This window comes from Phalangium opilio, unplaced genomic scaffold, assembly GCF_054372755.1.
Source record: "Phalangium opilio isolate 3A_F unplaced genomic scaffold, DU_Popi_V2 ptg000246l_1, whole genome shotgun sequence".
Lineage (NCBI taxonomy): Eukaryota > Metazoa > Arthropoda > Arachnida > Opiliones > Phalangiidae > Phalangium > Phalangium opilio.
In genome coordinates this window covers 6,197,972-6,270,060 of record NW_028324225.1, presented here as the reverse complement: position 1 = coordinate 6,270,060, position 72,089 = coordinate 6,197,972, and the positions used below count along the sequence as shown (strand labels likewise).

The 72,089-nt window shown below is 38.0% G+C and overlaps 3 protein-coding genes and 1 long non-coding RNA gene across 7 annotated transcripts; 1 reads left to right on the top strand and 3 right to left on the bottom strand.

Annotated features, from left to right (window-relative positions):
* Window positions 1-11,904: 11,904 nt before the first annotated feature.
* LOC149612293 (uncharacterized) lies at window positions 11,905-14,097 on the bottom strand. The gene is made up of 2 exons (XM_089858446.1): window positions 13,624-14,097; window positions 11,905-12,315 (listed from the first exon to the last, which is right to left on the bottom strand). The coding sequence occupies exons 1-2, from the start codon at window positions 14,095-14,097 to the stop codon at window positions 11,905-11,907; spliced, it is 885 nt and encodes a 294-aa protein (XP_089714572.1).
* Window positions 14,098-16,693: 2,596 nt separating this feature from the next.
* Window positions 16,694-19,443, top strand: LOC149612292 (uncharacterized). 3 transcript variants are annotated; one of them, XM_089858490.1, is made up of 3 exons: window positions 16,694-16,808; window positions 16,883-17,034; window positions 17,288-19,443. In XM_089858490.1, exon 3 carries the CDS (start codon window positions 18,488-18,490, stop codon window positions 19,058-19,060), a length of 573 nt encoding a protein of 190 aa, XP_089714616.1. In that variant the 5' UTR covers window positions 16,694-16,808; window positions 16,883-17,034; window positions 17,288-18,487; the 3' UTR covers window positions 19,061-19,443. The 3 variants fall into 3 exon arrangements, with proteins under 3 accessions (XP_089714616.1, XP_089714615.1, XP_089714614.1); XM_089858489.1 differs by having other exon boundaries at window positions 16,694-17,034; window positions 17,288-17,622; window positions 17,860-19,443; XM_089858488.1 differs by having other exon boundaries at window positions 16,694-17,034.
* Window positions 19,444-21,116: 1,673 nt separating this feature from the next.
* On the bottom strand, window positions 21,117-22,161 carry LOC149612291 (uncharacterized). Its single transcript, XR_016376437.1, has 4 exons — window positions 21,867-22,161; window positions 21,491-21,790; window positions 21,277-21,426; window positions 21,117-21,199 (listed from the first exon to the last, which is right to left on the bottom strand). It is a non-coding gene; the product is annotated as an uncharacterized LOC149612291 (long non-coding RNA).
* Window positions 22,162-34,830: 12,669 nt separating this feature from the next.
* Window positions 34,831-39,856, bottom strand: LOC149612290 (uncharacterized). Of its 2 annotated transcripts, XM_089858510.1 has the most exons (3): window positions 39,389-39,856; window positions 39,244-39,320; window positions 34,831-35,401 (listed from the first exon to the last, which is right to left on the bottom strand). In XM_089858510.1, the coding sequence occupies exons 1-2, from the start codon at window positions 39,854-39,856 to the stop codon at window positions 39,306-39,308; spliced, it is 483 nt and encodes a 160-aa protein (XP_089714636.1). In that variant the 3' UTR covers window positions 34,831-35,401; window positions 39,244-39,305. The 2 variants fall into 2 exon arrangements, with proteins under 2 accessions (XP_089714636.1, XP_089714635.1); XM_089858509.1 differs by having other exon boundaries at window positions 35,392-35,401; window positions 39,244-39,856.
* Between the last annotated feature and the right edge of the window lie 32,233 nt (window positions 39,857-72,089).

Below are 72,089 nucleotides of genomic sequence, written 5' to 3'. Positions count from 1 at the left end.
AAGTTGCGCCAACTTTTTTGAAAAACCGACAAACAGTAAATCATTTAAATGATGCGCAACGCGAGCCTGTTTATTGCAGAATTCAGTCTTTGAAAGGGTAAAAATTCCCACACAGAACCCATTCCCTTCCATGCTTTAACTTTTCCAAGGTTAACTCTTCCAATCGCGGTTTTATTAAATTAGCGGGAATATTGACCACCTTATCTGGGTTTGAAACGTCGGGCAAAAACAATCTAACTCCAATTAAATTATAAAGATATCTTTAAATTGCCCCATGACGTTTATAGCTCCAACAGATCAATAGCGGAGCGTGGTCAACAGGAGGGTACGGTTATCGTGGTGGATCAAGAGGCATTATCCAATAATGGCGAGAAGTACCCAGATTCCAAAATATTATTCAAATTAAGGCGAGTACAAAATGTCCTTCTCTAAGTATTATTGGCAATCTCGTTAGTAATTTTTAATCTAAAATCTATCAGCAATATATTACAGTCCTTGAAGATTTGGGATTGTAGATGCTAGAATTTACCTGGAGCCCAAAAGGGAAGTAAATGATATGGAATTTCTTGGAAATAATCGATATTTTAAATACAGGTATATAATTAACATTTTCAAATTGCAAATGTTATTTATCCTTGATTTTAAAAACCGGGTTTAAAAAATTACAGGTTCGCCAATGAGACTGAAATAAAGTACGCGACAATTGCGGTGAGTTTAAATAATTTCTTTCGCGTTGTTGAGGCGAGATTTAATCAGGGTCTCGGAATTATGAAACAGATTTTTGCACTTTCATTTTTTGTCTGTTCTGGTGCGAAACTCCGAGCTAAAGAACCCATTTCCTAATAATGGCGGATTATTTAAAACGATCTCTGAACATGAAGTAAATTCCATATTTGAAATTCTATTAGACGACTATTGATTTTGTCGAGCGAGAAAGAATCGCCTTAACGCGATAAATTAATCCTCGCTCGTTCGGTAAAATTGGTCCGCGAAAACTGAAAAACCCGACGGGTGAAACCGTCGAGCAGTGATTTCAGACCAAAGATACGAAGAATACTATAATTGTACCAGAAGAAAATGAGCAGAAGTTTACAGAGTCCCGTAGAGCCCTTTGAGTATGCAAGTACTTTAAGAGAGGAAATATTTTCTCCCCTACCCCTCCCTCGGTGTGTCTCCTCTATGGTTAAAATTACGCTACCTAGCGGCAGACACGGAAAACAAAGTTTAAAAGCTCGAGCATTTTTTCGCGGCTGGTTCGGTTAAAGATGGCGTCTATCAGTGGTGTTATTTCGGATTTAAGTAAAGTTAATGATGCAGCCACTCAGTGTAATTTTTATTTAATGAATAGGCCAAAAATAAAACACAAATCAGTAAATTTTAAAAGAAGGAAAACTTCGCGATACTTGTACAAAAACAAAGGTTGATGCTAGTAAACCATTGAAGAAAGATTCTTCTACTCAGTGTTATTTGGAATTAGAAGAAATTAAATCAAATTTAACGAAGTTAAATAAATAATAAGTTAAATAAATTAAGATGATTTTATAAAATTACAGACATTTGTCATTAGGAACACCTTAAGCCTAGGCTTATTCGTTTCATTCATTGTTGGACTAAATTGAGGATAATCTACCAACAGATATAGAAATAAAATAAATATTAATTAAACACTACAAACTTCAAAAATAGTAATTTTTAAAACTAAATCATTATAAAATGTTAAGCATACCTTAAAAATCGAAAATGACTATCATCACACAACGTCGAAGCGCTGCCGCCGTATTCTGCCTTCCGCGCCCACTTGGATTATCGTCGCTCATTGGTCCATAGAGAACTGGATTCTGGCTTTTGATTGGCGGCTTAGGTTTCGAGGCGAAATTGGATTCTTGGCTGAGATTTTATGTTCATGCAAGCAAGGAAAGATAGTGGTTCAGTTCAGTTAGCTATTCAATTGACACTGAACGTACGGTGTAATGTCTGTATTTTGTGTCGGTTATCGTCAAAGGTCAGTTACACCTCTATGTTTAGGTTCTTCACGCCATCTATCTCGTCAACCTTCAAACAGCAGTCTATTTTCCCCAATTCTCACATGTTTAGGGTTAGTGTACTGTATCTCGGTAACGTGACTCTGGAATGGAAGTTTATTCAAGTATTTAATGTGTAACGATAGTGTAGTTTATGGTAGACGAAGTATAATTTTACATTGTAATAATATAACTTCACAATCTTTACTAAAATATAGCATTGTAACAGGGGTTAGTTCAGGTCGTCAAAAACCTTGTAGCAGAGGTGTTTTATCATTGAAAGGGGCGTGTGTAGCTGCACCATGCAAGGCTAAGATATATTGTGCGCAATACACTGGTTAGGCATTGGAGAGCCTATTTGTCTTTATGAAAAAGAGATTCCAATTCACAGAAATTGAAGACATAAGTGTTCTGAAATACCATTCCAGTTTACGGGAAGAATGTATCATGTCACCAAGTAATAAGCTGAGAAAAACGAGCGTAACAACGCAGCTGTAGGTTGAAGAAGCCTAAAACATAGATTTTTGGTTATAATTCCCGGGTTTCATCTTGGCATTTGTAATTTCTGTTAGGCCTGGATGAGTACTAATTGTTGGTATCGAGTACCTCGATCGAATATCAATACAGGTACTTGTACCAATAACAAGTGATACATATCGTGAAGATTACCAATTGCATGAATTGACATTCGACATATAAATGCTCGAACGAAAGGACACCATTAAGACTTCACCCTGTTTCGATAGTGTCACACACTCTATGGTATAACCTTGAATGAAACGTATCTTATCGATTGCGTTCAACTCATTTTGGCTTTTCAACTAACGTTGTAGCTTCTCCAGACACACTTCTATATTAGGCAAACTTACATTCTACTATCACTTGAATCTAAGATTTGCCTAAATGGTAAATTAGGCAAACGAAAAAGTCGAAACAGGAAACTTCTTGTAATATGTCGGCTTCAATCAGTTTTATTCATACTTTCTACCAAAAATCTAATTTAAAATTATAATTATAATAAATTTATACAGAACGATATTTCAGAACATATAGCTTTATTTTGACCAGTTTATGAAGAAACGTTGTCGCTACTCTCATGACAAGAGAGCAAATTTTTGCCGTTGTCATATAATTGCTTATTTATAACATTTTACATCCAAATGTACTTTCAAACATTGTCTCTTATCTTTTACACAAGCAGGCTGATGTTACTTCATTTGAGGTGACATTAAGTAGCAGCAAATCCTGTATATAGATAGTTTACACACGTGGAGCATTAATGAAACTTACACCAGAAGGTCGGGCTGCATGGAGGACAAAAAGAGACGGATTTCTGTCCTCCTGGTGTAAATGGTATGATTCCTCCATGTGTGCAAATCCTGTATATTAAGATCAAAATTTTGTGTAGCCTTGAACATTTATTAAATTTTTGTAATATTTTCGAAATAAAGTGGAAAATACATGGTATTTGATGTTAATTATAACAATTTCAAGTTTGTATTATAGATTGAACCGTGGACGTCATCAATATTGACCCCATTCGTGTGACACTGTCAATTAAACCACTGTTTAATCCCAAATCTTTAGCACAACAAAAACTCATTCACATTTATATTGTTAGACACTTCAGTAACCATATTTACCAGTTGAACGTACTGCAACATTTACTTTTAAACCCATCTATCATAATTATTTTCTTTGATTATATCACACGTACAGTCAATGGTACCCTATAGGGCTGTGACACTTTGAAAGTTTATACTGAATGACGTTTTTGTCTCATTACCCTTGAGTGAACCCACTTCAGCATATCAGTAGGATGTTATTATATATTATAATTAATATTATATATTATATAATTATATAATTATTTTGAGAATTGAATGGCTTTAATTGTGAACAGTTGGCTCATTCGATGCTCATGTTATTTACTAACGACGCAGAACGATAAATGAAGTCACATTAATGATTAAACTTACATAACACCTAAGCCTTGGTTGAAATAATTTTCGATCACGAGCTGAAACGTCTTACACTATAAATGAACGTTTACTTTTATTCAACTATATTGTCACAGATAATTTGCAATTGATAAAATAAAAGCATACCCGTCCAATGCGACGATTTAAGTAAATCGCTCTTCTTCAAATAGGCATCCGTACTTAGCAAAATATTAACCGTACCGGTGTACCCAAGTCGCCTCTAACAATGATGAAGTGTAGTCTGCTACGTTCAGCATCAGAAACTAAGGCAAAAGCACCGGTGAGTTAACCGGTTGATGACGCTGAACGATTCACCCATCGAAAAACCGTATTTCAAATTTGGTGGACATCCGCAATTCAATTTCGTCTTGAAAGTCGAAACCTAAGCCGCCAATAAGAAGCCAGAATCCAGTTCCTTTACGGACCAATGAGCGACGAGAATCCAAGTGGGCGCGGAAGGCTAAGCCTGCAGAATACGGCGGCTGGTCATTTCAATGTAAATAATTAGGATAGATAATAGCCATGTGGCAATTAAAATTTTACTTGCAGCATTTTTTGGAGTTTTAGAATAAGCTGTAAATAAAATAACATTTATTTTTTTATTTCGAGCTCACGAAGCCAGCCAAAAGATAATACTCCATTGTTTTCTATCATCCAAAAATAACCTTTTGTTTTTAAGGTAATTGGAAAACAATTTGTCTGGCTAGTGTTCATTGCAACCAGGGAAGAGCTGAAAAGGAGACGTTCTAAAAGCATTTTTAGACTGGCAACCGCAGTTGACTCCCACAGGTCTACAACAATTGCATGACGACGATTGGTTGTCCGAAAATTTATAGCGTTTTCCTTTGGGTCCTCGCGGAGCGCTCCCAAGGAGCAATAAAAATGGTAGTAGTAGTAGTTTTCAGCTTCGTTAAAGACTGTTTATGAAGAATAGGATCTCCAAGTTTTATTCCTCCGTGGGAGCGCTCCGCGAGGACCCAAAGGAAAACGCTATAAGAGCACGACAATTTTGAGCATTGAAAATTGGGAGTGCTGAAAACCGGGAAATTTTGGGTGAGCAACAATTTGGTGTCAATGAAACAGACAGAGCGTCACTTGGGCGAATAGACAATTTATTTTTCAAAAATTACATATACTTGCGAAAGACAAAACCTAACCTGAATTATCTCACCCAAACATACCCTGATCTAACTAAACATAATACTGAACCTAACTTGACCGACCTCAACCAAACCTAACCGTATGTAAGTTCATTGTTTTAAATTATTAATCTTTAGCAAAATAAAATTGATAATAAGCACATTTTTGTATTTTTTACAAAATAAAATTTTGTAACCCAATTGACGCTTTGTAAGTTTCATGGACACTAAATTTTAAATTCACCCAATTTTTGAACACTAAATTTTCAACCCTCCCAATTGTCGTTCACCCAATTTTTAACGCACCCAATTGTTGGACACCCAATCGTAGTCTTCCAAATGTATTTCACCCAATTTTTGTGCTCCCGATTCCCACAGCTTGAGAGATTCGAGATGGGGAAAACTTGGTTATAGATTTTATCATGTTGTATCCAATTTCTCCCAAAACACGCATTAAGAACTAACTACTCGTGAGACAGACTGACAACGTCAGTGATTTCGCGAACGAATTCGCATGTGTTGTTAACTATGAAAATACCACTATACGTGCTAGATAGTCCGCATAAAATAGTAATTCATTACAATCAGTTACTTAACGCGAAAAGTAGGAATCTATTTAGTTCCCCTTTTCTTTAGTGCCATCTTTCTTTGGCTGACGGTGAAGAATACTACTTCACCCCAAAGAATGTCTCATATTCTTCTCTTCCCTGTTTCGATAAAGACGTGCACTTTAAATTCCAAATTTACCCACGTTCGAAAAAGAAAATGATTATCGACTCCCACATATTTTGTAGAGCTTCTTCAAAAAATTTCGGTTTTGTTGACAATTGTGCTTGGGATTCATTTTGTTATAAAATTTATCGGATATTGTTTTTATGGTACTAATTGATATTAAACACGTAATTAGAAGAGCCATGACCTTTGAGTAATTAAAGAAAGCCAATTTAAGAATAAAGATTGTTAGTATCACCAAGAACGAATTCAGGATACCATAAAAACGTTGAAACAAGGCAATGCTGGCGCCATGAAGTCATAATTTTCATAATATGAGGGAGGGGCCTATTTTGGGAATATGGAAAATGGAGTCTCCTAGGTCTAGGAGTGTTGGTGTCGTTGTCAAGAAAAAAATTGTTAAAATCGTTAACGATGAACTGATATATTTAAAAAGAGTGGTTATAAAGAATCTAGATTTTTTATTAGAGAGCCTGATTTATCTGGGACAAAGTCAGTACAACGGATTTCCCAAACTTCGCCGTGTAACGCCAAGGCTTAAAGCTAAATGTGATACTAGCCACTTTATCTGATATATCCCCCACCGATGGCGCTAAAAACGGATTTTAAGGCGTTACCTAGGACGAAAGCGGTAACGGTTTTCGAAAGAAGTATGACTTCATGGTACCAGGGGACAATATTACCATTCCACGTTCTTATGGTATCCTGAATTCGTTCTTGGTATCACTGAGTATTTTATACCGTGTATTCTATACTTATACAAGTTGGGAAAACCAAAATATTACCTCTCCGAGTCAAGAGGACTACTTACAAACTCATTTACCCAGATATGGAAATGTTTCTTTTTTTTTATGAACAAATACTGAAGTTAAAATTTATGAAATATTAAAGCAGTATACAAAGCATAGCAAATATACTGTAAATCAGACGACATTTTACATCCAATAAGGATATACTTGTACACATTAAGATCATCCGATGGGGGAAAAACGGGAAATGAAGAGATAAAACTTTGGAGGGATATTACCTTTACGTGTTTGTAAAGGCCCAATTTTCTACTCCTCAACTGTATGCCCTCTATGTTCAAAGCCATATTCACAACAGGGTTGCCATGTAAACACTATCCTCTCGTTTCACCTCAACGATTTTCTTAGTGTGTCAACATGACTGTTAACTTTACATAACACCAAAATTAATTTGTGGCTACACACACTGGAAGTAAATGCGCACCATAAAAAGCATGAAAACACGAAGCTATAATCCGATTACGATCAGACCTTTCACTGGACTGGGCTGCCTTCAGCAGAGCTCACCAAAAAAGATTGGATTTTTTGGTAAACGTTTACCGGTGAGCTCTGTCGTCAAAGCTTTTCTCCGGTCATCTTTGTTTTAAAAGTGACGCTAGCGCAAAAAAGCGTGCAAGGTACCAAGGCTTAACAAAAATTGTATGATAACATATTTATAGAATAGATAACAACAACTTTTATAATTAAAATTAGAAACTAACATAACATGTCTCTTAAAATTCTCGCGTCATTAACTGGTTTCACGCCAATTAAATGTGTTTTTCGCCTAGCTGAGAACTACGCGTTCTACGTCACGTTATCCAAAACCCGACTATTTTCTTTGAAGACCGCGCTGGCTCAGTGCTGAGCACCGTGATGTCACAATTCAAAAACAAAATCCCGTTCTGTAGGACACTGCTAACAGCGCTGAGCTCTGATGAACGCGGCCCAGATTTCCACTATGATTACAAAATCTAAGCCAAACTATTTAAAAGTGTATTTAACTTTCGGCTCACTCTGAACCGTTAATGTCTCTGCATTACAGAAACGAAAACCAAACCCAAGCGTTTACTTTTTGGTTCACTAAGCCTATTGACGAATAAAAGTTCATTTGACCAATAAAGTAGCGTTCTTCTTGTAATCACTTTAGAAAGGATTATCCTATAAACTGATGTAGTATAGCTTAAGTAATATATAAACATCCATTTCAAATAATAATATTAAAAAGCATCCTTGGAATATCTAAATGAAACAGAGCTTTAAAGCTACAAAAGTACTAAATGCATCGTAATTACGAAAAAGATTTCCACATATTCACTTTATATTATGGAAAAAGTGAATATTAAGGTTCTGTAGGATTTCTTAACACATCAAAACAAAGCGAACTGCTAACTCGGCGCACTAGTGTGACAACGGACAGACACACACAGACAAAAAAATAGACTGCTTTTTAACTCTTTCCGAATTAATTTTGAATTGAGAAAAGAGATTATCTTAAATATTAAAATAAATATAATTAATATTTAATATTTTCTTCGTTAGTTGTTCGCCTTATTGAGCGTTACATCGTTTTAAAAAAGAATAATTAAACAAACTTGAGAGACTTAACTATTATTGATTTTTGAAATGAAGCATCCTCCTGTTGCTTCGCCTTACACAAATAGGTAGTATATAAAGGATTCGAATCACAGCTGTAGATAAGAACATCGCAATTGCGTGAACCTTGGAGGAAGACCCCCTCCATTGGAAGGCTAGACGTTTCTCGTAACCCTAGCCGATCGCCGCGTATGTCTTAACCTTAAGGATGATGGTGGTGTTAGAAGCCAGGTGTACAGACTGGTGTCCATGTGGGATGGACAAAAACAAAGACCAGAAGATGGTGGTGTTAGAAGCCAGGTGTACAGACTGGTGTCCATGTGGGATGGACAAAAACAAAGACCAGAAGATGGTGGTGTTAGAAGCCAGGTGTACAGACTGGTGTCCATGTGGGATGGACAAAAATAAAGACCAGAAGATGGTGGTGTTAGAAGCCAGGTGTACAGACTGGTGTCCATGTGGGATGGACAAAAACAAAGGCCAAGAAGATGGTGGTGTTAGAAGCCAGGTGTACAGACTGGTGTCCATGTGGGATGGACAAAAACAAAGGCCAAGGAGATGGTGGTGTTAGAAGCCAGGTGTACAGACTGGTATCCATGTGGAATGGACAGAGACGAGAAGGTGGTGGTGTTTAGAAGCCAGTAAGTTCAGACTGGTGTCCATGTGGGGTGGACAAATGAACAGAGTTGTTAGACAGGCAATGGAGTAATAGCCTGTAAGTGGAATACAATTTCCGGGACTGTAAATGCGGTCTGGAATACACGTTTGCTCCGATTTGCAAACTGCGAACGCGGTCACGTGGGTGTAACAACGGACAGACAGACACACAGACACGTCGAAATTAGAACCTCTCCGTGACATACGTCACTCGGAGAGGTAAAAATCCACAGAAACCGATTTTACTTCGTGGGGTGCGGATGAAAGAATTGTTGTCGAAGTTTCGGACAATACTTGTGTTAGGTAAATTGGATTCGTTAAAGCTTTGCGTGATAGAGACGAAAGATCAACTGGTATCAACATTATATCAATATTCTTAAAAATAACGAAAAAATTTATTTGAAGAGTATTAAATAAAAGACTGGAATATTACATTGTGGAATCTTAATACAAATTCGTCTCTCCAGTCCGAAAAGTTACCTCTTAAAAACTCTTTATATAAACTAGGGTTGGTACTGGTAATTGTGAACACTTTTTACAAATCTTTGAATAACTTCCGTGGCGTTAACGTTAGACACCTGAGAATTTCAGGACATGAAATATGATTCTTTAGACACAAATCGTTTTTGTTTTCAGCTCTTTAACTCTTTTAAATTTTGCACAATATCCTATTTCCAAAACCCCTTAGAGGAACCCAAATGTGAACAGTCGCTGGTAAATGTAAACACCCTGACCCTAAATAGTGAACGCGGGACCCAAATGTGAACACCAATGCTAATCAAATGGGAGGAATAAAAAAGGCCCTTGGAAAAAAAGCTACCAATACGTAGGGCCTAAATTCATGCACCTGGATTAAAGCTTACGCAGATTTGATAAGTGATAATAGGATAATATAATTAACAAGTTGGGAAAGCCAAAATATTACCTCTCCGAGTAGAGATGACTATCACTACCCCTTAAACAACCTAAATATATGCAATGCTAATTAAAGGGTTACCTAAGACCATTTCACTCTGGTGTTTATATTTGAAATGTTAATATCAAAAGATGTTCTTGGAATATTGAGATGAAACAAAGTTTTATAGCTACACAACTACTAAAAGAATCGTAATGCTGAAAAATATTTAAAATATTTCCATTTAATATTCTGCAAAAAGAAAATGTTATCGTTTTGTAAGAGATCTTTTCATCCTACTCGCTTTATATTAACTTTGATACGCGTGTAGTGTTTCGATTCAGATGCAATCTTCATTACTCGTTCCATATTAACTTTGATATGAGTATAGTGTTTCGATTCAGGTGCGACAAAAATATATTCAATATAATTGAATAAATCATGCGGCCATTTTTGAGACGCCTGTAATTTTCTGTTGTAATAAAACAATTCTAACACAGCGAATTTTATTTTATGATTTTATTTCGTATTTTTTTTTAAATATAAACACTACAAAGCTCAATATTATTCAAAATACATCATACATCATGGAAACTGAACATTTTTTTCTCAACGGACATTCGTATTTTAAGTGAAAAAATAAAGAAAGAATAATAAAGATCAGTAAACTTACATAAATGTTTTCTTGGAAATATGAATAACGAAACAAAAAGGAAACATGAGTTGCCTTAAGCACAACATTATATACTGAAAAATGATAAGCCTTTAATGATCGTACAACAACAATTTATAGTACATATTTTTCTTTTTAAGTACAGAAAATTGGAAACTTAGTAATTTCTTTCTTGAAATTTGAAATAATCACAAAGAAAGAAAAAATGAAACGTAACTTGCCTTTAGAACAACATTACATATCCTTAAATGTTAAGGCACGTACAACAATTTATAGTAAATATCTTTCTTTGAAAGTACAGAACATTTAGGAAACTTGGTAATTTCTTTCTTGAAACACCAAAAAAATAAGTAAAATTGAAATATCACTTGCCTTCAGAACAACTTTACATAACGTTAAATGTTAAGGACCATACAACTATTTATAGTATATATTTTTCATTGACAGTACAGAAATTTAGGAAACTTAATGTCAGTTTATCAAAAAGAAATCGAGGACTGTTAGAAGATTTCACTTTTTTAAACAATTTTCACTAGGTGGCAGCAAATCGCTCTCTGTTTTCGAACCATCGGCAAGCATTTCTTTCAAAATATCGCATAATATTTGTCTTCCATGAAGCTTCGAAAATTTATTTGGTCCAGATCAATAAAACTTGAATCGATAATCATCTTCGTCAGGAACAATCGAATCACATCTTTTTAGTAACATCAGAGAGAATTCTTCTGACATCTCGAACTCGAAAACTTTCAAAAATGATTTCAGTAAATCCAGACAAATTACATCGTTTTTACACGTATTATATCTATGAATAAAATTTACAATAATAGTAACACCAGTATCGCTCAAAATTAGAGTCTTTTTGTCATTTCTCGAAGTACGCTTAAATTCAGAAAGGATTTCACGAAACATATCAAAGTCCAATTTTGAATGAGACGTACTCAAGGACGGGTTTGAACGCGACAACCGTGATAGCAGAGTTCCTACATAATCGGGTTGTGAGAATAATTTTTCTTTAATCACGCGTGAAGCACGACTCCAGATAATTGTGAATATTAGATTTGATTTCATATCAGAAAGGTTCGACACTATGAGCTTTAATATATTAAAGTAGCCACGAATGTCCGCCATATCCAGTAGTGGTTGAAAAAATTTCGGATGTAATGAAATCGGGTATCTAAGAAAACAAGTCATAATCATTTTAGGGAACTGCGAAGCAACGTTTCGTGATTGTTCTGGGTTCAGTTCAGGCAACAGAAATGACAATAGTCCAATATTTCGGTGAAACGAGGAATTTTGGAATTTATCTATTATCGTGTTAAAAGGTTGGTCTCTCTCCGGCGGCATCAATTTTTCCCAAAAGTAAGTCATTGGTAGTTGGCCTATTCCATCATCTTCGCAGGAGTATTTTCATTCACATATCAACATTAAGCAAATATGTCCATTTTTTCTTTTTGACTAGGTGCATCTTGACTACTTTGACTAGGTGCATCTTGACTAATTTGACGAGATGCATCTTGACTAATTTGACCAGATGCATTTTGACTAATTTGATCAGATGCATCTTGACTATTTTGACCAGATGCATCTTGACTATTTTGACCAGATGCATCTTGACTATTTTGACCAGATGCATCTTGACTATTTTGACCAGATGCATCTTGACTATTTTGACCAGATGCATCTTGACTATTTTGACCAGATGCATCTTGACTAGATTGAACAGGCGCATCTTCATTAATTTGACCAGGCGCATCTTGACTAAATTGAACGGGCATATCCTCATTTGACGTCAAACGTGGAAAAGCGGGAGCATTGGGTGGTCCAGACTTGGAAGACTTTATAAAAAACAAGACGGCCCAAGGGCTCGTAATAGTAGCCATATCGTACGAGTGAATAGCCCCTCTATACCCTACCCTAATGAGTGGATAACCCCTATATACCTTACCCTAATGAGTGAATAGCGCTATCCTTTTCAATGCCTAAATGATTTACCGTGCATAAAATCAGAGTGAATAGCCCCTCGATTCCCTACTCTAAACAGTGATTAAATTATGACCGTATAAATTTACTTATGCTGTAATTCTAATATTCCGGCGAATCGAAGAACAGATAGTTTTTAGTGATAATCCCCTCGATGAGTTTACAACATAGACTTATGCCGATGCACACTTATCGCTTCTTATAAATTTCTAACAAGGACTTATGCCCAGAAACTTTTGAAAGAGAAAGTTTAGTTATAGTGATTACGCATTTTAGTGATTATCCCCTCGAATTACCTTTAGCAATGCTAAAATGATCAAACGCATAACGCTCATTTAACACTATGTTAGCTCTATCTAAACCCACATTTGAATTAACCGCCAAAACGTTCCAGTCAAACATAACGGGGAAAATCGTTATGTATTTAATTAGCACATACATAAAAAGAAAATAAATATAAAAACCCCAAACGTACAAATTCATAAGTATCCGACCCCACAGATAAAAATTCAAAAGTATCCGACCCCACAGATTAAGAGGTACCCCACCCCACATCACCCCGACATTTTAGAGATAAAAATAAATTGTAAAAAACTGGGGGTTTCTATCAAGTCTCTATAGTTCAGTGGTTAGAATGTCTGTCTGCTGCGCCAGCGGTCCGGGTTCGATTCCCTTGTCTGACCTGAAAAAATTTTAATTAAAATTAAATCTCTAACCGAGCCCAGTAACCCCTATGGGTGGGTTGTGGTAATATAAAGTTCCTTTTAAGCTAAAATCTGACGATAACGAAGCGACAACCCCGGCCACTACTACTACTACTACTACTACTACGGACGGCTCGGGTCAAACTAAGAGCCTATCGTATACTACGATATGACTAAAAAATAACTTTAAGTTCTAATGCGCCATTTTGAATCAAGACATACTACTAACAGATTCGATTCCTGCGTACACAATGTTTTTAGACTAGGAGGAATCATACCATTTACACAAGGATGCGTGACTTTTGACTCCACCATCGAGTCGGGTCCCCTTGTGTAAATGGTATGAATGGCACTCCTAGTCTAAAAACATTGTGTATAAGTAGCACTGAAATAATATATTATTTCAAGCCCAGAGTTGGTTCCCTCCCGAACTACACTTGACAGTAGTAGATATAATACCTGCTTTTCAATTCTGTCTAAGGTAGCAAAGTCAAAATCAAGGTCGTCATCGTCAACGAAACTTTCTTCCACATCCACAACGTTCTTTCCCGCAGAAGTGCTGGGCAGAGGCTGAGAAGAACTGTAGACGCGTCCGTACGGAGTTACTCTATGCTTGGATTTGTTTTTAGAACAATTAGCTTCAAAATGCCCTAAATTCCCGCAACCGAAACATGTTGGTCGTTTAGAGAATGTTCTAGTTGGAATCGGTACTTCATCTGGTTCACCGTACTTAGTCTTAAATATATTTTTTAATTGCAATTCATTCAGGGGTGACGCCTTGTTTAATCTAAACATTCTAGTTCTAAAGTCTATGTTTGCACCAAAACCACAGAGAGTTATGGCGCCTAATTCCACAAAGTTTTCTTTAGTAGAAATTAACATTTTATGTCCTTCCAATTGCTTATTTTCTAGTTTGAGATTTACTAACGTCATTCCAATGCAGTCTGTTACATCTTCGACTGCTTTAATGTTTTCTGTTAGTCTTTCAAACGGGAGATTGCCAAGCCTTTCCCAAAGCTTTGCTGACAGTCTTGAAAAATATCTATCACTTCGAATGAGACAATCACACGTTATCTCACCAACCTTTACTTTCTTCAAAAATGGTGGTGTTTCGGGTCTATAATAAATATACCAATAATTTAGTATCAATTACTTTAACCACCTTATTTCCCTATCACCGGAAGTTAGCCTTAATTTAGGGTTCATACAACTATTGATAAACCGCTTTTCCTGAAATAACCAGGTTCTCTCCTATACATATCATTTATATTGCCAGATGCAAGCGTAATAAATATTTTAAAACGTAAACAACAAAAACGAATGTTACTTATGTTACTTCCATACACTTATCAGTGAAATATTTGCTTTTTTTTAGAAAAAAGGTAAATTTAGAGGCAAATTGCAGGTAAATTAAGCTATAAAAGTTTAAATTATGGAAAATATAGGATGCAAAATACAAGAAAATAAGCAGTTATGATACTCATATACTAAAATGAAATAGAAAGTGACTTAATTTTAAAACAGTAAACGAAAGAAGACAAAGTCAGTATTAAAATGGCGAAATTAAAATTTGAAATGGGATGCACAGCTTAAAATGCAAAGTAATTGTAGTTTCAAATATTTGCAAAAAAAAGATTGAATTCCGGTGATAGAGAATGAAGTGGGTTCTTTAATACGATTTCTAACCTCAAAATAAGCGCCATGAAATCTCAAATCGAAAACCATACAAGAAATATTACGTCTGAAAGTAAATTAGATTTATTAAAAATGGATGACATTAGTGGTAATTAATACCCTTTAATCTAAATAATTTTGATCACACCAATCTTGAAGATACCTGATTCTAGCTGCCATATTGGTACTTTTTTAACCACTAACTCTTATGTCTATCAAGGACCGTGCTTGGTCAATGAGATACAAAACGCTATCGCATTGTGCTTGGTTACAAGGTTGTGGGGGACATTTTGTTGTATTAAGATCGCAACCTAAATGGCGCTGTTGTCAACAGATTCTCCCGTAATGTGTATTAAGCCCATTTTTAAAACCCTGAGAAACGGTGCTTTTTTGGCCAGAATATGTTTAAGCGCTTATCGCTTTCCTTGTAGTTCTTATAAACACGGCCATATTGGATCAATTTAATATAAATACTTACATATTTTTAAAAGGTTTCTCGACAACGATTACTTTTAGTTGATGCACAATTGTCACGCAATTAAGAAAAGGACAGTTTTAAATGAGCGTGTAGACTTTATCCAACATCGAAACTGTAATGCGTAGAAGCCAATTGAAACAATTCTTAAAGGTCTTGTAGCAAAAAATACGTGGATTATTTTCAATGTGATGTACAATCGTCCCGCAATTAAGAAGCGCAGTTTTACATTTAACATACATCGAGCGAGAACTCTATTTCCAACGTCCGAAGTCCGAACAGTAAATGGATAAAAGTAACTTAAACCAGTTCATTTAATCGTAATGAAGTTTTCAGCAACGTGTCTTGAAGCCTTTGCGAAAAAGTATTGATATTCCGTGTCGTAGTAGTGCAAGGCCGACAACCCCAAAATCTTGAAGCAAAACATACCGGGATTATTTTCAATGTGATGAACAATCGTCCCGCAATTAAGAAGCACAGATTAAGATTTAACATAAATCGAGCGAGTACTCTACTTCCAACGTCCGAACTCCTAAGTACGAACAGTAAATGGATAAAAGTAACTTAAACCAGTTCATTAATCGTAATGAAATTTTCTCTTTTCAGCCACGTGTCTTGGAGCCTTTGCGAAAAACCACTCTGGCTGTGTGCAAAGCCAACAATAAAATTATTTGGCCGTGCCGTGGTGGTGCAGGTGGTTAGTCTTGCACCACTACGGCACGACCAGGGTGGGAAATAAGAATTTTTTTGAAACTGGACATGGGGCCAGCGACCCCCCTGGCCTGGAATAAATAAACTGGTCCATGACCATTGACCAGGACGCGTCGTCTGCTAAAATAACTGGTCATTTGCCCTGTGCCACCGCCTTATTTCCCACGCTGGGCACGACCCATTAACATGGATGAAGGATGCGCGTGAAAAACATTCGACGCTCAAGAGGATGTGCAACTCCCTATACTAAAAAGTAGACAAGTCGATACTAGCGCCACCTGTTTACCAGCGCTGGAAACCCTCGCGGGAAAAATAAAAATACTGGACATAAGAGAAAAAACCGTCTGTTTTGCTTCTAGCAGACGACGCTAAGGAAAAAAAAATTGACCGTAGCGCGTGTTTTTTTCTTATGTCCAGTATTTTATATTTTTCCCGCGAGGGTTTCCAGCGCTGGTAGCCAGGCGGCGCTAGTATCGACTTGTCTACTTCTTAGTATAGGGAGTTGCACATCCTGTAGAGCGTCGAATGTTTTTCACGCGCATCCTTCATCCATGCCATTAATGTGATTGTTGGCCTTGCACCACTACCGCACGACCCAGAATGGATGGGGTTGTTGGCCTTGCACCACTACGGCACGGCGTATCAATACTTTTTTCGCAAAGGCTTCAAGACACGTTGCTGAAAACTTCATTACGATTAAAGAACTGGTTTAAGTTACTTTTATCCATTTATTGTTCGGACTTCGGACGTTGGAAGTAGAGTACTCGCTCGATTTATGTTAAATGTAAAACTATGCTTCTTAATTGCGCGACGATTGTACATCACATTGAAAATAATCCACGTATTTTTTGCTACAAGATTTTTAAGAGTTGGTTCAATTGGCTTCTAGCCATTACAGTTTCGATGTTGGAAAAAGTATACGCGCTCATTTAAAACTGTGCTTTTCTTAATTGCGCGACAATTGTGCATCAACTTAAAGTAATCGTTGTCGAGAAACCTTTTAAAAATATGTAAGTATTTATATTAAATTGATCCAATATGGCCGTGTTTATAAGAACTACACGGAAGTAACAAACCACTTTGGTTAGCCTAAATGTGTGCCCTAAAATGGGGGAAGTGGGACAAAGTGTAAGAGACCATTTGTATATTCTCTAAGAGAGTCTGAGGCAACTTTTAGTTTTGGATAGTCCCGCCATAATTTACACGGCCATATTGAACATTTCAAGGGAGTGGGGAGCTTAAAACACGATTTTTATATTTCAGAAATGGCTTTTACGCATTTACTGTTTGGAGTGTTGTCTGTAAAGTCTATTAGCTCAATTTACCTCAAATTAATTCCACCTAGAACATTCTCTAAACAACCACAATGTTTCATTTGCGGGAGTTTCGGGCACTTTGTACCTGATTGTTCTAAAAACAAATCCAAACATAGAGTAACTCCCTACAACAGCGTTTACAGTTTTTCTCAGCCTCTCCCCAGCACTTTTGCGGGGAAAAACGTTGTGGACGTGGAAGGACTTTTAGCTTCCGATGACGACTTTGATTTTGACTATGAGATCTTAAACAGAATGGAAGAGCAGGTATTATATTTGCTACAGGTAAGTGTAGTTGGGACTTTTAGTGCTACTTATACACAATGTTTTTAGAGTAGGAGGACTCATACCATTTACACAAGGGGCCCTGACTCGGTGGTGGAGTCAAAAGCTACACCTCCTTGTGTAAAGGGTATGATCCCTGCTAGTCTTAAAACATTGTGTACACAGGAATCGAGTCTGTCAGCAGTGGGTCTTGATTTGGAATGGCCCATTAGAACTTAAAATTATTTTTTTATAAAGTCTTTCAGTTATTTTGCGCATTCCAAGTTTGGACCACCCAATGCTCCCGTTTTGTCATGTTTGACGCCAAATCAGGACATTCCAGTTCAATCTAGTCAAGACGTGGTCCTTCAAAACTACAATTACTTTGCATTTTAAGCTGTGCATCCCATTTCAAATTTTAATTTCGCCATTTTAATACTGACTTTGTCTTCTTTCGTTTACTGTTTTAAAATTAAGTCACTTTCTATTTCATTTTAGTATATGAGTATCATAACTGCTTATTTTCTTGTATTTTGCATCCTATATTTTCCATAATTTAAACTTTTATAGCTTAATTTACCTGCAATTTGCCTCTAAATTTACCTTTTTTCTAAAAAAAAAAGCAAATATTTCACTGATAAGTGTATGGAAGTAACATAAGTAACATTCGTTTTTGTTGTTTACGTTTTAAAATATTTATTACGCTTGCATCTGGCAATATAAATGAAATGTATAGGAGAGAACCTGGTTATTTCAGGAAAAGCGGTTTATCAATAGTTGTATGAACCCTAAATTAAGGCTAACTTCCGGTGATAGGGAAATAAGGTGGTTAAAGTAATTGATACTAAATTATTGGTATATAACAGATGTAACAGACAGCATTGGAATGACATTAGTAAATCTCAAACCAGAAAATAAGCAATTGGAAGGACATAAAATGTTAATTTCTACTAAAGAAAACTTTGTGGAATTAGGCGCCATAACTCTCTGTGGTTTTGGTGCAAACATAGACTTTAGAACTAGAATGTTTAGATTAAACAAGGCGTCACCCCTGAATGAATTGCAATTAAAAAATATATTTAAGACGAAGAACGGTGAACCAGATGAAGTACCAATTCCAACTAGAACATTCTCTAAACGACCAATAGTCAAGACGTGGTTGCTCAAAATAGTCAAGACGTGGTTGCTCGAAATAGTCAAGACGTGGTTGCTCGAAATAGTCAAGACGTGGTTGCTCGAAATAGTCAAGACGTGGTTGCTCGAAATAGTCAAGACGTGGTTGCTCGAAATAGTCAAGACGTGGTTGCTCGAAATAGTCAAGACGTGGTTGCTCGAAATAGTCAAGACGTGGTTGCTCGAAATAGTCAAGATGCACCTGGTCAAATTAGTCAAGATGCACCTAGTCAAATTAGTCAAGATGCACCTAGTCATATTAGTCAAGATGCACCTAGTCAAATAAGCCAAGATTCACATAGTCAAATTAGTCAGGATTCACCTAGCCAAATTAATCAAGATTCACCTAGTCAAATAAGTCAAGATCCGCGCCGTCAAATTTGTCAAGATGGGATTACTCGATCTAGTCAACCCCAACCACAAAAAACTGGGAAAAACTTATACCAGAAAAAAAAAAACCTTAAATAATGATGATGAAGAAAAAATGGACATATTTGCTTAATGTTGATATCTGAATGAAAATAAAGAAAAATACACTGGGAATGCCTAAAGAGTTTTTTTATGCTATTGGTTCAATGTTTAAAATTTGAGAGTAGTTCCAGCATTATTTGTAGTTGGGGGCTCTTATGTGTTTCACATGACATAATGTCACTTAGTCCAGACTTAACGTTTTCTATCAGCATTCAATCATGAGTTAATAATATACTAGCTCCCTATTAACTCACGCATTCACCCAAAGTTTAAATCAAAGTTTGCCTATCTAAGCCTTTGTTGATTTTCTATATTTCGATAAACTGTCCGTCTCTACTATAATTAAGAGACTTACATTACAAACTTAAGAAGTCATTTAACCTAAATGGACTTCACTACTAACTTATTCTCCCGAAATCAGAAGTATATAATAGTTCTCTTCGAGAGAAGTGTACCATATCTGAACATTTAAAGCAAGGGTATGAAACCGAATCACATACAAGATAAATAATTCCCTCACCATTACTCTATTAGCGCTTAACTATTTGACAAGGCGTGCTTGTGGGTTTTTTTCATATATGTCAAGACGAGGTTTGTGCAGGTTGATTGTTAAGGAAAACAATAATTCCAGAATTTGCTATGTATTGGGATAACATCTTAATATCCCCTATATTATAAAATACATACATGTATATTATCATCATTATTTGTCTTAAATTACCTTCGACGGCTGAACGAGGTTCATCTTACATAATATAGGGACGATGTCATATATTTTAACGTTCACTTTATTTACTTTTCATAGACCATAACATTCTGAAAGTACATTAGGCTCAGAAGACGGTATTTATAATATTACATTAGGCTCAGAAGACAGTATTTATAACACTTCAACAATACTTCAATATATACAAAGCAAAAAATAACATAATACATTAAACTGTACAGTAAAAGTTAGATATAACCCAATTAAAACCATAAAACCCACAATACATATGGGAACAAAAGGTTATTGAAAAACCATTAACAGAACAGTATTTATAATACAACGTTTCTATCTGTATACAACATTGAATAGTTATTTAACATTATATATTGGAACCTTCAGTATAATTTAACATTAAGCAAATTCTAGCCATAAAAACCCACAGCGCATGTGGGAAAAAAGGCTCTGGGAAAACCCATTTGGGAAAAAACCATAATCACAGTTGAATTATTAATATTAAAACACTTATTTTTATATTGTGAGTTGATTTTTCACTCTGACGTCTGAGCTATCCACGAATAAATTTAATAATAGCATTATCGAACGACGCAACGGATGTCAAATATTCATGTCATAATACAAGCTAATTCGAGCCATAAAAACCCACAGCGCATGTGGGAAAAAAGGCTCTGGGAAAACCCATTTGGGAAAAAACCATAATCACAGTTGAATTATTAATATTAAAAACTTCTTCAGACTGTTTAAGGATGAATGTTTGGTGGATAGAAAGAAAGCAATAACCTAGTAGATGAGGCGTAGTTCATAAAGTTTCGTTTTTTCGAAACTATTACATAAGTGTATTGGCGCTGTACGTTTCAGATAACAAAGACCAAGACGACTCCAGTTCCACAAAATAGGAAAACTCTGCCTCTTGGCGTTAAGTTTTTCTCCTTTCTGTATTTCCACTGCTAGACCGCTATGCAGCCCGCCCTTGTATTGGTCTACTTGCTGCTCCCATAACATTGAACGTGCTAGAACTATAGTTCTAGTCGATCAGTTGCGGCGAAGTCCAACTTCCGCTTTGAGCGTTGGCCAACGTTTGAGGACGCTGCAGTGTTACCAACGGCAGATAACGCCGCCAGGAACATTTTCGAAATCACCTCGGCCGCGTTTTGCCGAAAAAAGGGGATTTTCGACTAGGACTGTTGAATTGTCGCCGATTATTCAGCCATTTCCGCTTCGCCATACCTAAAACATTTTTAAAGTACGCTATACAAAATTGCTCCATTCTTCACCAAACCTATGAAACTTGGTGCAACACTTACACTTTGTTCAGTGGTTCGCCTTTAGATGAACCCACAGTTGCCGCTCCAGATCTCAGTCATCTGACGCAACCATTTTAACGTTTTCAGAGTTGTATTTCACCTTTATTAAGCCTAAGGATAAGCCTTGAGATATATTTGCCGACGTATTTTCTGAAGAACCACAATAAATCACCTCAACGATTATCCCCATTAACTAATTATCACTATTACATACCTTGTTTACAATTTCGTTGACCTTGTCCTCCATGGCTACCCATGAACTAAACCAATGCTGTACGGTTACTCATGAATCACTACAATCCTCTAGGGCATTCATGAACTACGCATATCCTCTAGGGCATTCATGAACTACGCATATCCTCTAGGGTATTCATGAACTACGCATATCCTCTAGGGCATTCATGAACTACGCATATCCTCTAGGGTATTCATGAACTACGCATATCCTCTAGGGTATTCATTAACTACACAAATCCTCTAGGCTACTCATGAACTACGCCAATCCTCCAGGTTACTCATAAAATATACCATATTTTAAAATGGATTAATACCAAACTTATATGACCGTCAATTACAATAATGATACTTACCATTTTTTTTCAAATCTTGAAGTCAGATGTGGGTTCTTTAGTCAAGGATCCCAAGCCTTGTGTGGGTCTCTTAGTCAAGGATCCCAAGCCTTAAGTGGGTCTCTTAGTACAGGATCCCAAGCCTTATTTTAGGTTTCTTAGTACAGGATCCCAAGCCTTATTTTAGGTTTCTTAGTACAGGATCCCAAGCCTAATTTTAGGTTTCTTAGTACAGGATCCCAAGCCTAATTTTAGGTTTCTTAGTACAGGATCCCAAGCCATATGTGGGTTTCTTAGCCAAGGATCCCAAGCCTATTTCTCGGAGTTTAGACCCTTAAAGCAACATGCGGCTCCATTGCCGCCCCTACCATGATGCCTAACCTTGTACATACATAATAATTTTACCTTGCCGTAGGTAGGTAACAATGAGACTTAATGCATTAGGGAGGATCTGAAAATTATCCTAACAAGCTAAACCCAATGTACAATAGAAAGGTCGTCAATAAAGGGCGCACTGGAGCTCCACCTTGCTTTAAATAAATTTTTCCATTTCAAACTATGTTCTTTTAAAAATGCAAATACCCTTGTGGTAAGAATAATAAGACTCTCTATAACATGCATCGTATCGGTCTCGAAAAAGTTGGTTACCAAATGCCAAATCTAATTGACAATGATAGTCAGTCGAATACTTTTGTTCTAGACCCGGCAAAAGAGATATTCCATGTGAATCAAAGAACATTCTCAGTGCCGTTTGGCTCTTTAAAAAGTTAATATTGAAATCTCCAGCCACAACTGTTGGAATAGACGAATCATATTTCATGTCAAACAAAGGGTTAAAGTCCTCAAACACAGTTCTCAAACTTCCTAAGGGAGATTTGTACAACAATACCACAGATATAAGTTCTCCTTCTATGTAAACATCTAACCAGCAACGTTCCACGTGAGAATTTCTAACAGGAATGTCGCTTCGTAAAACTCTAGTATCTATCTCCTTAACCTCGTTTTCAGGCGTGTCTCTTAAATATATGGACGAACCAAAAGCAACTTTGCGTGCCGTACTTGGCAAGTAAATACCACCTACTTCCTTAAAAGATGGCACTCTAAAATCGTCCGTCTCTTTTTTCCACGTTTCAACAAAACATAACATTTGACTTTTTATTATTACATTGTCTGCTAAAACATCTTCTAAATGAGCATTTAAAGACTGCACGTTATGAACATAAATGTAAAGGGGATCATGCAAGAAAGGTAGTTCGATGCTTTTTGTGTCTCGCAACCTCTTAAGTTCCATTTCTACTAGGTTGTTTTTGGGTGAATTAGGAACCTTAAATTTTCCATCAATATATAAACCGGAAGCGGTTTTCGCTCTACTACAAGCCACATATAAATGCGCTCTTTCAATTTTTTTTGTAGCCTTACAATGAACCACTACCGAGGAGTAAGTATCACCCTGACTTTTATGTATCGTAATGGCCTCAGAAACAACCAAAGGCAATTGTTTCCTAGAAACTGAGGCATTATTTTGTCTCCATTTTCTATTAAACGACTTGATGACCTTTTCAACAGGCGTCCACGAAGCGTTAATATCACTATTCAAATATAAACCATGACATTTTTGCCTCAACATTTTCCCAACTTTGGGATCGTCAAACTCCATCCATACCCTGAACGGGATTTTATCCCCGACCCTATTTGTGCCGTACTCTATCTTTCTTAACCAACCTGTCGCGCCATTAGTTAGTCCGTCAGAGGTGTCAACATTGTTGGTCATCATATATCTCGCGCCACACGCAAGAGTCAATTGTTTGGGCAGACCATACGTATCAGACGTTGCTAACTTTTCAACTTGGGAAAGTATGTTATTTTTAACTTCACTACTAAGATCACCATTGACAACATCTACTGAAACCGAAACAGCCTTTTCCGTATTCATGTTTAAAAGCTTATTTTGATTGAATTGGTTTACTTCCGCGTTAGTGGCGAAAAGATGTATCGCTTCTTTTGGGGGTACACGCTCAGGCGTTACCTCCAGACTACTAAAGAAATCAATATCATTTTGAGTCATACTTCCCACAGCCATTCTATTTAAAGCTTCAGCAAATATTTTATCATCCCTCTGTCTCATAATTTCCTCAAGTTCGGCAAATTCAAATTGCTCCCATATTGGGTTACCAATAGTAGTAGGGACTACCTAGATTCGCAGAGATCCAAGATGGCCGCCACCCCAAGATGGCTGCCCTCTCCCCATCCACCAAACTTCCACCCAAAGATTAAGCTAAACTCCTACCTGACCAGCCCTACCTTCCACCATGCTATGACTCTTTAGAGGGGTTTTACCCATTTTTCCCCCAAAACAAGCTCGGCTTAACCCTCGGAGGCTGTAGTTCTTTAAATAAACCGGTCTAGTTATTTTGTAAGATTCTCGTTTGAATTTCGCGCCATAAACCTTTAAAGTATGTCTGAGAAACAAAGACAAATATATAAATAAAGATTTTTTAATAACAAATACCAAATAATATATACAATAAAATAGAGAATAACAAGAATATAAATAGAGAATAACAAGAATATAAATAGAGAATAACAAGAATATAAATAGAGAATAACAAGAATATTAATATAAACAAAGATTAAATTAAAACCAGAAATATTTACCGCCACTTTTACCGCTAATAAAAACCACTCTTTAAATCGTAATTTTGAAGGTAGTTGTTTTTATCTCTGACGTAAAAAGCATCTTGTTCAAAGGGACATTTTGATTTTCAAAACTTAATATTTTGGTCGAAATCTTAACGGGTCGACCATCTTTGTAATCGCCACGGAGAAGACACAAAAAAAAACACGAACTTCTTGCTGGATGTGTTACATACTGAATTCTAAATTAAAAAACAAAAATATTTACCGCCACTTTTACCGCTAATGAAAGCCACTCTTTAAATCGTAATTTTGAAGGTAATTGTTCTTGTCTCTAGCGTAATGTTGATTTTCAAAACTTGATATTTTAGTTGAAATCTTAATTAGCGCCGCGTTTTATTAACAATTTCGCGACATCAACGCGGCCTTCACTCCAGCGGGGCGTCGGCTATCAGCTTGATTTAGGAAGATCTTGGGCATTTCGGCTCCGAATCGTATCCACGTTGATCGAGCGAACAGCTGTTAAGTTTGAGAAGGACATCGAAGTCAAGGCCTCACTGAAAAGAACGTGCTCCATTTGGTGCAGGGTACGCAGAACCTTATGCGCTGGCAGGGCTTGTCGGGTTGTACGGGCCGATAAAATTCTTCGTTGACCCTTTACCTCCCGAAGGAAGTTACATCCGAGCCACTGCGAGGCCTGGTCTTCTTGTTCTGGTCTGGTTGTTTGGGCCAGAACTTCTCCTTCATTGCAGCGTCAGCCCGACATTGCGAATGAAATCGAACCACAACCAAAAGGCTTTGCTCGTGCATCCTGATGGCTGAGGCGACTTTACACAAATTTTACGCAACTTTCAAGAGACCAATGGAAAACACGTCAAATTAAGTCTTGCCGCGGAAGAAGTAGCAGGACTTAACTTAAATTAGATTTTCCTTCATTGCAATAGTCCGTTGTATGGACGCAAATGACGCTGCAATGAAGGTCGATTCATGAACTTCCTCAACATTATTCCACCTGGTTTCTTAGTCCGTGACCAAATTCTCTGGATTTTTGACATTAATCTCCTGCATTTGGTCACGAACTATGGTCGATGTTGAGTGGTGGGCCAAAAAAATGCGACTTTACACAAATTTACGCAGCTTTTCGGTGCGACCAAATGATTGTACTGAAAAGCTACGTAAATCTAGCCCATGAATCGAAATTGGTCCCTTTTCAGGCGATGCCCGAGAAGAGACAGCTAGAGAAATCGAAATTGGTCCCTTTTCCGTTGGAAAATTGAGTTTGGTCTTTACTCACCCAACAAAAGCGGCACGAGTTAAAGCAAGACATCTTTAGTTGAACTTTTAAGAGCATAGCTGAGCAACTGATAACTTTCTTCATGAAACACGGAGCTTATATACTAAATGACCGAGAGCAGATTTAATATTAAACAATTTCTCTAGATAAAAAATTTATTTTTTTTAAGGACCACACCCTGAAACATACTATTAAAACCGCGTGTCTTATATAATAACCGCTTAAAAACAGGTTGAAACCGGCTCGAACTAGTCAGGGCGTTGTCTTTTTTATCGGAATCGGGTAAGGTCAATTACCTAGCTACGTAGATTTTTCAAGGGTAACGACTTTTAAAAGTTTAAGAATTTGTAAAGTTTTTTTTGATGAAGATAAATGGCGTGTATTTTAAGATCGTCCATAGCTCAGTGGTTAAAGGCAGGGTCTACTAATGTAATACCCAAAAAGGTGGCGAGTTCAAATCCCGGCCAGTCTACCGAGCTATGGCCGATCTTTTTATGTATAAAATAAGGTTTGTTTAAGAAGTTGGGGTTAGTTGATAAACAGGCGTTAGTCATGAATGACGACTTTTTTTTAACTTTAGCGTCTAATACGTGTCTAGATATATACCCAAACAATACCCAATCAAGTTTTAAAAATTATTTGCATCAACCTCTTAACTTGAGTAGCGATTATGAAGTTGGGCTGGCAGAAATCATATTTCCAAATCATTGGGTGAATATAAGCGAAGAGTTTAACAAGTTTGAAATTCAGGTTGTAAGTGACCCAAACCATGGCAACTATGCAGCTGTTAGAGAGCCTGTTGAATATCAAAAAATAGAGATACCTGTCAATCGTTATACCAAGACCAAAGAGTACGAACTGCCCCAAAATTTTGTCGAGCTGTTAAATGATGATGTAAACAGTCATCCGTATTTAAAAGGCAAATTATCTTTTAAATTAGTGAATAAATATAAGGATGGGGCCCTAGGCAAACAGTTAGATACAAACTTTCCCGTTTACCTGCAAGTTTTAGGAGAGGAAAACATACGGTTCAAAATACCAGCTGATTCCCCCTTGGCCACGCTATATGAATTTAAAGAGAATAATTACGAGGATGTTCCATATATATCAAAATATCCTGTATCAAAGCATGCTAAAAATATAAGTTTAAATTACACTAATAATTACGTGGAAATCGAAATTGATAATGTTGGAGATAGTTTTAAAAAAAAATTTGATTACAAGTACATTCCCAAAGCCGCCATTAAACGTAAAACAAGCCACGAAGTTCCGTCGATAAGAAAAAAACCTCAACCGGAATATAAGCCTGTAGCCCCATCTATGCCTATTTTACCGCGAACTACTCCCTTTCTTCCAATTCCTATTACTGCAGCTAAGCCCGTAGTACCTGTACAACCACAGCCACCCAAAATAACCCCTCTTCCAAAACGAAAACCTTCACCACCACCCAAAATAACCCCTCCTCCACCACCCCCGAGACGCTCCTCTCCTCCACCACCCCCGAAACCTCCCTCTCCTCCACCGGCACCAGCACCACCAGCCCCGAAACAAACCCTACCACCGCCCCCGAAAACCTCTTCTCCGCCACCACCCCCAAAACCTCCCTCTCCTCCACCGGCACCAGCACCACCAGCCCCGAAACAAACCCTACCACCGCCCCCGAAAACCTCTTCTCCGCCACCACCCCCGAAACCTCCCTCTCCTCCACCGGCACCAGCACCACCAGCCCCGAAACAAACCCTACCACCGCCCCCGAAAACCTCTTCTCCGCCACCACCCCCAAAACCTCCCTCTCCTCCACCGGCACCAGCACCACCAGCCCCGAAACAAACCCTACCACCGCCCCCGAAAACCTCTTCTCCGCCACCACCCCCGAAACCTCCCTCTCCTCCACCGGCACCAGCACCACCAGCCCCGAAACAAACCCTACCACCGCCCCCGAAAACCTCTTCTCCGCCACCACCCCCGAAACCTCCCTCTCCTCCACCAGCACCAGCACCACCAGCCCCGAAAGCCTCTTCTCCGCCACCACCCCCAAAACCCTCCACTCCACCACCGCCCCCACGGTCAAGACCCCTCGCCCCCTTTGAACCATTAACACCCACACCTTCGCCCACACCCCCCTCATCTCCAGAGCTACCCGTATTACCGACCCCCTCCCCACCAGCGATTGATGAAAAACCCTTGTTTCCGCAGCCGGTTGATCCGCCAAAGAAAAAACCCGAGCCAACTATTTCTGAAAAGCCTAAGCAAATTAACCCCGAAGATTATGATAACTATAAGATATTGTTCTTACCGCAAACTTTTAGAGCCAGTAAAACGCCAGAGAAAAACGCCGAAGGGCTTTATCGAGCTGTAACGCGTACTTTAGAAAAATTAGTATTTAAAAAAATTGAAGTAACATATCACATTATAGATAATCGGGGTGATGCTATCATGTATAATTTTAAAACACCGGAATGGGTGGAAATTAAATTTTCTCCCCAACTAGCTAAATTGCTCGATCTTGACCCAAATAAATACTACACAGGACGCAATCAATCTGGTCCTTTGAGGATGACGGTACAAGAATATACCATAAACGAAAACAATGCGTATCTAGAATATCGAGTTAATAGAACCATAAAGCGCTATACCCCTTGGGAAGAACCCTGGCTTTATTTCTTTTTTAAAGTGTCAGGCGAGTTTAGATCGACAGATGATTATAAGATTTACGAAGATATTGCCGAAAACCTCCAAATAACGGCGCGCAATTTTGACCCTTTAAGATTGCACAATGCTGAATTTAGCGTTATTAAGCAAGGAGCGGAGCATTATTTTAGAGTCCATTGTCCGGCAAAAATTGAAATGCTCTTGCCAAAAGAATTGCGTGATATATTAAATTTAGAAGCTGAATACGTTGGTGGGACGTTTTTATCCACTAAACCTTTAGAGCGTAATTTTACGCATTTCAAAACAACTAATGACACATTTATCAATTATCGCGTTCATGACTCGCTAATGTATGTATTTACTAGGACTAATTTTACAAAAATTAAAATACCCGCGGGCGAATATACCTGCGATTTGACGGCGACCGGGGCCGTAATTCCCTTCTCTTTACATTTAAAAATTATAAATCAGTTATTGGGTGTTCAAGAATATATGCCTCGCCAGTATTTTAAAATGTACATTCTCAAAACGGAAACGGAAAATAGATACTATGTTCGTCTCGAAATAGAGCCAGGTGTTCGCGTGTCGGTAGCTGGACCAATGGCCAAGTTATTTAACATTCCCGAAGAGGGGGAATTTTTTAAACACAGTCACTCGGGAGTAGCTTTGGTAAATCCCCGATTAAGATCAATGACATTGACGGATAATAATAATTTTTGGACTAGCGAATACGATGTGGATAGATTTCCAGAAGATCCCGACTATGCTGACCAACCGTATTTACCCGGGTCTCAAGCCAGACGAGTTGATAATTTCGCGTGCGAGATACCTCCCGGGGTTTATTATCATATTAGCGATGTTTTAAGTGCTATGAGCGAAGCCATGTCGCCGATGCATAGAAAAAGTTTAAAATTTACGCAGAATGTAGACGGAACCGTGACGGTTTCAAAACTGAACGATACGGTCTCAATTTTGTTTCCCAAAACAACACCCGGGAGGGGGCTGGGGAGACTGCTAGGCTTTAGTGCCAATCAATTAGATCGGTATCTTAATAACGAGACTTCGGATTACCCCGCGGATATCATGAGAGGCGTCGATGCCATGTTTGTCTATACCAATATTATTCGGCAACAGGTAGTAGGTGGTGGTCAAGCCCCTCTGCTACGTTTCATAAAAATGCCGGCTTTTTCGCTGCTAGACGAGGAGAACCAGGAAATATTTAATAATATCGACTTTTATCCAATTTCAACCAGCGATATACAAGAAATTGAAATTGAATTGAAATCCGATTACGGGGAAAATATTCCGTTTAATTTGGGCAAAGTATATATTAAACTGTTTTTTAGGCGTCGACGTCAATAGCCCAGAAGCAATGGTACCTAATAGATACACTCTGTATTTCCAAAGAGGATCCTCCCTTCCGGCTTTACACGCAAACGTTTTCCAATCCGGAGGTCGCTTCAGTGTGGGCGGTATCTTTAATTCTTTATTGCGCAAAATTACGCCCTTTATTAGGCCGGCCATTAGTACTTTAGCGTCCGAAGCTGTTGGGTTAACGAGTAGAGTAATTAGCGATGCCCAAAACCCCGGAATATCACCTCGAGAATCGATTAAAAGAAATGTCAAACAATCTATAAATTCCCTACTACATAAAGGCGTGGACCGGTTCGTCAACACTCAAAGCGGGACGGGCCGAAAACGAAAGAGGACTGCTAAAACAAGCCGGAGCAAACGTGTTAAGCAACGCACTAAACGCGATTTTCTAGACTAATCATGTCGACCTACGAAAGTGTTCTTTCCGACTTTGAAGTATTTGAAAAGCCAGTGGTGAATAATAATATTGTGGGGACTAAAACGACTGCTCATTATCCCATTGCTCCCCTAACTAATGCTAAATATGTAGAATTTATCATTCCTCCCTCTAACAATTATCATGATTTGACTAAAACTCTTTTGAGATTAAAATTTCGCGTTTTGCACGAGGACGGCACGGTCGTTCCAGATGCGGAAAAGAAAGTCTCGGTGACAAATTTAATAATTGCCTCGCTATTTTGTCAAGTAGAATTATTTCTTAATGGCGTCGCTGTCCAGCAACCAAATAATATGTACCCATACATGGCCTATTTTAAAATACTTTTAAATTATGGACAAACGGCGGCCAATTCCTGGTTAACTTCTATGTTATATTATTTGGATACCATTATTGATCCGGCGACGGCTTTAGCGGACGCCGATATCAACAAAGAAGATAATGGTATTGGTCGTCGCGCTAAACGCGTGGCCCAATCAAAGACGTGCGATGTAATTGGCGAATTATTTTTGGATATGTTCAAAACGCCCAAATTCTTACTAGATAATATCGAGGTGCGAATTAGACTTCATCGAAGCTCCGCGGATTTCGCTATTATTCACAATGAGCAGGGCAAAAAGTATAAGATTGATTTAACGGAATGCACCTTGTTTACGCGCGAAATTGAGGTTAATCCCGAACTGCAACTAGCTCACGCCCAGATGTTAAACTCGGGAATAAACGCTCGCTACGAAGTAAACTCTATTGTTATGAAAAATTTCTTAATAACCACCGGAACGCAAGATTTTATTAGGGACAGCTTGTTTACGGGGCAATTACCCTCGCGAACTGTCGTGGCTTTCGTTACTAATAAAAAATTTGTAGGGGAAGCAACTTCCAACCCCCTGGATCTCCAACACTTCAAACTCGATTTCATGCAATTCTCTTTAAATTCGCAAAATTATCCCGATATCCCCTTTACGCCCAATTTTGACGACGACCAGTACGTTAGATGTTACAATTCTTTATTCGAGGGTCTCGAGATATTAGGTCTTGACCGAGGAAATATTATTTCTTACGATTTATATAAGAAGGGCTTTTTTGTCGTTGTTTTTGATTTGAGTAGAGAGCATCTCGCTTCGTTAGGTCTAAATTCCATGCCCCAGACTGGTAACTTGCGATTATCGTTAAGATTTAGCTCTCCGCTAACCGAAAACGTCACGTGCATTGTCATGGCCGAATTTCCAAACAACCAATTAATAATATCTAAAAACAGAGAAATTATTTATAATCACCCCAACGTATAAAAGACTAAAACTTTATAAATACAATATCAGTCGCGAGCCAAGATGCACCAAGTACACACCGTCACGCCAAAGCTCGATATTTGCGTCATTGAATCTATTGAACCTAAAATATTAATTCAAAGATCGGATACGCGTACAAAAACTATATTAAAACCTAACGCCTGGTACGCTTTGTTTCGGTTTCAAAATGAACTCACGTCCTTTTTTGACGGAAAAATACCTCGCTATCATATTTGGTTGCCCGTCAAAGAGCGCATCAAGCTGGAATGCTTCGTCAACTCGAAAGATGAACGTCTAATCGATCTTCGATACTATGAACGAGGCAGCGGCAGTCGTTATTTCCTCAACTTTAGCACCAGCGAAGGATTTAGCCTGAACAAAACAGGATGGCAGACGTTGATCGACTTAAAGCCGTTGATTGACGAGGATCTCAAGGCTAAAGGGATAGCTGTCTGTCGCATGCGCGAATTAATTTTAAACGAGCTCACTACCACCTTGTTTGACGTCACTTCCACTTGCGCCAACGTCGAGTGCCGAAAACAAATATGCCACTCTCAAAGCTGCTCGGAATTTGACACAAATTTCAGCGATCGAGTCGAGCGTAATTTGCACGAAGCGCTGCCTCAACTGGATCGTGAGAAAATTTTGCATCAATTTGAGACCGAACACGGATGGATCGAGGACCAAGAGGATATTTACGCTTATTTTGTCAACAGTTTTGCCGATTTAAAGAATGCCTTGATTTATGGCTATTAAGATAAATGTATTGATATATCGTATTTGTTTAACTGATATTGTTTTTATAAAATACCTTTGCGTGTATTAAATAAAGTTGTTTATTGGGAAACCATTTAGTCGTTATTTATACTTGTCAAGACATGGATGCTAAAATTAGAAAAATTTATTACGACGTGGCAAATCCGGCCGCTTATGGGTCGCTAGCCAGATTACAAAAGGCCTTACCGGACGTGTCAAAAGCAAAATTAATCGCCTTTCTCGAGAAACAGCCCGCCTATACGAAACATCGATTTCGACGTTTCCGATTCAAAACTAACCAAGTGTACGCCTCAACTATCGATGACGTTTTTCAAGCTGATTTGTTGGATCTACCGAAATTAAAACGTTTTAATAAAAATGTTCGCTATGTTTTGTGCGTCATTGACGTCTTAAGCCGCTACGGATGGACAGTACCTCTTAGAAACAAAACATCTGGCGAGGTTATCGAAGCTTTTAAAAAAATATTTCGAGAGAGGATCCCTTTAAAAATATACACGGACTACGGTGGGGAATTTAGTTCGCGCAACTTTGCCTCCTTCTTGAAACAAAACAATGTGCAAATACATTTTGCCAGGAGTCAGCATAAGGCTAGTTTAGCGGAACGCTTTATTAGAACAATTAAGGAACAAATTGCCCGGGTTATTACGGCCACGGGGAATAAAAATTACGTTAAATATTTACCTTTAATTACTAAAGCTTATAATGAACGGGTTCATTCAACTACTGGAATTGCACCGGTTCATGTTAATATAGATAACGAATCAATCATTTGGAATAAACTGTACGGGAAATCAAACGGCATTAATCGATACGCACCGAGGCTTAAAGTTGGCGACTACGTGCGTCTTTCTATAGCTAGTAGAGTATTTAGAAAAACCAGCTCGGGAGGCACCTTTACTGACGAAATATTTCGCGTTGTTGACGTCATACCCAGGTCACCGCCCGTCTATCGCGTAGCGGATTTAAAGGGGGAGCAAATTCTGGGTGTTTTTTACGGCGCCGAACTACAAAAAGTCTCGTTACCCGAGACTAAATTATGAACACTTCGCAAATAAACGCTCTTTTAACTTGGTGTCCCCGCAGTCGTTTCGCTTTTTAAAACCTTTTGCCGAGGCTCGGCTCGTTTAGGCGTAGTAAAAGAACTGCCCGAAGCGCTTGTTGTCGGTGATGACGTGGCATAGCTCGGCCATGACAATTGTTTTTTTCGCGGGGGCATTTTAGGGGTGACCGGTAATGGCGGCGTGGGGACATTAGACATTGCCTGTGTTACGACCTCAAATTTAGGTAAAGGAATTTGTTTCTCAATACTTAAATATTTCTTAAAAGCGTCTAAATATTTATATAATTTATCGTAGGCATTCAATGGCGATTTTAAAATATCCTCAATCTCTCGGTCCAAAGCCGAGTGCTCTTGGGCAGCTGTTGAAGTTACTGCGCTAGCGGGCACAAGAACCATTTGTTTCATAGTTTAGCAGCTATGGCTTGGACAATCGAAGGCAAGATTGCGGCAAGCAACGTCGTAAGAAAACCACCTGATTGCTGCAACAACAGCTTTTTTTTGCTTTTCTGCGACAAGGTACTTGATCCGAGTTGTCTAATAATTTTCTTGTACTTTGCTAGCTTTTTCTTGCGGTCTTTACTCAAATAAATGCCCCCGCCCTTTAAATTCTTACAAATTGTCTGAATGCTCTTTAATTGAGGCGCACTACTATTGTTTAAGAGGGTTCGCCGTTGTTTACAGCTAGTTTGACGCAAGCTCTGTAAATAAGGGACAAATTTGGCAAACTTGGTCGAGGGACGCGCTACGACGAGCCGGGAGCGTTTTGCTGATCGACGTTTAACGCGTGGGGCCATTATTCAAATGACAATTAAATTTAATCGACATAGACATACATAGGTGATTCGTGAGGTAGAACTCGCGACCTTAATCGTAAATTTTCCGGAGTTTCTTGTTTTAAATCAATTAACAAATAGCTATAGGGTTCTCTAGTGGCTAGTCTGTACGCCTCCGTAATACGCTTCGGGTTATCTGGACTTATTTGTTGCGCCAAATATCTAATAGAGGCGACATCTCGAGGATTTTTCATTATTATAAAATAGGAAGAGTTTTGAGAAATTATCCGCGATTGGCTACCCTTGGGAAACAGTTGTTGAGTAATAATAATAACCGTATACCCTAAATGATGCGACGTCACGCACACTAAATCGGCAATATGAGCTTGTTTAAATAATTGGCTAGCTAAGTCGTCTAGTATCAAGTAGGAGTCGCGATGAGTCTCCCAAAAATCCGGATCCGCCGTTGGCAAGCCTTGAATAAATTGAATTCCTGGAATCAATTGTTTCAATTTTTCGTAGTTTGGCTGCCAGGCGGCGTAGCAATAAATAACCTTTTTATGCGGTGGGTCAAACATAAGCTGATGATTTTGCAATAAGTTACTTAAAAGAAAACTCTTCCCCGCTTGCGTTGGCCCCACGATTAGAAACTGGGCGGGTGTTTGGAACTTTAAAGAATGCGAGACTGACTCGGTTGGATTCATCTTGATTAATAAACATTTTTATTTTAATTGACAGTTTATATATATATAATCAAAAATACAATTAACCCAAAACCCAAAGACCCTTAATAAACACAAATTAAAAAATATTTAAACAATATAAACGAAACCCTTTTACCCAAAAAAAAAAAATCCCCTATGAAGTAATTGTTTTTTTAAAAAGTTTCTCTTCTAATTCCAGACAACGCTGGCGGAAGCGTTGAACGTTGAGGAGGTTAAAGTTGACGCGAGACTCGGAGGGTAGTTGGTACACACGCACTACAGAAGAAAACACGACGGATTTATGCGCACGCGCACTTTTTCGTTTCCCGACCGCTCTTTGTTGATGGCTGGGCATGTTTGGATTAGAGGCTCGCAAACATCCTCGCCCTCGCTGGTCGGGAATTCGGGAAACCCCTGACGCAGTGGTTTGTTGTTGCACGGTTTTTTGGAAACCATCGGACACGATGGGCTGTGTTTCCGATGTTCCCTCGATGGATGGTCCGTGCAACGCCACTGGTACAAGGCGATGCCGCAAAAGGCGCAGCGCGTCGTCTGTGTTTCTACATCTGCAAGATAGAAACCGTCTTTGGCCAGGGCTTCGATAGGAACGCAAGATTCCCACAAGCCCTCAAAAGTATGTCTTCGCCTAGCCTCGTAATTCATGCGAGAGAGATGTTGAAGCGGGTGTTGCCTCTTTGAAACCGTAGGGTCGACTGGTTGTCAAATCGGCGTTCAACAATCTCTTATTCGAGGTTTGGCGAAATCTTTTGGTAATTTTAACGGCCTCTAGCTGCAGCTTGTATTTATCCCGTTTAAAATTAAAAGGGACATTGACTGTAACTTCCTTTTCCGGATTCATCGCTACACTTTCAAAGGTTTCAAAGTCAAGTTTTTCAAGATTTTCTCGATTTAACGTCAACCCTTTAATTTTCTTGACTTCTTTTCCTTTGCTAGTGCGAAACGAGTAACTTTTGGCACCGGTACTACAAAAGGAAGTTATATAATCACCGCCGAGTTCATCCGCCCAGCAACCAATATGATTGCCAGTTGGAATGTCAAACTTTCCCGGTAGATGGCGGTAGATTATCGAGTCGGTGTCACAATACAAGGCTGCGCGGTCTAATTGAAGCAGCATCTTGTTCAATTCGAGTCGCCCGTAGCAAGAAACAAAGCTCCCCACAATGGCCGACCCCAGTTTGTAGTCCGAAACGTAATCGCTTTTGGCTTTGTACGATAAAAGAGCGATCGACTCCGTAACTGGCCGTAAGTCGACTAATTCCAGAGTGTAATCGCTCGCGTATCGTATCAATTCGTAATAATTGTTGATAAAGATGCTGCGAATCTTTCCCGTATTCAGAGCCATGCGACCCCAAAGAGAATTTAAATTAATTTTAGCGATATTACGCAGTGAAGGATTTGATTGAATATCCGCCACGGTCAGAGAAAGCTTTTCATTCTTGTTTATATCAGCGATATACGCCTCTTTTTGCAGAGGCGTTTGCGCGTGAGCGGGAAATCCGGAATTCTTCACTTTTAGGGCGATAAAATCAGTCATGTACTGGGCAAAGAAATATTCCGTTTTTGGATAATGGTACACCTCGAATATATCGAGGAGTTTATATCCATGCTCCATAGCGGCATAGACTTCAACCGTTGGCCAGACTGATTCGAAAGCCCTTTCGTTGACAGTGTGATCGCAGATTTCCGCTCGCAATTCTAGACACGTGCGACAGAGGGCGTAGGCTAATTTACCACCGCTGCGGAAGGGAATTAAGGGGATGTGGAGATCTTGAGGGGGAAGCAGACGACAACTCATAACGCCAAAATACCACCCTGGCGATTTGTCAAAATCTCTGCTATAGATTATGGGGTGGCCGCTAGGGTACGGACAATCGCGACAAACTTTCGGGTACAAAGAAATAATATCCTTGTAGAAAATTTTCTCCTCACCTTGCACGTGGCAGTTAAGAACAAAATTTTCCGTCCGTCCCCCATAGAGAGCGCTACGGGCTGATATTTGAGGTCGAAAAGTTAAACTTTTGCAGAAAGCCTTTGCTTCGGCGTTTTCTTTTAAAAGCTTAGCAAATTGACACTCAAAGATCGAGGTATATTCATACCCGACCATCTTCTCTTTAATAAACAGCTCTCTATCTAGGGTCCGCTCGTACAGAAATCTGTTGCTGGCTTTGAGTTGGGTATTGTAGGCATTAAGTTTTTGGCATGGACAACCGTGAAAGTAGCAACCGTGGAAATCGTAGATTTTGAGAGGAGTTTCGCTATAGCCGTCGACTAAATAGCGACCCACGCGGTACTCGCCCCCGTAGCTTAAAGCAGTGCGCAATTTTATATTTTCAGTTTTCTCCACCCAAGCGAGATATTTTAAGCTAATTTGACTGTGATTAAATTTTGCGTTATAGCCGTTAGAAGGAACAATACCCATGCTGTAAGGTTTATAGTAATTGTTAAGATAAATAGTGGTTAGAGCACCCGCCAAAGTAATATTTTTTAAGCAGAAAGGGTCTAATTTGGTTAGATCTACGTAAATTTTTCTAAAAGCTTCGACGCCTTGTCTCAGGACTTTGACGTCTTGAATGCAATATTTAATAAGCTCCTCTTTGATGTTGTAAATAGATCCTTCCATTGACGCGTACCAAGTTTGAAAATCTCGATAATCATTGGCTTTCATTTGAGCTACGTTAAAGTACGAAGCTTCAGGGATGACGCCAATGTAATTAAGATTTTCTTCGGTATGAAAATCAAATGGAAAGAATCCTTTCGCCACATCGCCGAGGCTAAACATGCTGGTGAAATTACGCAGAGGTTGACTAATGTAATTAAAGCTATCGAGGAATCTAATTTGCGGTCCCTCAAGATGAATCATTAAAATTTTACTGCCGTCAAAAATAACGGCAGGGGTGACGTGTCTATGGACTAAAGCGTTAAGAATTAAGAAGTTATCAAAAGCTTTCGCGTAATGAGCTACGACTTGAGTGTTAGTAAAGCGCGGTTGGTACGTTTTACGTTTCTGTCCAGTCAAAACTACCTGCTCGACGCTAAATAAATAATTTAAAAATTGCTCGACGCAATTAGCGCCGTAAAAAATTTTAGTTTCAAAGCCAGCTTCAGTCTCTACGTCGCAAACTAGTAAAATGGGGACGTGGATATTATTTCTAAGAATAGTCTCAATGTCGTAATAAATAAACCGCGAGGCTTTCATTTTGGTTTCCAAAGGCATAACAAAATGTTCACCTGGCGGATGGACTATTTTACACTGAGAGCATTCGGGATTGCAGTCGTGATCGTCACCCATCAGTCGCCCACACTCTAAACATCGTTTTTGGCTCGCGCAGGTGCCATTAAATAAATGAGTTTCGTAGCAGGGGCCCGGGAAAAAGTAGCGGTGGCATTCATCGCAACGTTTTAAAACATCCTCGTTGGTTAAATGAAAAGCTTCTCCTTGACACCGAAAACATATATAGGGTTTTGTATCCTCGGGGCATTTATGCTCTTTTAACAATTCGTATTTGTAAAAAGATTTTAAGCATAAATCGCAAGAGATACAACCCCCCATCATGCCGTGCCAAGTTTTCGCGGGGTGGATATGGTCGCCAATTTTTAATAAATAGATAAATTTAGGAGCTTGGGGTCCTTTGAAAAATATGGTAAAATTATTCGCAGCATCAATTATCACGATTCTATAATGGGGAGCTAAATAATTTTGAAATTTTTGAATATCTTCTAGAGTAACAAAACCTTCGGGGACTCCGGCTTTCCTGTGCAAGATTTTTGCAATATTACCCACAAGGGTGCTATCGCGTTTCAGTTTTTTGAAATTGTTCTGGTTAAAGGGCTGACCTTGCTTTTTTTGTCGATAAAAATTGCGATCGGCCAGCTCTTTACCCAAAACTAAACTCCGAGCAAAACAAAGGTTATCATTATTCTCCATAAAAATAAATTGGTTATTTTGTTTAACGAAATAATCCAAATTAACCAAAGTTCTATTTTTTATGGACTTATAATAAACTCCTATATTCGCGTCGAGGTTTAAAAAAATAATGTCAAACTGAAAATCTTCCCCATTAAAGACAAAGTCCCGACTAGATTGCGTTACTCTATAGATGGTTCGCATGATTCGCTTACTGGTGAATTTGTCAATTTTTATAAATTTAATATTAACAGGAGTCGTCAATCCGGGGGAGCTTAAAACAAATCGAACCCGATTATACCCGGGATTCTCGGTTACTAATTTACGTATAACTTCGTCGAGAATTTTTCGAAAAATTCGAAAAAAATCTCGCGTTGGAATGTCATTCAAATTTTTAAAAGCTATACGCAAATCGATTTGTTTACAATGCCACTTGCGACTCGTTTTGTCAATCTGCCGCTCAATTGTGTAGTACCGGTTTACCTGTGCGTGTTCCTCTCCGCCACTACCCTCCGAGTCACTCCCGCTGCTGCCGCTGCTCGAACTCATTTTTTGAATCTCTATCAGAAATAATAAAAATTGGAACAAAATTTTTGGTTTGTAAATTTATTGTTAATAAGATACTTACTTTGCTTGGCGGCTGCTGAGCGGCTTCTGCGTCGTTCTTCACGTCGTCCACCAAGCGATGGAAAGCGTTTAGAAGTTTGATGGCGTCTTTGTTTTTAGCGTCAACGACTCTTTTTAGCCGTTTATGTCTACACTCCCACAGTTTGTCCGCCTGGGCGTCTTTTATATCTTTAAATTTATATATACTGATATCTATGTAGAAATCCCCCTTTCGCGGGGGGATTTTAGTTTCGAAATATTGCCCGTCGCTTCTCAAGCGATAGGACCCCTCAACCCCGTTGACGCCGACAACGTGTTTCTGCAACACGTCCTGGACAAACTCCTCGTCGTCAGAATCGAGGAGGATCTCAACGGGGTCGGGTTTTACAAATTGACTCAGCGTTCGTTGACCGTTGCTGGATCCTTGTCGATTATTAGGAGAAGACGGTGGAGATTCAAACATAGATTGAGACTCTTGGTACTTGTTCATGGCTGGATCGATTGTGAGAATCCAATACCAATGCTCAAGCTTTTATACCCAAAATCTCAGGGCCATTTTTTTTTAGAATACAGGCTTAGACATGGTTTTTTTTATTAAGAATTTAAAAAATATAATTATGTCTGATACGCTATTTTTAATTTGACCTAAAAAACATTTTTTTACTGTGGAGTTGGTACTAAAGATTATAGAAGACATTAGGATATCTATCTATATAAAAAATAACCTCTCTAGTTTAATATTAATATACATTTATTTAAATTTAAATCATGTTAAAAAACAATTTCCGTCCCTCCCAAAGTAATTAGTTTTAACCTTCACTAATAAATTGTTTTTCTTATATAAAGCGATCTCGTGAGAATTATTCAAATTATTCGAAACACGCCTAAACAAGTTTTTGCATACGAATAATATTTGTCCCCTTAGGCATTTATCAAAGTAACTTCTTTTTAACCTTCGCTAAAGGGTTTTTTTTTATATAACACGATCTCGTTTGAATTATTTAAAACACACCTAGACAACTTTTTTGCATACGAAAAAAAACTTAGACCTCGGAGAGATTTTGTAATTTTATACCTATATATCTAATTAACTTTTTGGCTATTTATTAAATTTTAAAAATCTTGAAAGTATTGGCTAGACACTATTAGATTTGACCTCGCTAATTTTGTATATAAGCCCCGTGTTTCAAAATGAAAGTTATCAGTTGTTTAACTTCTGTTTCTGAAACACCAGTCCCAAAAACTTTAAGATGTCTTTCTCTACCGCTCCTCGTTTGCCCTGCCTGCCCGTGATTAAAATCCATCCGGCAGCGCTTACTCCCCGTCGTGCCACCCCCCAGTCGGCCGGACTGGACTTATATTGTCCAGTGGATACCGTAATCGACCCTCACGGTATCAAAATCGTGTCGACTGGGTTAGGCGTGATGCTGCCCGAGAACAGCTACGGCCGCCTTGTTGGCCGTAGCAGCTTAACAGCCCAAGGGCTGTTTGTCGCCGAGGGGACGATAGGTATGTTTATTAGTTATTTTATAGTGCTTAAAAGTATAATAATTCTTAACAATAATAGACGCCGACTATCGGGGACCCATAAAAGTCGTCATAGCCAACGTCGGGGACACCGCCTACAATATTCGGCGGGGCAATAGGCTTGCCCAATTGATAGTGACCCCGGTTATATTGCTAAGACCGGTGGAAACGGCGGTAAATATTTTCAAGTTTTTAATTTAGGTTTCAGCACGTAACACATTTTTATGTTGTTTCTAGACTTTGACCCCGACGGCACGCGGCAGTGGGGGGTTTGGGTCGACCGGTGTTTAATCTTTTTAAATGGTGGTGGGTTTTTCATATAAATATTTGTTATTGTATATATTATATTGTTTGTTATTAAAAAATCTTTATTTCTATATTTGTTATTCTTGTCAGACTTATAATTATAGGCTTATTTTCTAACTCCACCTTAATTAACCTATCCAATGATATTATCTCTTTACTTACGCTCCGCCTAATGTGACAAATAGGATCCAATTAAAACTGCCTCTTACCTCTCTAGTTTGTTACATATAGCACGTACTAGCAATTTAAATATCATTTGCTATCATAGCCCTCGCAATATGTTGTGCCTCATTTTCTTTTTTGTTTACGGGTTAATAGTCAACGTTTTGTTAACTCTTTACGAAATTGAACGGCGAAACAGAAAACAATTAGAAAATAAGCCCAAACGTCCCTCCGCCGATTGCACTTCCGAGTCAAATAACGATACAGGGTCAACGTGAAAAATGAACTCTTTAAAACATGTTTGTTTATCCTTGTTGGTTGTTGATTATTTTGTAATATATATTCTGTATTTATTTATCACCCATATCTGTACATCTTATAAAAAGTAAATATTTGATGTCTTAAAATCTGTGTTTTTATTAACTTTAGGCTTACAGAGAAAAAAGGGTAACACCCAATGTTAGCAAGCCAGGGATGACGTCAAGGTTGACTATAGTTTTAGTTTTAGTTTAAGTTAAGAAGATGATGTCATGGGAGGGATGAAACTAACAGCTCGGGCTAGTCTAGACTTGTCTGAAAAGTTTGGTTTGAGTCTGGTGGATGGGGAGAGGGCGGCCATCTTGGGGTGGCGGCCATCTTGGATCCGTGGCTATTTGTATAGTCCCTACTACTACCAATTAACGACGCGTAAGGATTATCTTTCTCACTTTGACCTTGAATTGCGAAATAATCGCAAACTGGTCTCAATTGGTTAAAGTCTCCAACTAGAACGACAGACACACCACCAAAATAATCAGGACAACCCATAATCTCTTGTAACCTAGCGTTTACCCGATTAAACATTTTCGCTCCAACCATTGAAATTTCGTCAATTATTACTAGTTTTACTTGACCATAGAGTAACCTGCATTTATGAAGTGTTTCACTTTCCAATCTCGATATATTTCCACCAAATTGGCTAACGGGTAAACTAAAAGTACTGTGCAAAGTTGCCCCACCTATGTTAAAGGCAGCCTTGCCAGTAGGTGCGCAACGGATTACTTTCGCTTCCGATGGATTACTCCCAGGTTGTTTGTTGTAAAACCTTGACACAGATTCAAATATAGCACTAATCAAAAGACTTTTCCCCACACCAGCGCCCCCTGTAACAAAGAGGCGCAACGGAGTTTCTTTGCTTTTTACATGATACAAAACATGGTAATATATCTCTCTTTGTTTTGAATTCAATTTTCTAAGAAGGGCGTTGTACTCAGAGTCATTAATTAAGGTAATTGACGGAGCAACAGTATTTTCGGCATTGCCATCAATAATTTCTCTATTAATATTTCCTACAGGTTCTTGAACCGTATTAATTAAAAAATCGGAATCATCCATAGCTAAAGATCTATCAACTTCATTTCTATGTTCTAATTCAGGCTGGACATTAGTAATATCCACTTGAATTTCTCCATTTTCAAAATATGCTACAGCCTGTTCCACGGCTGCTTCGTCAATTTCACTGTGAAATTCTTTCCTAACTTCGTTAATAGTTTCGCGACAAAGCTCATATTCTGATTTCATATCCTTTGTCAAAATATCATTACTTTCATCGCGCCAAGCCTTAAATAACATTAATTGTTCACGATAAAAGTTATCGGGATCTTTTTCTAAATTGAATCTTCTGTACCTAATAATTTTAGCACGGCCACGTTTCCTAATAAACCCTGATTCATCTTTAAGTTTCATCCATTTACCACAAGCTTCAACTTCATTGCTCTCTCCCTCATCAACATGATCGTGGGCGGCTTTAGTCACTCTACGGGCTTTGGAATATTCGTACCAGGCACCAAATTGAGCTAACGTTATTGCCTCTAGTTCCTCTGGCCTTTGAACATAATGTTCTAGCATACCAGAGGCAAAACGTCATTACTGTCTGCTGGTAGTTCTTCAAGTTCAGATTGACTCTTAAGAATGTGTACACGATTTTCAGGGGCATTGGTGTTTATAAAAACACAGGCGCGACTGCACCTGGACACAGGAATTTGTAAACCACAGTAAGCCGCTTCCTGAGCGCTTACCTCGTGGGCATTCAAGAACTGATTAGCAATTAGTTTCAACTTCTGTTTTACTGTACATTTATCATTTTTTGCCTGTTTAGAAGCTTCGCGCAGAAGCAAAGACATCCCTCTTTGAGACTTTCCTATATATGATACAATATACATAACCAGTGCGTAAGCATCAAGAACGAATTGAATGTCCATATTCGCCTGCCAAAGACGCAAAGCGCACGGATTGTAAGGATTAACTCTAGTATCTTTGGGGTGTCTTTTCAACAAAACTGTTTTCCTTTTGAGGTCATAAGTAACGGCAGAAATATACTCGTCTTCAGTTATACGCAACTTAGCTAGCAACTCCTCAAAACTATCTACCCAAAACTCTTTTTCTTTCGATTGCAACATCTCATACAATTTCTTTGACCTTTCCTTACATCTGAGTTCTTCCTGTACGCTACCAGGCTCTCTTAAACCAGGGTCGAAAATTATGGTTCTGGGCATAGGTGGAAACGGGATTCCAAAACGACAAACGGAATTATTATCGACCTTCTTTCTACAAGTCGTTGTGTGTTTGTGAATTTGTAATCGTGTTAACAAATCTAAATGTTCGTCATTGTGCTCAGCAGCACAAGAAATAACATTATCAATAAATTCCTCTACTTCCTTAACATTTGAGAGATCAGTTTTAAGTTTTGGAGCATCTTTTATCCAAATCAAACCATGTTGGTGGGGCGAACCTCTTTGCTGTATTTCAACTCTAAAATAATAGTCTTCTATAACGCCAAGAGGACCTAATTTCTGTAGAGCCTTAAGCAAAGCCCGAAAACGGTGGTCAAAATATCTAGCGCAAGTAACAGGATCATCCTGAATCAGTTTTGCCCTTTCAGAAAAACTTAAATTGCTAATATCATCGTTAGGTAAACTCTCCTGCCCAGAGGTTAGTCTCAAAATATTCAGTAGTTCAGGCCATTTACTTTCGGCAGCCGAAAACGTTATGAAAAAGGTAGCCGTACCAAGCTGTCTAATCATACCCATCAATTCCTTTTGTCTGTGTTGCATCAAGAGAACCTGCAGAAGCTAAAAGTCCAGCAGTATAATTCGACCCATCTGTTCTTTTAGTTTTCCTCATGCAAACCTGTATAGATTGACTAACTTTCAAGGTTTCTAATTTGACAAAAGAGTAAAACAATTTCGAAGGATTTTTAGCACAGCGCCTATCAATATTACGAAGCTCCCATTTAAAAATATCACCAAAACTTCCCTTAACCTTAAGGTTCATTTTTTGACCTACGTAAATGCTCGGGAATGACAATTCTTCCGCATCCTCGTCAGAGAGTAAAGACATTGGGGTTTGACCTTCACCGGGAGCAAACTTAACATGCATGGTATTACTTGGCAAAAAATTACTTAAAGAAACTAATAATGTATCTTGATTCCCAACTGTTAACGAACTACTTTCGTTAGGTTCATTCCACATATCATCGCTATCATTCTCTGCGTTTATTGGCGCTACTGGATTATCTCCTGAAACATCAACTTGATTTACCTGACGGTCATTTTCGTCAACAATAAATTCAAGTTCTTCAGGAATGGGGTCTAATATGTCACTCTTAACGGTAATTCCATGTTTAACATACAAAGGCGTTTTTACCAGAACGTTAAGGGCCTCTAAAATGACTTTGGGTCTCACAGTTTCGTACAAATAGGGTGTGTTATACTGCATTCTTCTCATAAACTCAATTTGAATAGTATCCGTGTCTCGAGGTAACCTGGGTAAAACCGAGGCGGTGGACTCTACATTTATAGGGACGTTAACCACATTTCCTTTAATACCACGTTGTTGGTCACACCCTAACCTTCGTATTTGCATGAATGGTATTCGTGGTGATATCATTCTTTCTTCTAAATTACTTATGTTTCTTAATTGCGCAGGTATTTCAGGAAACACAAATCCATTTTCCCTTGAAAATTTTGGAATTTGCTTTCTCTTAACGCTTTTATTACAAGTACTACACAAAAATATTTCATCATTCAACTCTCTTCGTTCAATACCAGGGACTGACAAAAAATCTATGGACTTTACAATGGTGCCAGATGACTTAAAAAAAAGATTTGAACATCCTTCACACGGCCACGTTGGGCCGTCTTTAATGCTATCAAAATAGATCTGCTCTATAACCGAGGGGTTTGCTCGCCTATCTGCGGCTGAAGATCTATTTCTAGAACGTTCAGACGTTCTAAAACCTATATCTTCACGCCTGGCAGCCTTAGCCGTCTGGTTTCTATCACGTTCAGTGTCTCTATACTCGGGATCTTGGCGTCTAGCCGCCATACCTACTTGGTTTCTATCACGTTCAGTGTCTCTATACTCGGGATCTTGGCGTCTAGCCGCCATACCTGCTTGGTTTCTATCACGTTCAGTGTCTCTATACCCGGGATCTTGGCGTTTAGCCGCCTTAGCCGCCTGGTTTCTATCACGTTCAGTGTCTCTATACTCGGGATCTTGGCGTTTAGCCGCCATACCCGCCTGGTTTCTATCACGTTCTTTATCTCTAAATTCGGGATCTTGGCGTTTAGCCGCCTTAGCCGCCTGGTTTCTATCACGTTCAGTGTCTCTATACTCGGGATCTTGGCGTTTAGCCGCCATACCCGCCTGGTTTCTATCACGTTCTTTATCTCTAAATTCGGGATCTTGGCGTTTAGCCGCCTTAGCCGCCTGGTTTCTATCACGTTCAGTGTCTCTATACTCGGGATCTTGGCGTTTAGCCGCCATACCCGCCTGGTTTCTATCACGTTCTTTATCTCTAAATTCGGGATCTTGGCGTTTAGCCGCCTTAGCCGCCTGGTTTCTATCACGTTCAGTGTCTCTATACTCGGGATCTTGGCGTCTAGCCGCCATACCTACTTGGTTTCTATCACGTTCAGTGTCTCTATACTCGGGATCTTGGCGTCTAGCCGCCATACCTGCTTCGTTTCTATCACGTTCAGTGTCTCTATACTCGGGATCTTGGCGTTTAGCCGCCTTAGCCGCCTGGTTTCTATCACGTTCAGTGTCTCTATACTCGGGATCTTGGCGTTTAGCCGCCATACCCGCCTGGTTTCTATCACGTTCTTTATCTCTAAATTCGGGATCTTGGCGTTTAGCCGCCTTAGCCGCCTGGTTTCTATCACGTTCAGTGTCTCTATACTCGGGATCTTGGCGTTTAGCCGCCATACCCGCCTGGTTTCTATCACGTTCTTTATCTCTAAATTCGGGATCTTGGCGTTTAGCCGCCTTAGCCGCCTGGTTTCTATCACGTTCAGTGTCTCTATACTCGGGATCTTGGCGTTTAGCCGCCATACCCGCCTGGTTTCTATCACGTTCTTTATCTCTAAATTCGGGATCTTGGCGTTTAGCCGCCTTAGCCGCCTGGTTTCTATCACGTTCAGTGTCTCTATACTCGGGATCTTGGCGTTTAGCCGCCATACCCGCCTGGTTTCTATCACGTTCTTTATCTCTAAATTCGGGATCTTGGCGTTTAGCCGCCTTAGCCGCCTGGTTTCTATCACGTTCAGTGTCTCTATACTCGGGATCTTGGCGTTTAGCCGCCTTAGCCGCTTGGTTTCTATCACGTTCACTTTCCCTATACTTTGGATCTTGGCGTTCAGTAGCCTTACTTAACTGATTTCTTACACGTTCGCTTGATCTATACCATTCATCAACCCTTTTTACTTTCTTGGTAAATATTCCACCCTGATTTTCAATTTCACAATTTGACTCATTCTCTCGCTTTTTCCTCTTACCTAGCGACTCCCTCTTACTGCATTCTTCATTTTGTCTCAAGATTCTTAATCTTTCTAACGGATAGACATTACCATGGGACGTACAAGGTACTTGTTCATCGCTTTCGATGATTTCACTAATATTAGCATTAACATTTTGTACATTATTGGGTTCCTTATTAATAGATATGCCTACGCCTACAGTACTTTCAATAGAACATTTATTTAATGCATTATCTTTCGTACGATCATGGTCAACTGGCCTCGTGGTAGGACCAACATTTTGTGTGCTAGAACCTGCTCCCGAAAGAGACTTTTTTTCCGCGGCTAAAGCTCTTCTCCTTTCATTTTCGCGTTTCCTAAATTCGGGATCTGACCTTTTTGCCCTCATTGTTTCCCTTGCCTTTCGTTTTCTGATTTCCTCTTTACTTAAATTATTATCTTCCTCCATTTTATTATTCAGTTAAATACTCACAAAAATCCGCAAAAGCAATCCCCTTGCAAGACTCTGTAACGTTTGAAATATAATTTTCCGAAGAAAGTTATTACAGAAGATTGAATTATGAAGCACTACCTTTGAAATTCAAATAAAGAATGATAAAAGTGCGTAAAAAAGGTCTTTCACAAATAGGGAGCGTATAAACTAAACAGCATTTGTTTATATTTAAAAAATATTCTTAGATTGTCAAATACTTTTTCGCCGTTGAATTTGTTTAACACCAGCTTGTAAAAAAGGTCTCTTTCAAACTAGGGAATGATAAAAGTGCGTAAAAAAGGTCTTTCACAAATCGAGGGCGTATAAACTAAACAGCATTTGTTTATATTTAAAAAATATTCTTAGATTGTCAAATAATTTTTTCGCCGTTTAATTTTTTTAACACCAGCTTGTAAAAAAGGTCTCTTTCAAACTAGGGGTGGGGGGGGGCGTATGAAAAAACAATTAAACATTATTCATAGAATAATTTCCATATATGGGGGTAAGAAAACGGTAACAGTTGACAAAGACTAATTGTATTTACCTTAAGTGGACAAGCAACGATTCACTATTTTGTGGTTTTGAAAATGCATAGCTTGGCAACACTGTCACTTGTCCCGCGAATCGGCGTATGGGTTTTCCATCTTGAAGGAGAGAGAAATGGAGTGGAACCCCCATACCTATAGCGTTGCCTATGTACCCCCACCTACGGCACCGTAGTCTTCCCAGCATTCTCAGCGGTTAGGTAGGGTTGTACTGGACAAAATTATAAAGGGCGCTCCCTCTATCTATTGCCGAAAATATTATCCGTATTTTCATTTTAATAGAGCTATTTCAGTGGGAGAAAAATTTCGTCTGCTACGAAAATTGGGCCTGCCTTTGAGTGTAGGGCGGACATTTTGTGAGGGTTTTCTCTATGGGCAAATAGCATTGGTGACGTAGCCATTACCCCCATACCTATAGCGTTGCCTGTGTACCCCCACCTACGGCACCGTAGTCCTCCCAGCATCCTCAGCGGTTAGGTAGGGTCGTACTGGACAAAATTGTAAAGGGCGCTCCCTCTATCTATTGCCGAAAATATTATCCGTATGAGGAGCTTCTCATTTTGGTTGTTGTTTAAAATATAACGCAATGCACGGGCCTAGATACATATAGCAGGCAATGAATAAAATATATCGCAATTCACGGGCCTTGATAGATAGAGGAGGCAATGTAGGAAACATAACGCAATGCACGGGCCTTGATAGATATAGGAGGCAATGATTTAACGACTTCGGTACTTGGGTTCATCTTTAATATTTAAATAAATATAACTATTTTTAATTATTTTAATCGCCAGTAAATAACTTTAAAAATAGTTAAATCGTTTAAAATAAAGTTGTTCATAATATCTTTCGAAACTTTGCTAATATTGACGTTTAAAGTAAAGGGTACCCTTCTTGCCCGCTTTCTTCAAATTTTGGGGTATATATACGATCCGTTTCCATTATAATAATAGATAAAAACGCATTCGCGTGAACCTTTGGTGGAAGCCCTGCCATTGGGAGGCTAGACGTTTCTCGTAACCCTAGCTGATCGCCGCGTATATCTTAAAACCAAATAATAGATAAAAACGCATTCGCGTGAACCGATGGTGGAAGCCCTGCCATTGGGAGGCTAGACGTTTCTCGTAACCCTAGCCGCTCGCCGCGTATATCTTGAAACCAAACGATGACGAAGGAAGAGAAGCCAGAATGGACTGACTGGCGTCCATGTGGAATGGACAAAGACCTGAAGATGGTGGTGCATAGAAGCTGGTGTCAATGTGGAATTGACGAAGAACAGAAGATGGTGGTGCATAGAAGCTGGAGTCAAGGTAAAATTGACGAAGAACAGAAGATGGTGGTGCATAGAAGCTGGAGTCAAGGTAAAATTGACGAAGAACAGAAGTTGGTGGTGCTTGGAAGCAAGCACGTACAGACTAGTGTCCATGTGGAGTGGACGAAAACCAAAGCTGGTGGTGTTGGAACTCAAGTTGAATAGCCAGAGGAGACAAACCCAAATTTCCAAAACGCATTCGCGTGAACCGATGGTGGAAGCCCTGCCATTGGGAGGCTAGACGTTTCTCGTAACCCTAGCCGCTCGCCGCGTATATCTTGAAACCAAACGATGACGAAGGAAGAGAAGCCAGAATGGACTGACTGGCGTCCATGTGGAATGGACAAAGACCTGAAGATGGTGGTGCATAGAAGCTGGTGTCAATGTGGAATTGACGAAGAACAGAAGATGGTGGTGCATAGAAGCTGGAGTCAAGGTAAAATTGACGAAGAACAGAAGTTGCTGGTGCTTGGAAGCAAGCACGTACAGACTAGTGTCCATGTGGAGTGGACGAAAACCAAAGCTGGTGGTGTTGGAACTCAAGTTGAATAGCCAGAGGAGACAAACCCAAATTTCCGTGAACTGTCAATGCAGTCCGGAAATTGGGAACACGTTTGCTCCGATACGCAAACTGCGAACGCGGTCACGTGGGGTCTGACAGACAGACACACAGACACACACACACACAGACAGACACGGCCGGTGTAATACCTCTCCGTGACATACGTCACTCGGAGAGGTAAAAACAATACCTGAGTCAAAATGCTCAATAATTTGTTGAGAAGTCACATTTTATTCAGCCCCTAGCATAACAGGTAACTCGGTTTGCCGTTTTCCCGCCCAATAAGTAGTGGTAGCTACGGCCCTCTTACGGCTAAATTGACAACTTTACTATAGGCGCGAAATTTGAGCCTTTTCTTTGGGTCAATGATGTATTTTAAAGTTAATATTGTCCGAAAGTAGCTTAATTACAACACTGTTACGTTTAATCTTTTAGTAAAATAGCTTAAAAAGGATTCGAATTAACCTTGAAACGTCGTGTTCACATTTGCAATTTTTACTTGGTTTTTTACAACTCAATTTTTGAATCGAATTCCGAACCAAAACCAGAGATTTTAAGATCAAATTTATAGCAAAAGACGTGATCTATCTAATGGTTAAAGGCTTATTATCGTGGGATTATTGTAACTCTTGCTAAAGCTTATTCCCCGATGGTATTGTATTAAGAAACACCTAAAATTGACATCGACTTAAGTTGATCAGTCCGAGTTGGTGCGTATATTGGTCCGTATCTTTCAGCAAAATATTCCTACAATATTCGGACCATTTTTATCGTAATCCTCAATATTCAATCTACAAATTGAGCCATTTTAAAAGACATTTGAGCCCCCCAAAAATTTGTTACAAAATTTTAAAGAAAAAGTGTTCACATTTAGAATCGTTCACAATTACCGGTACCAACCCTAGAAGAAGTTAAAAAATAATACAGTTTTAGAAACAGATCGAAAACCGTGTACGAAAACCTTTCACTCCCTATGTGAAATTTCCCAAGATTTTTCACGTATTAAAAATGATATGAAAACTATAAAGCACTAAACGTTTTCGTACAAGCTTTCGGCTAATTACTTAAACCCTTATACAATAGTCTCTTTACAATAGCATGAAATACCTTAATTCTTTTCTTCTCTTTAGAGTAGATAAGAAACTTGTTAATTGAAAACTGACTAGTCCTGTTCCCTATAAAGTAAATTGTTCTGTTTCGTTAATCAATATTATCAGGATACGTGATAATGTTAGGAAAAACTCATGATTTTGGAACTTAATATTAATAAGTTATTGTTTTAATATTTTCTACTTCTGAATTCTTTAGCATATTTCTTTAATTTTTTAAAATAAATTAATTGGTATGACATACCAAAATTGAAATGAATCTGATACTCTTCATTATTTTGAACTTGCTTCTCAGTTCAGAAAAAAAATTGAAATGCAGTCCTCGGTGAAACATTTTCCTAAATGGATTACATAAATATCTTTTGGGTGACTGTTTACCAGGTGTTTTCTAATCAATTTTTTTTATGTTTTTCATCTTATCGATTTATAATACAAATTCAGAGAAGATGTCCGTAAAAGATGGATGTAATTTAAAATTTTTTCTAACATTGCCTGTCAAAGTGGTTATTACATTTTACGCCACAAAATTAGGTTAAATAAAAAGGAGTATCCCGCTACTGAAGAATACTTGATTTGTAAGAAACCAAAGTTCTACAGATTAATATACTGTATACATACGTCAATGGTTTAGCACATATAAGGATGCTGAGGTGGCAGCTAGGGGTAATAAGGAGATACACGGATAATTTTATTGTATCTATACTTCCTTAAATAATGATTTTTTGTTGTGGCCGTGTTAGAAAGCCGGTGAAAAAGTTTTCATAACAGACACTTTCAAAAGAGACTATTTTTAGTTTCGAAAAATACGTAATAAAAATGTATGTATTTGTTTGAATTGCCAATCATGTTTCAGAACGCCACTTTAATTTGTCAAATAGATTGTAAATGTCTTTAATTTCAAAAATATCGAATACGCATAACCAACCATAGCTTAAGTAGTATATAAACAGCCATTTCAAATAATAACATAGAAAATGTCCTTCGAATATCGAAACAGAGCTTTATAGCTACAAAACTACTAATGGCATCGAAAATTCGAAATTACGAAAAATATTTCCATATATTCACTTAATATTATGAAACAAGATGGCCCCGGGCAGTTTAGATTGCCAACGTTTGTAAGGCTCCATCTATCGAGAACATTTATCTATAGAATAGGTATTAGCTACCCATAATCTCCAGCCATTTTAAATCACCAATAAATCCCTATTACTTTTAAAACCATCAATAAAAATCACCAATGACAAAAAATTTCATTAGAGAATAGCCCCTCGATGCGCTGCTTTTAACAGTGCTAAAATGATTACCTGTAAGCACTAGATAACACTTATTCCCAATCCCTTTCAAAATCGGCAATGACGTTTTAGTGAGTAGCCGCTCAACGCGCTACATTCAACGTTTCTAAAATAATTACAAGCAACCCCTAGGTAATGCTTAATCAAACTTCCTTTTAAAATCAATAGTAAAAATCCCCAATGAATGAAAATAACTATTAGTGAATAGCTCCTTGGTGGGTTGTCTTTTACAGGACTGAGATGCTTACCTGTAACCTCTAAGTATATCTTAATCCCAATTCCGTTTAAAATCGACCAGTTTCTAGTGATTAGCTCGTCGATGATTAATCGTAATCCAGACAAAACTCCTAATACTCAAAAATTGATATCGCCAATAAATCCCTAACCCTTTCTAAAGCATCAATTGAAATCACCAAAGAACGAAAACTGTATTTAGTGCATAGCCGCTCGTCGCCTTTGACAGTGCTTAAATGATTACCCGTAGCATCTAAGTAAACCTTGATAGAAGAACAAAGTTTTAGTGATTATCCCCTCGATGAGTTACTTTTAACGAATGTAGGACATAATCCCCCCATTAGAGAATTAAAGGACATAATCCCCTCAGGTAGGAGACAAAATCCCCCCAATGGATGCCGAAGCCAAAATACCCCCAGCCCTAGGACAAAATACCCCCAGCCCTAGGACAAATTCCCCCCCAGCCCCAGGACGAATTCCCCCCAGCCCCAGGGCAAATTCCCCCAATAAATGTAAAAAATAATATTTTGGAAGAGTCGTACCTTTGTTGGTCGCTATAATTTCCATGGTTTAATAAGCTGTCTTTTATAGAAATCTTAAAAAATATTAAGGCTATAAATATAGGTCAGTCTCTAATGAGAGGGAAATCTCAATATTTTAAAAAGTAATGTTACTTCAGAAGAAAATAAGTTTAAAAAATAATATTTTGGAAAAGGCGTACCATTGTTACAATATTTCCAAAATATTACTAACCTAACCTATCCTAACCTAACCTAACCCAACCAATTCTAACCTAACCTGACCTAACCTAACCCAACCCAACCTAACCCAACCCAACCTAACCTAACCAAACCAAACCAAACCTAACCTAACTGAACCCAAATAAAATCAAAAAATTGATATCAAAAAATTGAAATCAATATTGAATGTCAGTGACACAACCAATTAATAATTCGAAAGAAAAAATTGTTTCGTATTTCCAATTTTTCTCCATTATTCACGTTAATAACTAATTATTAATACGTAAACCTATTTCTACCCTAGAAATGAATGAACCTGAACGAAATAGTTAGAAATAATTCAATTTATATTTTAATAATACTCAAGTACTGTACCTTCGCGGAATCGAACCCACCATTCTTCTCTCCGCTGTTTAACGCCTTTTCCACTACGCCACCAGATCGCTGAGGCTTCCAGTGTTTTAGATAATATGGATATTGTATTTTTTATTGTCGGGGGAGTATGACCAGGGAATTTAGTGTAGAGGGAGGGGGGATTTTGTACTCTTAATTAGGATGGGGGGAAAATGACCGGGGGATTTTGTCTTGAGAGAGGGGGGATTTTGTACGTTTTTAAAAATGGGGGATTATGAACGAGGCTTTTGTCTTGGGGGTACCAGTGTTTCAAACTTTCAGCCTTCTGTTGGCTTTCAAGGCGCGTAGTAATATCATGGCCACCTAGAACCTGGCTCCTCCCACAGAAAACTGAAACAACGTTGGACGTGCAGATTCAGCGCCACAAAAGTGCAGCGTCGAAATTTGAAACGAATAGGCAGACTGGCTAGCATATCCTCTGGTGGCTCCCTTTAAGAGAAGCATTCCCAGGCTCAAATATTTTTTTGAAAACTATCGTCATCATTTGTCTCTTTTTCAGCTACCAAAATTTTGTCATAACAAGTAACTGAATCTAAACTTTCATTGTGGTTAAGGACCTTTTTGATAATTGGACTTTGAAAGCTAATGACATGAAGCCACTACGTCGCGTTATTTCTTGGTTGGAAATGCTACCCGTAAGCAAATGTGAAACAAATGTGACGTAACCGTTGGGTCTTATTCAGAGCGAAAATACTCGCGAGTTGATACTAATACGGTCTTATGGGCATTGCATTTTTGATTCTTGACAACTATCATAACATCGCGATTAACATTGCTGTCTCTTTCCTTTCTAAGGCCATCAACGATACTAAGGGCGCGGTCAACCCTCAAATTTCAGCTAAAAAAATTGCATAAAATGAACGCAAATGCATGAACGCTGGATCTCTAAAAGGGACCGGAAAACTCCCCCCTTTCCACTGTACAAAGCGAGTCCCCTCTCTAGTATAGCATCAGGGGAAGGGATCGAGGAGTTGTGAATTTTGGAACAGTCAAAGCCATTCGATCTCTCTTATGACTCTTCATAAACCTATTAAAAACTAGTTAAGAATAAGGTCCATGCTGCGTAATTTCAACTTCCTAAGTAAAGAGGTTCGATCTGGGCGTTAAAATTATAAGTCAGTCATGATATAATTGTGGATGGAGCTAAAAAGGAAGTGGTAATCTTTCCGCATTCCCAAAATAGTCGGCGTGCTTCTTTCGCGTCAGTCAGTGTCTGGGGAATGCTGATACATTCTTGGGAAAACCCTCTCCTCAGAAGGTGGTGGTTCCCAACCACCGTTGTTATCTGCACAGTGGTTAAATCGGCATCTCCTTGAAGTTAAGCCAGACTCGCAGCTGCGAAACTTGAAAGGTGCCGCCCCGGCCTTCCCTTTCCTTCCGAATACCGTGGAATACCTTTACCCCCCTCCGGGAGTGGAGTATATATTGCTTCACTACCATTGCGCCGAATCCCAATCAACCGAAACCAATACCATTCGACCGAAAAACCCCCACTTTGGCGGATTTACGATTCTGTCCAATGGGACTATCCCATTGCAATCAGCGTCGTTTGAATTGTAAACACAAAATCCGCGGTTGGGCTAAATTCATTAAAAACATTGGCGGGATTCGGTCTAATGGGATTTCGGTCTAATGGAATTCTGCGCAATGGGAAGATACCGAGTCGCGACATTAATTCAAATATTTTAATTATCCACTTCTTTAGTTTAGCAGACGACGCACCTTGGTCAATGGTCATGGACCAGTTTTTTATTCTTGACCAGGGGGGGTCGCTGGCCCAATGTCTAGTTTTAAAAATATCCTTATTTCCCACCCTGGTCCACTTTATTTATTCCAGGCCAGGGAGGTCGCTTTCCCAATGACCAGTTTTAAAAAATTCCTATTTCCCACTCTGCTTCAGTTGGGAGCCCTCAGGCTCCTGAAGGCCAGACAATGGCAGACATAGATGCATATGACAAGGATTTATTTCTCATAAGCGAGAATGGCCCACTTTGTTGTAATAATAATAATAATAATAATAAATAAAGCTTTTATTGGGATCAGCGATCTCAGATACATAATCTGATTTTCAGTCGCGTCCGATTATTTTAAAATTAAAATTAAAATTAAACATTTCCTAAATAAGTTAAAAGTTAAAAGTACTCCTATATCTATCTCTAATATCTTTCAGCCTTTCGATAGTTCTCTGACGCTTTGTAATTGTTTTTTAAAATTGTTCATGTTGGTTTCACTTTTAAGGGTATTTGGTAGTTTATTCCATAGTTTTATACCTGTTATTTTCACGCTCTTTTCTCTAAGTGAGGTTTGCATTGTTTCTACCCTAAAATCAAGTTTGTTTCCTCGTGTTTGTTGGCTGTGTGTTGCATTTTGGAAGATATCTTTGATATATTGTGGTACTAAATTTTGATTAACTTTAAAAAGAAGGAGTGCCAGGTTGATTTTGTATTTTTCTGTATTTGTCTGCATGCCAGCTTTCTCTCTTGCCATTGTCGCTGAGGACCCCCTTGTCTCTTTTGTTATGATTTTTGCAATGTAGTTCTGCTGCGTCTGTAGTTTTTTGAGGGCCGTTTTTTTTTGCGCTGTTGTATATGATATCTCCGTAGTCGTATAGGGTTTGTGTTATTGCTTTCATTATGATTCTTAACGTGTTCGTATCCAGAGATGATTGAAGAGGCTTTATTATCCATAGCCTCTGCTTAATTTTGTTATGAAGATAATTAATGTGCTTTTCAAATTTTAGATTTTCGTCTATCCATATGCCTAGATACTTAAATTCTGTTACTCTTTCAATCTTCCCATCTTTAATTTTAAGTATTTCTCTGGCTTCCTCTTTTTTCCTCTTGTTTGGTGCTAACAGAATGAATTTTGTTTTAGTTTCGTTTGTGATTAGCCCCCTCCTTTGATAGTTCTCTTCCAATATTTTTAGATCTTGCTCAATATTCTCTATAGCTGTTCTAAGGTCCCTGTGAGAGGTTATGGTAGCGTCATCGTCAGCGTAGTCGTTGGCTTCAGTATATTTAGTATTATCATGTATTCCTCTGGTGTACACGTTGAAAAGTGTAGGGCCCAGGACACTCCCTTGGGGTACACCATATCTTATTACTTGCTTTGTGGAGTTATGTCCGTTAATATCCGTATATTGGAGCCTATTCTGGAGATATGATACAAACCAGGCTAATGCCTTTCCCTTGATTCCACATTCTTTTAATTCTTGTATTTGAATCTTGTGTCGTACTGTGTCGAATGCTTTGGATAAGTCCACGAACACTACAATCACGTATTCATTTTTTGCAAGCCTACTAATTATATTTTCGTATAAATCCAATATTGCGTGTATTGTTGCGTGGCCTGGTCGAAAACCTGATTGTTTTTTGTAGAACTTATTGTGCGTATTAAGGTAGTCATTTACTTGCTTGTTAACTATCTTTTCCGCTATTCCGCCCATAATGTCTAATACTGATAGGGCCCTGTATTTATCCGGATCTTTCTTTTCCCCTCCTTTGTAAGCTGGGACTATTCTTGCTATTTTCCAAACTTCCGGGAATTTAGCGTCCTCCATTGTTTCATTGATAATTCCTGCTATATATCTGGCCGTAAGTTTTCCAGTGTTTTTTATAATTGCTGGTGGTAGGTGCTCTGGTCCCTCTGCTCTGTTGGTTTTTATTTTATTGATGAAGTGTAGTACCTCTTTCTCATTTGTCTTTTGAAATGTTTCAAACGTGGTTGTTTGGCCTTGCTGTGCTTCTGTTGTTTGTACAATATTTTGTGTTACTATCAATTCGTCTACGGTTTGCAGGAAGTGATTATTCATAACTTCCGCTATTTCTCTTGAGTTCTCATACACTACACCTAATTTATGTATTTCCGTAATGGGTTGACCCTTCTTATTCTTCATATATGGTTTCAGGGCCTTCCATATAGGAAGTAACAACTCTAGGTGACGCCCAGCGCGTTCAAATAAATCCCTACCGGCGTTTCCCTATTGCAGCGTCATCTACGTAAACTATTATTTTTGGAACAATTTCGAAGCAATAATTATTAAATATTAAGTCTATATAAAATTTAGTGTATCAATTGCTAATTTTATTTACGAGGAAAAGGTTTAAAGTAACTTTGGCAATATGCATGCAAAATTAGGCCAACACGATGGCGCTAAATAGGGTCTAGTTCTGAGGTAGCTCACCTGCCTTTTGTCCCGAGTTTCCTCCCCCATTTTTAGCGTCCCACCAGACCCAATCGCGTCCGAAGTTACGGCGCGTATTTCTCTCAGAATTCGTATCCACCCCCTATAATTCCCTTGTGTCCCATTCGACCGAATCCCATTCGACCGAACGCGTTTCCCATTCAACCGAAAACAGCCCAAATCTGCGGTTTTGGGAAAATATATATCAAAGTTTATAAAGCAAACGTTTTCACTTTTTTTAAGGATTTTTTTTACCCTAGAGTTTTCGTTGTATATGTATATTGATGTTTGAAATGCAAAATTTAATTTTAAGAGTGATTGATAATGGAGAGAATTGCATTGTTTTCGAAAAGGTGGCAGATAACTATTAGGAGAATATTTTGGAAAAGGTGGCAGCTAACTATTAGAAGAATATTTTGGAAAAGGTGGCAGCTAATTAGTAGGAGAATGTTTTGGAAAAGGTGTTAGCTAATTAGTTGGAGAATGTTTTGGAAAAGGTGGTAGCTAATTAGTAGGATAATGTTTTGGAAAAGGTGGTAGCTAATTAGTAGGAGAATGTTTTGGAAAAGGTGGTAGCTAATTAGTAGGAGAATGTTTTGGAAAAGGTGGCAACGAATTATTGGAACCATTGTTTTGGAAAAGGTGGTAGCTAACTATAAGAAGAATATTTTGGAAAAGGTGGTAGCTAACTATAAGAAGAATATTTTGGAAAAGGTGGTAGCTAACTATAAGAAGAATATTTTGGAAAAGGTGGTAGCTAACTATAAGAAGAATATTTTGGAAAAGGTGGCAGCTAATTAGTAGGAGAATATTTTGGAAAAGGTGCCAGCTAACTATTAGGAGAATGTTTAGGAAAAGGTGTCAGCTAACTATTAGGAGAATATTTTGGAAAAGGTGGAAGCTAACTAGTAGGAGAATGTTTTGCAAAAGGTGAAGCTAATTAATAGGAGAATATTTAGAAAAAGGTGGCAACTAATTAATAGGAGAATATTTTGGAAACGGTGGCAACGAATTATTGGAACCATTGTTTTGGAAAAGGTGCCAGATAACTATTAGGAGAATATTTTGGAAACGGTGGCAACGAATTATTGGAACCATTGTTTTGGAAAAGGTGCCAGCTAACTATTAGGAGAATGTTTTGGAAAAGGTGCCAGCTAACTATTAGGAGAATGTTTTGGAAAAGGTGCCAGCTAACTATTAGGAGAACGTTTTGGAAAAGGTGGCAGCTAACTATTAGGAGAATATTTTGGAAAAGGTGGCAGCTAATTAGTAGGAGAATGTTTTGGAAAAGGTGGCAGCTAATTAATAGGAGAATATTTAGAAAAAGGTGGCAACTAATTAATAGGAGAATATTTTGGAAAAGGTGGCAACTAATTAATAGGAGAATATTTTGGAAGAGGTGCCACCTAATTAATAAGAGAATATTTTGGAAAAGGTGGCAACTAATTAATAAGAGAATATTTTGGAAAAGGTGGCAACTAATTAATAGGAGAATATTTTGGTAAAGGTGGCAACTAATTAATAGGAGAATATTTTGGAAAAGGTGGCAACGAATTATTGGAACCATTGTTTTGGAAAAGGTGGCAGCTAACTATTTGGAGAATATTTTGGAAAAGGTGGGAGCTAATTAGTAGGAGAATATTTAGGAAAAGGTGGCAACGAATTTTTGGAATCATTGTTTTGCAAAAGATGGCAGCAAACTATAAGAAGAATATTTTGGAAAAGGTAGCAGCTAATTAGTAGGAGAATGTTTTCGAAAAGGTGGCAGCTAATTAGTAGGAGAATGTTTTCGAAAAGGTGGCAGCTAATTAATAGGAGAATGTTTTCGAAAAGGTGGCAGCTAATTAATAGGATAATAACCTAACCGAACCTGACCTAACCAAACCAAACTTACAATTTCCTTCTCTGGGTTTGAACCCGAGCCTCTGAATTAAAAGCCTGATATTCTACCATGCTGCTGCGGTGAATCGAAATCCTCACAGACATTTAACTACCTAATTCTTTCACATAAATTCCCATTCAGCAGAAACCCGCCATTGGGCTGGAAATTAAAATATATTCTCCATAAAAAACCAAAAAGCGGTTTCGGTCCAATGGGATTCGGTCCAATGGGACTATACCTATTATCCTTGCAATGCAGTGTGCGCATCTCGACACATTTTTACATAGATGTCGCCACGTCTATAAAGTTCATTTGATCGATAAGACCGCGCAATTTTAAATCTTCAATTCTCACACATTGACCAGGGCACGCCGTCTGCTAAACTTGAGAAGTGGATAATTAAACTATTAGAGTTAATGTTTGGACTCTAGTTACCCTTGAATTATCTTAGTGGTCCCGAGAACCATTGACCCCCTTTGATTTAATTTTTAAACTGGACCAGTCAATTTTTAAACTGGTCATTTGCCCTGTGCCACCGCCTTATTTCCCACGCTGTGGCGTACTATAACTGTTTATAGTTATCTATATCTATATAAATCAAAGTCCTGACTGACTGACTGACTGACTGACTGACTGACAGACTGACAGATAATCAACGCCCAGCCCAAACCGCTTGCCCTAGAAGGCTGAAAATTTGCAGGAACGTTACTCATAAGTAGTAGGCGCGTACTAAGAAAGATTTTTCCAATCCGCCGCCATCTTAAAAAATGGCGCCCAGAAATGTAAAAAATCTTCTCTATGCAATTAAGTACGCGCGTTTCAACCGATTTCACAAATATTTAGTACACTGGTTTGCTTTAACCTTAAGACGGGCTGAATGGTCTTTCGGGTTCGATTTTTCGCCATCTTTTAAAATGGCGCCCAGAAATGTAAAAAATATTCTCTATGCAATAAAGTCCGCGCGTTCCAACCGATTTCACAAATATTTAGTACAATGGTTTCCTTTAACCTATAGACGGGCTGGATGGTATTTTGGGTTCGATTTGTTGCCATCTTTTTAAATGGCGGCCAAAAACTTAAAAACCCTTAATGTCCGCCTGAAAAGTAATAAAAAATATCCCGACGGGCTGACGGACTGTGCCGAGTGCCTTCGCTTCTAGGGTGCCACAAAAATATTAGTCATCAGTAAAATCTACACATTCTTTATATCATTTTAGATGGAAGTTCTTATTACACGCGAGCGACGCCGCGGGTAACGGCTAGTATATATATATATTATTTTGGGAAGTCAATGAAGATAAACAAGAATATCTTGGAAAAGGCATATTATTTTGGGAAGTCAATGAAGATAAACGACAATATTTTGGAAAAGGCATATTATTCTGGGAAGTCAATGAAGATAAACAACAATATTTTGGAAAAGACATATTATTTTGGGAAGTCAATGAAGATAAACAACAATATTTTGGAAAAGGCATATTATTCTGGGAAGTCAATGAAGATAAACAACAATATTTTGGAAAAGGCATATTATTTTGGGAAGTCAATGAAGATAAACAACAATATTTTGGAAAACGTGGCATATTTCAAAAGGTAAAATTTATTTAAAACAAAAATAAATATTTTAACAGCGAGATTAAAATAATTGATGTTTTTTTGTCTTGCAGGTGTGGCAAAGAAAAAATTTTACGAAAATGGAATTGTTGGAAATCTGAGATAAGTAATTTTTAATTTCAATTAATTTATAGGAAATAAATCCATTACCAGTAAAATCAGGAGATTGAATTAAATTCTAAAGAGTAGTAAAATACGGATTGTCTTTAAAATTATATGGAAAAAAATATCCGCGCTTCAGTCAACTGAAAAACTCTTATCATTTTGTTTTTAAGGCTTGGGCAAACCAAGTCCTTTTTATATAATACCTGTTCCTTCAGTCTGCATTTGTATTAATCTATTATAAAACAATTTTTTGCCTGAAATGCGAAATTTTTCACTTCTAAGACGAGGTCAAAAATGGTTCTACACTTCTACTAATTCTTATAAGATACGGCTCACAATTCGTTTTAGAACCCGAGCTTTATAGTCGACTTCAAAACCAATATCCTGCCGCGATTTTTAAACTATCAAAACCGTATCTTTTACAGTCCACTTTACGATTGCAATTATCCATGACATTGCGTTCACTGCCCCTGTACGTTTACAGTGAGTGGCACCGTGGCCAGTTATTTTAATTAAAATACCTAGGCCACAGGTCCAGTTTTAAAAAATCCTTATTTCCAACACTGATCCATCTATCCTTCAAGCTTTTACAATCACCCATTGCATAGACTCACTCAATAGTCTGCCTAAGCATGGATTTATAATAGAAGCTTACGCTTCCTGGATATTTCACTCACCTTAAAACGCGCACAACATTTATTCCTCGTCTGAAATAGTACCAGCCTGGCACGCGCGTTTGTGACGTAGAATTTGAGGCAAATTCAGAGGGGGGGGGGGTTGAAGTTTCTCACGTGATCGAGTTCTAATTTTTAATAGCGTGCGCGAAATAATTTTTAAAAAAGCGCGCGCGCACGCGCGCCGAATGAAAAAGGTTTGCCTCAATTTCTACGTCATCAGCCCCCCCAGTCCCCACCCGCGCGAATTTTTATGACCTAAATGTGTTTAAAATCAAAATGCCTTACTGAAGGCTACAGTGAAATATCCATGAAGCGTAAGCTTCCATTATAAATCCATGGCCTAAGTAAGGCATCTTAAGCCTTGGTCGAAACTAACATCTAAAATATAAATTAAAAAGGTATCTTAAGAATAGAATTTCAACCGAGACGCATAATTAAACGATGATTAGACCCGCCAGAGAAATTTTTAATAAATATAGTGTTATATTTATTGAAAAATATCAAGTTAAAGTTTCAAGGCGGTGAAATGGCAAATTAGCGTCGTCTACTGTAGAGTAATGAACAATTAGCGTCGTCTGCTGTAGAATAATCTTTTGAGGTACTTACATTTTTAATTAAATTAACAAACTTATACTTAATTAATTTTGATGAAACTTGAAAAAGGCACACCTTGAATAGTTACTTGTTAATTTGTAAGTATTCCGAAACGTAACTTCGCTTTAGTTTTTAAGTGATTCGATGTGCAAGAGCACCAAAAACCCCAAGTTATTCCTATGGGAAAATCGGCGAAAATCTGTGAATTTTCATTTAACATTACGGGAGGGTGTGGGATCTCATTGAGAAGGGCCTACCGGCCCTCTAGAATTGTGATCAATTAAAGCCATCTACGAACATTATTTTCAAGTACTAATACCCGAATTTAAGCCTGTATTCACCAAACTTACCCTATCTACAGCATATCAAGTTGATTTTAACGATGATTCAGCGAGCACTTATTTTGGGGGGGGGGGTTACTTTTTTTTGTTTCGCAGATTTTATTATTCTTAGTTGTATGCCTTTTAGGGAATGAATGTGTTGTAGCACCTGCTAAAGATTTAAGAGGATCATAAAGCTCATGCCTACATCCGTGAATATTTGGTCTTGGTGGTGTGGCTGCTATTAAAATTACCGACTAAACGTAAGTGTAGCTACCTACGTTTTGCAGTGAACTGGTCAGTTTGTTTTAAATTGGCTACACGTACGCGTAAGTAGGAGATCATTGTTTAAATTTTCAACAATTTAAGCGATGATGGAATTAAAAATTTGTTAAATTATCGTTGTGGTCGTTCCCAGGTAAAATATTGTATTTTTTATCTTTTATAAAGAAAGAGAGCTAATCAGCCTCTTACTGACTTCGTAACAAAATTGATGTTAAATGTGACGTCACGCATCGAAGACCCCGTTGTCACGGTCTGTCACAAATTAAGAAACCCCTCCGCCATGAGTCTGACGTAGTTTATGGAAAATCCTTTAGACTTATGAAGTCAACATTTATTTTGAAGCGTAATTTTTTACATCCTTTGTCCAAAGAAAACAATAAGGTTTAATAATTTTGTAGCATGGCTGCCAGATTCATGGAGTTTTCTACTCCTTGGATCTGGCAGGGTGTTATGCCTCCATGCTACACACTCCTCCTCCAGTTTATTACTACGATATTTTGTATAGAGAGTTTTTTAGTTTTACTGTTGGGTTCGGTCAGGAGCAGTTCTCTCGGTTTTTATTTAACCTCCAAAGACGGAGTTTATGTAGAAACGTTGTAGTTTGCGGGATCCCATAAGTTTGATTAACTTTAATAAAGTAAAAAGGCATCCTTCTATTGTTGGATATATAAAGTAAGTTGTCTTTATTTCTTTTTATGGCCCTCGGGAGCTTTCTCCCTTAGTTTAATTATTCTACGGAGGGTTACATAAATTGGCGCCCGAACAGGGACTCGACTAAGCCTCGGTCAGTCCCGTATAAACTGTTTATCATTGTCGGTTAGGATATCCGCCCCCCATGTGGCTCTAAGCCTTGGCTTCCACATTGGTAAATAGTTTAAATTTTGTAAAGATAATTGTACTGAATTAAATCTAAATTAATCAGGAATAAATTAAACACTAAATTAAGGAAAAAATTATCTTTGTAATAAAATTACTGAATTTAGATGACTTACTATTTATATTGTATAAATTTGACTTAACTTGATTGATGTAAATTGTTTTGATTATTGTGAATTAAATTAAATAATGGCTTACTCGGACGATAAACAAACTTGGAGGTCGCCTCGACCATCCGAGGATGAGGACGACGATTTAATCTTAAAGAAAAGGGAAGATAAATCAAAAGAAGATCTGTTTACGTCCATGGAAGACGATGGCGACATGCTAGCACCGCCGGAAACAGATGATCCATTGGAGGAATTTAACCGGAAACTTCGTATTGAGGAAGAGAAAGACGAAGAAGATTCAAGAAAGAGGACTGAAGCCCCTTCAGAATCGGAATATTCTACCTATTTACTATTTCCTCATAAGAGTATTCCTGCCCCTAAGGGAAGTTCAACTCCCTCTAATTTCCCTCCTCAACATGGGATTGATTCCCTTGATCCTCCTAAATCAGCGTCCAAAATTGATAAGCCTAGAGTTAGTTTTTCAACCACTTTGCCAAATCCTAGAGCAAGAACTATCGGAACTCAAACATCTCCGTCCCGACAAATCCCTCAATTAGGACCAGACACTCCCGAAGAGGAATTAAAAGCTTTTATATTGCCCTTGCTCCAAACACTGGCAGATAATTCAACCCAAAATGTAGCAATACAAAAAGCTCTAGCTACTAGTTTTGATAGGTTAGTTAGGGATCTACCCTCATTAATAAATAGAGGTTCAACCCCTCAAACGGGAAAAGTCCCTATTGAACCGCCAGAAAGGTTAGCCTTTATGGGATCGTCTAACGATAACGCCACTGAATTTTTAGCTGCTTTTGAGGAGTATGCTAAATTTCACAAGCTATCAAATGAAGAAAGGTTAGCTGCCTTGCCTCTCCTTTTAAGAGGACGTGCCTTGTATTGGTACAGGGATTCAGCCCGTCAATATGACGAAATGTTTAGCTCGAGGGGGAAACCACTTGTGAAATCAGGTGTACAAAATTTTTGAAATCACGATTGAAGTCCGTAAATTATTTTTGAAGTTTTTGGTTGAAATCTCGGAAGTCTTAGGAAGTCCCTAGAGAATCCCCTGAAGTCCCTTGGAAATCGCTTGAAGTCAAGCGAAGTCTCTTGGAAATCTCTCGAAGTCAAGCGAAGTCTCTTGGAAATCTCTCGAAGTCTCTCGAAAGTCTCTTGGAAATCTCTTGAAGTCATACGAAGTCCTCTTGAAGTCATACGAAGTCCCCTTGAAATCTCTCGAAGTTGATGAAGTCCATTGGAAATCTCTTGAAGTCATGTGAAGTTCTTGGAAAATCTCTTGAAGTCCAAGGAAAATATCTTTAAGTCTATTGAAATTCCGTTTCAAATCTATTCAAGTCTCATGAAGTTCCTTGCATATGAATTTTTTTCTCTCTTTTCGTTTCTTAAAGATTGGGTCTGTGGGGGAGAAATAGTTCATTTGAAGGGGGGAGAGATAATTAGGCACTAAAACCTTTCCGACTGAAAAACAAGGTTTCTAAGATAGATTAAAAATCACTAAACCAAGAGTTGGTTCGAGGACGAAAGGCCGAGTTTTAACAACTAAAGTAAAAGTCCAGAGTTTAAAAACAAAAATCAACTAAATTTATTCCATTGCCTGCTAGGGTAGTCACAAAAAAGGGTTTAAAATTGTAGCCTCTCTTGACCCAGCGAAGCCTCAAAGTTGTTTCCCAAATATTCCTCTCTCCTGGAGTTGCGGTAAATTTCCATTATGGAATCTCGAGGTGAGGTCCGATTAAATCTCACTCGCGTGCACGTGCGCTTATTTGTTAGCGTGGAAAAACCAACCGATTGAACCTGAGTTTGGTGTATCTAAACGTGTTTTTGAAGGCTCAGCTCGGATAAAAAGAGACTATTTACAGAATATAGTACAAAATCCAAAACAGAAAAGTTTCCACAACCTGATTATAATAGTAGATAATAGTATTTTTGAAGGCGATTATTAATATTCACAAAGAATGGGAGTAATAATTCCTCATCAACAGGGTCGCTAGGTTTGGAATGGAGCGATATTCCACCTGATTGGCACAATACATACACCAGTGATAAGCTTACTTTGCGAAATTTTGAGGTTCTTTCGCACTTCACTTCTAATGTTTGCGGTCAAGCTACACAGTTTATGTTAGTCAAAAAATACGATAGTATTGTTTAAGGTTTGCGGGTTTTTTTTGGAAAATCGTAGCTGGAAATTTCCTCTTCTACAACTATTATTTTCAAGAGTTGGTCCGTTTTAGAGTAACGCCTCCTCTACAGAGGGCACTCAATTTTCGGCCGTTTTTGGAGGTGCAATGCAATTTTACCTTTGTGCCAGACACTTTCCCCCATTATTTTTTGCCTTTTTGGACTTATTGTCGGCGGCTAATCATTCCGTTTTCAAAGAATATTCGTAAACGATATATTTTTGTTTGTGACGAAGTTTTATAGGTAAATATATAAAGAAGGATTAGTTAATTGAAAAATATAACAAATCTTCACTATCGAGTGATGTATCTAGTCTGGAGAAATGGCGCTCGCGCTACGAATCATAAGATCATGGATAAAGAATGCGCGTGAGGAAATTTGTTTTCATGTTGTAGGATAGTTTGAAAACAAATTTCATCTCGCGCATTCTACTATAAATCACGTGTCAAGTCACGTAAAAAATCGCTGCGTGATGACGATTTCTTATTTTTAACAAGTTCAGCAAGGCCAAATACTTAATATAATCACATATTGGCTTAATAAATTATTATTTAACTAAATTGGGAACCTTAATTTCGAAACATGTAAGAAAATAATAAAAAGTCAGAGAATACGACATAAAAGCTGCCTATTTAAAAATTGCGCCATCTTTTTCTCTGAACCATGAATCCGAGTATGAATCAGACGATAATCACTTTCAAAAACACAGCCCACGCGCTCACGAAAGTGATTGAGTTAGCTATGCCATATAAAATCTTCTTTCCGTAAATGGCGGCCGATCACGTGATCATATTTTTCCCGCGCATAACGCCGCAGAATTCTTTAGAGTGAGACATAAGCGGCGATCAAATGGACCAATACTATTCGGGCTTGAATCTGCGCCATTTAATTCGGCATCGATACTTGCTTTTGGTTGCTCTGCACCTTAGTACTTAATAGCAAAGTACATAGATACTCTTCAATTATTGCAATTTAATGAAGTCTTGAGAAAAAATGGAAATCGGCTCTAGTCTATAAATTCTATTGAAGTCACTAACTTATGTTGAAGTCACTTGAAGTCTTCACATATTATATTGAAGTCACTTGAAGTCTATAAATTATGTTAAAGTCACTGGAAATCTTTACAAACTAAATTTAAGTCACATTGAAGTCTATAAATTATGTTGAAGTCATATTAAAGTCTATAAATTATATTGAAGTCACTTGAAGTTTTTAAAAATTATATTGAAGACACTTGAAGTCTTTAAAAATTGTATTGAAGTCACTTGAAGTCTTTATAAATTATATTGAAGTCACTTGAAGTCTTTATAAATTATATTGAAGTCACTTGAAGTCTTTTTAAATTTTAATGAAGTCATTTGAAATCAAATACAGTTAGTGAAGTCTTTGAAGTCAAATGAAGTCTATGATAGTTCAATTGAAGTCATTTGAAATCTGAAATCAGGTGTACAAAATTTTCTTAGTGGTTTCCCCCTCGTATTTTAGAAACTAGCAGAATGGCGGATTTCCAATCAATGGGATTATCTTATAATGCAGAATATTTGATTTCGAATCAACGAGATTCATGTACTAATCTGAAATTGTACATTTCTTTTAATGAAATATAGCGCGTGATGGCGCATGGTTTATTTATTTGTTTATTTTTTTTAAACCTATTCAGATTGGTCAACTTAACTTCACCATGGATTTATAATAGAAGCGTAAGCTTTTATTATAAATCCATAACTTCACTCTACGAGAAATGAGATACTAGGCCTTTGCTAGTGCTATAAAGTTAGTTGGTGAAAAAGGTGTACCTTCTTGGTCCGAGGTCGGGAGAGAGTAAGGATGTCCCTGTAACACCAAATATTTTACCCCCTCCCCCCTGAAAGGGGGGACATCCGTGGGGTTTGGGGGAGGAGATGGGGGGAATTAATGACGTCACTTGATGTTGTTGGCGGGAAATTTGAATTGTGGTGGATTTCTGGATGACGTCACGGCTAACTTTTTTATGACGTCACGTGGCTGGTACCTGTAGGGATAGGCTTATGCTATTGCAGATCCTGGTTGGTTTATGCTATATTAGATCCTGCAAGAAAGGCTTATGCTAGGTTATTCTAGGCTTATTATTATTACGAATCGGGGTTTTAGTCAGAAACATTTAATGAACACAATCAATTCCAATTAATTCGCGAATGTACGCGTCGTTATTTAAGCAAATGTAGAATAAATTATATAATTGTAGCTTACGCGTCAAGTTTTTGTCACGAACCAAGTTACAAAAATCTTCGAAAATGCTCGAAGGAACTATACACGCTGCTAGGAAATTTTTTTACTCGGTCGTAATCATTGTGAGACATAGTACCACGACTTACATTATATTTTTGATATATATCATTCATGCGTTTTACAATAGCTTCGTACATGCATTTAATAACTTCGGCTTGATCATTTAAAAGCTTGAAGTGAAATCTCATTAAACTAAATTTCTCATTCAGTTTCCCTGCCTCGGCCTTTGTTAGAGTGAAGACGTTGCCATCCTCGAATACTATATTCCCCTCCATAACGGTTATTTTTATTTTCAAGTTTAGGTAACGATAATTACCCCAGTCGCCCGTTTCCATAGCTGAATAGATCTCCATCCACTCCTCTAAAAATTCCTTCAAAACGTCTTCCGAGATGGTGAGAGTAGCTCCGTCCTTTTTTGTCAAAAGTAGGCTTGGCTCATACCCATTAACCCCGAAATCGGCAGAGCAATCAGCCTTTAGTCTAACACGGGCGTTCACACGGTAATCTCCGACCTTGGTGGACATTCTTGCTACAGGTCTTTACGGCTTCAAAGGTTACAACCGAATGATCTCTTTATTGCGAGGTTTTCTTGAGTGCGGGGTTGATAATTTGCCTGAGGGTATATTGACTGATGCTTTTTTTTTATTGTCCTTTATTGGCCAGGTGGTTGAGGACCTTAAAAGGGGGCGTGGCTAAACCAGTTGTATTGTTATCAATGGAATCTGTATTTAGAGTGATTTATGACTCACACAAACGTGTTAAGACATTCCATCGGCTTTTTATTTATACCTAACCACGCTCAGACGGATCTATGGCCATAAAAAGGGGCAGAACTTTAACAAAAGAATTTATCCCCATCCGTTTTTATTTTTACTATAAAGACGTGTCTTAATGGGTTTGGGGGCATGGTTTAACCAGTTGTATTGTTATGAATGGAATCTATTTTCGGATTTATTGCTTTGTTAGTTGGTGACTCTTCCTACCACGAAACATTTAATTGTTTCCATGTGTTTGCCCTGAAGGCATTATCCTGTCAAGTCTCAACATGTTTAAGATATTTTTGTTGCGTTACCCGAAATTAAAGTAATATTTTTAAAATATCAAAATGCAAATTCAACTAGAAATACAGTTACTAGGATGAAAGTAAGGGCCACTATTTTCCCTGGCTTTGAAAGAGCTTCGCGAATTAACGTCTGCTTAGTAACAGCATCCATTACAATCTAACCTTTCGTCGACTTATTTGGGGTATAAATAGCGGCTGATTTGGTACGGACCTCATTAGATTGTTAGACACCGCCAGGATAAGATGAATCGAGACATTAGCCGTTTAGAAACGTTTGGTGCATTTGCGAGTACGTTTGTAAAACCGTCAGAACTAGCCCGTCATGGGTTTTACTATTTAAGTTCGGGGACGGACGCTGTTAAATGCCATTTTTGTGACTTAACGCTACGAGGATGGGAACCTAACGACAGTGTTTTCGAAGAGCATCAGAAATTCAAGGCAGACTGTCCATTACTTCAAGGATTACCAACAAATAACATGCTTATATTCATCCAAAACCCATTGACTAAAGACATGCCACCAAACAGAAAGTACAGAGATGTCCCTCAAAAAGAGTGGGAGAAAGAAAAAGTCATTCCGCCAACCCAACCCATACCAACAACACTTACTCCGAATGATGATATTGTACTAAGAATTAAACGCGTTAATCTCGAGAAAGCTATAATTGAAATGTTTATTCAAGAACTTTTGCGACATGAAAGTTAGATCCTATTATTGTAATATATTCCATACCTTATTACGTTTCTAAATTATAAAAAGTTTTAGAACCAGTCAAAAACTTGAAATGTAACTCTATCAATAAATATAATTTTTACTAAATTTATCAAAATTATTCAAATCATTCCTATTTTCAGTTTGGTCTTTAAGAGTTCCTCAAAATGATTTATGGCTTTCGGGAGGAGTGAATGACCTCGGGGCCCTTAGATGCATTGGAATCTTTTTTTTCTTTAATTGGGCCACCCCATCAGTTGGTTTATGACCTTGAAAAGGGGAGCGGAACAAAAGCAGCTATTCCCTTTGTCCTTTTGGGTCATTCCAAGAGATCTATGGTCTTAAAAGGGGGCGGAACTTGAACAAAATAATTTATTTTGTCAATTCTTTAATTTGACCACACACCAGGTGGTTTAGGACCTTAAAAGGGGGCGTGGTCGAACCAGTTGTATTGTTAACAATGGATTTTATATTTAGAGTGGTTTATGACTAGCCCAAACGTGTTAAGACATGTTTATGACATTAAGGGGGATCTATTTTTTTTCTAATTGTATCACGAAAGTATAAAAGGGCGGATCACTCTAGGCTACTCATCAGTTTAGTTCTGACCTCTGTTGATGCAAGCCAAGAAATCTTCTGCTCCCAAACAAACTTGTGAGTTATTCCGTGCCCATATCTTAGTGCTTTAGTATTTTAAACTTAGTTTTTATACGTGTTTTAGTACTTTAAAATTTTTATAAGTATTTTCAATTTAACTTAGTTTTTTCAAGTGTTTTAGTAATTTTAACTTAGTTTTTTACAAGTGTTTCAGTATTTTCATTTTAACTTAGATGTTTTTACAAGTGTTTTAGTAATTTTAACTTAGTTTTGTACAAGTGTTTTAGTATTTTTAACTTAGTTTTTTACAAGTGTTTCAGTATTTTCATTTTAACTTAGATGTTTTTACAAGTGTTTTAGTAATTTTACCTTAGTTTTGTACAAGTGTTTTAGTATTTTTTACTTAGTTTTTTACAAGTGTTTTAGTATTTTTTACTTAGTTTTTTACAAGTGTTTCAGTATTTTCATTTTAACTTAGATGTTTTTACAAGTGTTTTAGTAATTTTAACTTAGTTTTGTACAAGTGTTTTAGTATTTTTAACTTAGTTTTTTACAAGTGTTTCAGTATTTTCATTTTAACTTAGATGTTTTTACAAGTGTTTTAGTAATTTTACCTTAGTTTTGTACAAGTGTTTTTGTATTTTTTACTTAGTTTTTTACAAGTGTTTTAGTATTTTTTACTTAGTTTTTTACAAGTGTTTCAGTATTTTCATTTTAACTTAGATGTTTTTACAAGTGTTTTAGTAATTTTAACTTAGTTTTGTACAAG

Bases quoted from the DNA above. Each gene is read 5' to 3' on its own strand.
- LOC149612290 (XM_089858509.1), bottom strand. From the start codon at position 39,856: ATGAACAAGTACCAAGAGTCTCAATCTATGTTTGAATCTCCACCGTCT.
- LOC149612293 (XM_089858446.1), bottom strand. From the start codon at position 14,097: ATGACGTTAGTAAATCTCAAACTAGAAAATAAGCAATTGGAAGGACAT. The intron at 12,316-13,623 runs GTATTATATCTA...TTTTTTATAAAG, and splicing joins TAGACAGAATTGAAAAGCAG to TCTTCCAAGTCTGGACCACC.
- LOC149612292 (XM_089858490.1), top strand. From the start codon at position 18,488: ATGACATTAGTAAATCTCAAACCAGAAAATAAGCAATTGGAAGGACAT.